Genomic DNA, 71,790 nt, shown 5'->3' with positions numbered 1-71,790 from the left:
CCTCTCTGCGAGTATGTGGCACAAACTTCTCCAGAAATAACACGGAGAACTCCTGCCATGAAAGTGGTGTTGCACCAACTGGTCTGCTCCACTCATAAGTCTCCCACCATCTGAAGGCTGTTCCGGTCAGCTAAAAAGTAGTAAATGAGACCCCACTGGTCTCTAGAATACCTGTTGTACAAAGCATCCACTGGCATTTGTCCAAGAAATCCTGAGCATCCTCTGACTCAGTTCCACTGAAAGTTGGAGGATGGAGTCTCCCAAACCTTTCTAATCTCTTCTGCTCCTCGTCATTCATAATAGGACATACTTGGGCCTTAGTAGCTGCAACCGGCTGGACCGGTAGTACCCCCGATATCTGGAGTCCCTGCAATACTTCCTCTGGAGTACGAGCGACAGGGGTATGAGTACCTCCCCCAGCCTGAGAAGTGGCTGCTGCGGCCTGAGCCGAAACCACCTGAGCAAGGCCAATGCAAACAGTCAATATCTGGGCTAAAGCCTCATGAAGGCCTGGAATCACAATAGGCATAGCCGGTGCCTGATCTGATCCCGCGTGCTCAACTATATCTGGAACCTGCTCCTGAGTTGGAGCAACTGGTAGTTCTACAGGTGCTGCTTTAACTGCTGTACAAGATACACCTCGACCTCTACCACGGCCCCAGCCTCTACCACGGCCACGGCCTCTCCCAGTCCTAACTGGTAGCACTGGTGGTTGACCATCCGATCCGATAGTACGTGTCCTCACCATCTGTGAGAGAATAAAATAACAGAAATTTAGTTTCTGGAATCAACAAATTCGCACGACAGAATACAAGAAAGTAAAATTTTCCTAAGGGTCCGGAAGCCTCTCGAAGATAAGTACAGACGTCTCCGTACCGATCTGCAAGACTCAACTAAACCTGCTCATGACTCGTGAGACCTATGTAACCTAGGCTCTGATACCAACTTGTCACGACCCAAAATATGTATGTCGTGATGGCGTCTATCTCAATATTAGGAAAGCCGACAACCGTAATAAACCACAATTTATTTTAAGTTTGAAAACATAATATATACATTTAGTAGAAAACCACCCCACACATAGTAATATAAAACACACTCCCAAAATCCGGTGTCACTGAGTACATGAGCATCTAAATATTAACATAATCTGACTAATACAAACACTGTCTGGAAATGTAGAACAATACAAATAACTGAAAGGAAAGAGAGTCAAGGTCTGCGGACGTTAAGCAGCTACCTCGATAGTCTCTAACAGATAATCTTCCAGAAACTAGCAACCACTGTGTACGGAAGTACCTGGATCTGCACACGAAGTGCAGAGTGTCGTATAAGTACAACCAACCCCATGTACTCAATAAGTAACAAGACTAACCTTTGGGCTGAAAGTAGTGACGAGCTCCACAGGTACAGTCCAATATAGAAATAACAGTACAAAAATGTAGGCATGCTTTCAAGTTCAACAGTTAAACTCAGTATAATTAAAATAGATAAATTCTGAATGATATGAGGAATGTGACATATCTATATCTACATGCCAATGTACATGCTGTATGTAATGCACCTCTGTGGAAACCTCGTGCACGCACAATCTCAAAATACTCAATCACTCAGTAATGTATATGGCCAATCTAGCCCAGAGAAGATCCATCCCGTATATATATATATACATCAACTGAGGATCATTCAATCAGTATTGTATAAGTTCAATCCAACCGAGGGGAAGATCCATCCCCAGATATAAATGATTCGGAAAAGATCCATGTCTAGGGAAGATCCATCCCTCAATATAAATGAACCACGCTCACTGTGGGCGGTGCAGACTCTGGAGGGGCTCCTTCAGCCCAAACGCTATAATAGCCAGATCCAGGAATAAATAAATAAAATATGTTGTGGCGTGCAGCCGGATCCCATATAATATAACTCAAATTCTCTAGTCTCTCGGGCTCTCAATGACATGAAAATCAACCCGACATGATGATATGATGTATCAATGAATGACAACAGAGACTGAAATATGATATGCAAATGATGGATGTAACTAAGTACAAAAATTATAATTCAACAAACATTCAACAGCAACATGAACTTGTGGGTCCCAAAAATATCGGCACGTAGCCTAAACATGATCTTTAACATGAGTCTCAGCTCAATTTCCTCTAACACATGGAGGATATGTCGATAATGACTTGATTCTTTAATTATACAACGCCACAAAATTTATTTATGTTACAATTTCTATGGTGCACGCCCACACGCCCATCACCTAGCATGTGTGTCACCTCCATACAACTCACATAACACGTAATTCAGGGATTTATACCCTCAGAACTAAGTTTAGAAGTATTACTTACCTCAAACCGTAAAATTCTTTATTCCAATATGCTTTTGCCTCGCAAATCGGCCTTCGAATTAATTCCATATGAAAATACTAATTTTCCAACAAAATTTGAAATTCCACTCAAATATTGCTAGTAAGGCCCACGATTCGGAACCTGACAAAAGTTATAAAATATGAACGCCCATTCAATAACGAGTCTAACCATACCAAATTTACCAAATTCCGACATCAATTCGACCTTCAAATCCTCAAATCTTATTTTCAAATTTCTAGGCCCAAATCCTCGAATTGCACCTCAAAAACACATAATCTAGTCGAAATACTCGATGATAATTCAATATTATTGACTAACAATGATCATAAGTGACTTACCTCAAGTTTTCTCGTGAATTATCGCTCAAAAATCGCCTAAACCCATATTGGAAATGTCCAAAAATTGTAAAAGCTCGGAACCCTCTATTTTCGTATATTGTCCAGAGGTTTCACACCTGCGACTCACTTAGACGCTTCTGCGGTCTCGCAGGTGCAAAAAAACAACCGCTTCTGCAGTTTGCCAAGGCCTTCACTGCCTCCGCTTTTGCATCCTTGGAGCCGTTTCTGCGGGCTCGCTTCTGCGAGACCCAGTCCGCTTCTGCAGTCTTTGCGCTTCTGTTGTTCCCCGTCCATATCTGCGATCACGCAGTTACGGAAATTCCCTCGTACCTGCGATCACTGCCTCATCAGCCCTTATCTGCTTCTGCGACCGTATTATCGCTTCTGCGGCAGCGCACCTGCGACCAATTCCATCGCAGGTGCGATTGCACCAGAACTGGAAAAATTTCCAGAATCGTTCTAAGTCAAAATTTCGATCCGTTAACCACCTGAAACTCACTCGAGCCCCCCGGGACCTCCACCAAATACACAAACAAGTCCTAAAGCATCATACGGACTTAGTAGAAGGCTCAAATCATATCAAATAACTCTAAAACCATGAATCGCACCCCAATTCAAGCCTAATGAAAACTACCAAATTCCAACTTCTACATTTGATACCGAAACCTATCAAATCAAGTCTGATTGACCTCAAATTTTGCACCCAAGTCATAAATGACATAACGGACCTATAAGAATTTTCAGAACTGAATTTCGACCCCGATATCAAAATGTCAACTCCCTGTCAAACTTCCAAAATTTAAATTTTCTATTTTCGTTATTTCAAGCCTAATTTAATTACGAACTTCCAAATAATTTTCAGGACATGCTCCTAAGTCCCAAAATCACCATACGGAGCTATTGGAATCATCAAAACTCTATTTCGGGGTTGTTTACACATAAGTCAATATCCGGTCAACTATTTTCACTTTAGCTTTAAATCTTGGAACTAAGTGTTCCAATTCATTCTGAAACCTTCCCGACAAGTCACATAATTATAATTTAACACAGGATAAGTAGTAAATGGGGGAACGAGGTTGTAATACTCAAAACGACCGGCCGAGTCGTTATAATTTCTTAAAAGTTTTAACTTTTTTTTCTTTCTATTCCTTTTCGCTATACCTGCTAGGATCGTGGGGGACCGAAGAAATAGGGGAGTTGCATGAGATACATGGAAATTCTGATAGAATTCAACTCTCAAAATTCCAACATCCAAATCTGCAACTAAGAGAAACACAATCAATTCACCCCAGGAAAAATCCACTACCGACCTCATCAAAAACCACCTTTGATAATCATCACTTTTTCACATTTAACCACTAAGACCAATCAAAATAACAATCCCTGAAAAATCAAAAAGTTGTACAAGATTTTCATCATAGGAAAAAAAAAACTAATTGTGAATAGGAAGAATGTAAGAAATTAAAGGGAAATTGGGGGAGGTGGAGGGAACGAGATTAATGGGGAGAGGAACAGAATGAATAGAAAAAGAAAGGAGGGGGGGGAGGAGAATTAGCGAAGGTCTAGGGAAAGAAAGTGACAAATTTTACATTTCCTTTGTCTTTCTTTATTATTTATAATTTTAGTATTTTAAAAAAAAATGAAAACTAGTATAGTCACGCGTAGGGGTGGTCATGGTTCGGTTTGGATCGATTTTTTTCTAAAAAGAAACCAAACCAAGTAAGTTGGTTCTTTAAATATTGAAACCAAACCAAACCAATTAAGTCGGTTTTTTTATTGATTCGGTTTTTATCGATTTTTCCGTTATTTATTATTTTTTATTAAATATAAGACATACATTACCAAACACATATTTCACCGACTACATGTTCAATATAACACTATTAAACCAATTGATCTTTGAGAAATCTATTATTTACCAAGATATATTGATGATAATTGAATCAAATAGTGATGAATAATTTAAGTACTCAATTAAATTAATTATTTTTAACATGAAATAAATTCTTGTACTTAGCAAAAGAAAACTACCAATCAAACTAGAATGTAGAAGTAAAGAAATTAGATTATTATAATATCAAAAAACTAGACTAAAAATACAAACGACTAACATGTACCATAAAATTTTAGAAACTTTATATAAAAATATACATACATATATATATATATATATATATATATATATATATATATATATATATATATATAGGTGTAATAATAAATTTAAATAGCTACTTTTATAGTCGGTTTGGTTCGATTTTTTCTGTTATTTTTTTATTAAAACCAAAACCAAATTTGATCGATTTTTTAAATTCAAAACCAAAACCAAACCAAACCTAAGAAGTATCGATTTTTTATTCGGTTTGGTTCGATTTTTTGGGTTTTATGAACACCCCTAGTCACGCGCCTTACAAGCGTGATTTGCACGCAGCTCGGCCAAATCAGCTATGTCATTGCCACATAAGCATGGTCAATGGTCAAAGTGATTTTTTAATGTGAAAATGATTAAGTTGAAGTATTCAAATGAAAAACTTCTAAGTTTATTTACCAGGTTAGCAATTGGGTGCAAATTTAGATGGCTCGGAGGCCATTTTGCCTAAAAAAAAAAAAAACTTATCTTCCCCTTCTTATCAAAAATTTGTATTTTCTATCTTATTTTAATATTATTTTTAGAAAATACTTATACATCAAATTCCTACAATTAGTAATTATTATTGAAAAACAGGGCCGGTAAAGATTGGGGGCCTAAAGCACGTGCCTTGGTGGCTTGTGTATTACATCCGGCCCTGATAGTAAAAGGTATGACCACACGTAATCTAAGAGCATTTTTGTCACGACCCCAAATTCCCTCTGTAGGATGTTGTGATAACACCTAGTCTCTAAGACTAGGTAAGTCTATCAATGCGCAATAATAATAAATATCTGAAATAAATAAACTACAATTCAAACAATTTCAACTCCCAAAACCCGGTAGAAATAAATCACAAGGTTCTAAGAATTTATTCTCAATGTCTCTATATGTCAAGGTCTAAATAAATTATAAGAAAGCAACATAAAATGATAGAAGGGGACTCCGGAGTCTGCGGACGCTGGCAGATATACCTCGAAGTCTCCGTGCGCAGGTAACTCACTGACGTCTAGGCTGGTAAAATGTATCTGGATCTGCACAAAAAGATGTGCAGAAGCGTAGTATGAGTACACCACGACGGTACCCAGTAAGTGCCAAGCCTAACCTCGGTAGAGTAGTGACGAGGTCAGGTGAGGCCCTGCTGGACTATAATAATGGCATGGTAAAATGTTTATCAATATAGTAAAATAAAAATGACATTGGAAATGAATTAAACAGTATGTTATGTTTAACGACACCAAATAATTGCAAATAATATCTCGTGGAATTAAAACAGAATTTTCTTCAACTTTATGAAAATCACAACAATTAATCGAAAGCAATTATGGCCATAAATCAATATCAACAAGGGCACTACCGAGGTATCGCCTCATAGTCCCAAATTATAAATAATTTCATAATATCTCATTTCCTTATATCACCGCGGGAGCCTTCATAATTTATTTAAAGAAAATATTTTTTTTCCGAAATAGCATCCCGCGTTTTAGCTACCCTTATCACACCACATGACTTCTAGTAGTCACCCCTACTAGCCACGCGTATCAAGCCACCCTTATCTCACCGCATGCGTTTCAACACCCAGACCTTATACCACCACATGCTTATCAATATCACAATTTGCATCTGAAGTGCCCAATATTTTAATTTTCCACAAAAGAATCATCAACAATATTTTTCAATAATAAAGAGATCACGGCTCATGTCAGAATAATCCAAAAAAAAAAAAAAAACTTACGAAAATATTCAAGAATAAATAATTCAGGAAAATAATATTTCAAATTTTTAATACGTTGCTTCAATATCAAATTTAAAAATGTCAATTACTTCATATTAATAATATTTAATTTAAAGAAAATCAACATTCTAATAATGCACAGTATAAAAGAAATCAAGTTTCAATTAAACAGGTAAAATAATTAGCAGGAAAAAGGCAAACAAATTTAAAATATATATCACAGATCAATGATGAAGAATATAACAAGATAAAATAATTTAATAAATGCGCAACAATGATATATACAATTTAAAAAATATAATCTTTCACATTTGGCCCGTGTACACACTCGTCACCTTGTGTACACGACTTTCAACATATTTCAATAATCACATTAATATCAATTCTTGGGGAAATTTCCCCCACACACGGTTAGACAAGTCACTTACCTCGACTTGCTCCAATTTAATCAAGTACTATGCTTTTTCCTCGATTTTTCGACTCCGATCGACTCGTATCTAGTCATAATTAATTCGATACAGTCAACAAAAATTATAGAAATCAATTTCATAAGAAAATATTATATTTTTTCAATAAAAATCCGAAATTAGCTCAAAATTTGCCCGTGGGGCCCACATCTCGGAATCCGACAAAAATTATGAAATATGAACGCACATTCAACCACGAGTCTAACCATACCAAAATGACTAAATTCCAATAATGATTCGACCCTCAAATTCACAAATCTATCCAAGAGGGTTTTCAAATTTTTCCAACTTAAATCACCAAATAAATGTTAAAAACAGTGATGGATTCGGGTAATCTAACCAAGATTGAGTTAAGAACACTTACCCCAATATTTTTCCTTGAAGATATATCAAAAATCGCCTCTGCTCAAGCTCCAAGTTGTTAAAAATGGCGAATGGGACGAAGCCCCCCCTGATTTTATAACTTACAGATCTGTCCAGGGTGACCTCGATCATGGGGTCCGATCCTGGACCTCGATCATGGGGTCCGATCCTGGGGAGTCCGATTAAGGGGAGTCCGATCATGGTCCTCGGTCATGGCCTTCGATCATGGCCCTCGACCCTGGGGCTCTATCACATCCATCAATCCTGGCTATCGATCATGGTTTCGATCTTTATGGCCTTCGATCAGTGGCCTTGGTCATAGCCCTCGATCCTGGGCCTACGATCACTGGCCTTCGAGCTTGCCTTCGATCATGGATATCGAACCTGCCTTCGATCCTTGGCTCGCTTTCTGGGGGCTCGATTGCACAGCAGAAGAGAATTTGCAGCAGCTTTTGCAGCAGCTGTTTAAGTCCCATTTTTGATCCATTAACCATCCGAAACTCACCCGAGGCCCTCGGGACCTCAACCCAATACACCAACAAGTCCTAAAATATCATATGAACTTATTTGAAATCTCAAATCACATCAAACAACGCTAAAATCACGAATCACACATAGATTCAAGCCTAATGAACTTTAAAACTTTCAATTTCTACAAACAACATCGGAATCTATCAAATCAAGTCCGATTGACCTCAAATTTTACACGCAAGTCATAAATGACATAACGGAGCTATGAAAATTTTTAGAATCGGATTTCGACCTCGATATCAAAAAATCAACCCCTTGGTCAAGCTTCCCAAAAATTCAACTTTCGGCATTTCAAGCCTAATTCCACTACGGACTTCCAAATAAAATTCCGATTATGCTCCTAAGTCCAAAATCACCATATGGAGCTGTTGGAATCATCAAAATTCTATTCCGGGGACATTTGCATATAATTCGACATCCGATCACTATTTGAAAATTCCATATCTCGGGCTAGGGACCTCGGAATTTGATTCTGGGCATACGCCCAAGTCCCAATTCACGATACGAACCTACTGGAACTATCAAAATATTGATCCGAGTCCGTTTGCTTAAAATGTTGACCAAAGTCAACTCAATTGTGTTTTAAACATCTAATTCATATTTTAATCCATTTTTCACCTGAAAACTTTCCGAAAAAATTTTACGGATTGCACACGCAAGTCGAGTAATGGTAAATAGTGCTTAGATCACATAATTAATTATTAAATTTAATGATGACATTTTGGGTCATCACAATTTTATGAGTGTCTCACCCTAATGCCAATCTCAATTTCGCCTAACATCTATTTGGCAAGTGAAAACAAAAAAGATTAAGATTCATAACTGAAGATTCATTAATTATTTATCCTTTGAATTCTTTCTTATTTGATTTATGTTGAAAGTTGTGATATTTAGAATTTTAAGAGCAATCATGATTTTATCTTATATAAATTATTTTCTTATTTGAATAATATAACATGATCATAATTTTTTTGGTCATAACATGACTATAATTCATTCGATATTTTCTTTGAACTCTTTTAATTATCTACTCAAATAATATTTTTCTAGAGAGAGAGATAAAAGATAATCGGATAACTTTGGTCATTGGCGGAACACCAAAAGTCAAAATAAGTCATATTTTCTTATTTATTAAGTCAATTACATATGATCAATATTCATCATTTTTATGAACTTACATATTTTTAATACTCTATTTATATGATATTTTTTAAAAAGTTGTATACTCACCAACATGAATACACACGTAAAGTGCGTACCACTAGTGCATTTAAATGTATATACTCATTGAATAACCTTCCTAACTAACCCTCATAGTCCATAGCATTTGTTCTTTAGCCACAATCTTCCAAAACAATAAGCAATTCTCACATGTGTGTTTGGAATATGATTAAGTGTTCACTTGGGAACTTAATGAATAGCAGCTTTTCCTTAATTGGTAGGCGTGCATAAATATGTATAGAGTATATAATCACAAATTCCATAATGTTGAGTAAATGAATTAATGTTGCAACATGAACGCTTTTAATAAATATAACAAGATTTAATATAAGGATATCAATTGATTTCCTTGGACACGTAAGAATTCGTTGTCCGATTGAATCTGCCTTTTCCTGGATGCTCTATAGGAATCCATCGCTATTCCTTTCCTCCACCGATAAAGGTCCATCCTGAGTCACCTTTCTCATGTAAGAGATGAATAAGTCCATTTATTTAGTTCTACAGTTATATATATATTTATTTCTTTGAAAGGAGTGCTAAAGTTAACTGATAGAAAATAATAAAAAATTGGGATCTTGATGCTTAAGAGGTCTTTTTCTTTTTAGCATATTCTTTAGTAATATCCCACATATCATCTTAATAGTAATTCATTCTTGATTTTCTATATGGTCACTTAACTTGCGGTAATTGATCATCAAAATCATTTTTTCTTTCTTTTGTTTCTCAAAAGTCAATCTTAGTCGAAAATCGAACTTTCCGTACCTATTTAGTGATGTGACAGCTATAAATTTTAAGAAAAAAATATTAAAGAACTAGAATCAGGATTGGGTTGCTCTAGTGGTAAGCACCCTCCACTTCCAACCAAGAGGTTGTGAGTTCGAGTCAACCCAAGAGTAAGGTGGGGAGTTCTTGGAGGGAAGGAGCTGAGGGTCTATCGGAAACAGCCTCTCTATCACAGGGTAGGGGTAAGGTCTGCGTACACACTACCCTCCTTAGACCCCACTAGTGAGATTATACTGGGTTGTTGTTGTTGTTGTTGTTGTTGTTGTTGTTAATCAGGATTGGATTTATGTAGGGCGCAACCCAACCCTGACCCAAATTAGTTTTTATGATTTTTTCAAATATTATTTAAATATTTTTTATTTTAAGGTTTTAATTATGGTACTACTATAATTTTATGTATTTTATTATTAACTTGTCATTATTTCATGAAAAATAGTCTATGTGATGGAAAACTATGCAATGTAATTGTCTTATAAGTGAGTCTAGGACACAATTGTTCGTCAATATCTGCACAGATGGCAAAATTTAGATAATCAATAAAAAATAAGATAAGCAAATGATTTAATAAATATTATAATATTTCATATGAACAACAAAATAAATTACATTCAACAATTCACACAAATCAACAAAAGTAGATCAAATTCAACTATCTTTTCTATCAACTAATTGTCATTCAAGCATTTCTCTGTCTGTGATATATTTTTTGTTTTCTGTGAAGATTTCATGCGCTTTGCGAATTTGGAGTCGAGAAAATCTATGCTTTTATCTCATTCATGAATATTCATGCTATGAAAAACTTCATTTGATGTTAATTTTTCAATTTTAGCTTGTTCACATGTATATAATCTCTTATACGTACTTATCTAAAACTTCGGCCACACTGAGAATCGTTGATTTTGTTAAGACACTATCACAACCATACATTTCATCAAAGCAAAATTCGAAATAATCTAACTTGAAATCTGGAGCACAACAATAGTAAAATAAATATGTATGTAAATGTAATATTTAAAAATAATAATAATATGGATATACACAACCGTCGGACACTGCTCGGAAATAGTAAAAAAAAATATCAATTTGAGATAAGAAGTAAAGTTTTCAAACCACCACAACTTCATATCAGAGCTTATTTACTTACAAATTGAATCGTGACAATGATTGAGATCGCTAACTTAAATTCCTAGACCCTTATCCTTAATGAAAGGTTGAGCCCTAGAATTGAGAATTTTCTGATAAGTTACTATTATCTTTTTATAATGATTTTGTCAAACATTACTTAAGTTTTTTAATTATAAATAGTTTCAATTGTGGTAATACTCTAATTTCACGTATTTTAATAATTTACTTGTCACTATTAATTTCATGAAAATAGTCCGTGATGGAAAACTATACAATGTAATTGCCTCACAAGTGAGTCTTATAGCTGTTTGGCCAAGCTTCTCAACAGGCCAAAATTATTATTTTTTTTCAAAAATACTTTTTTCCTAATTTGAGATGTTTGGCCAAATTTTTTTGGGGAAAAAAAGTGCTTTTGGGAAGAAGCAGAAGCAAGTTTCTGAAAAGCAGAAAAAAGTAGTTTCTTCCGATAAGCAGAAGCAGAAGCACTTTTGACTTTTCTTCTTACCAAAAATACTCTTAACAAAATATAGTATATACCAAAATAACCGTTAAACCTAATACTTAGAAAATTAATATATAAATATTTTTTATTATTTTTATGATAGCTTTCTAATATATAGTGACTTTAGGGGTGAATGCTTTTATATTTGTTGAATAATTTTTAATATATTTAACTTATATTAAAAGAATTAAGTACTTTTAAATTTTATTTTCATATTTTACTTAAATAAAATGAAAAGATTTAATTATTGCTTGTAATAACAAATTTTCAAGATTATTTATTTACTTATAATATTAACTATTAAGTATATCTATTCATTCCTTATTCGTAATTTGATACTTAAAAGCACTTTCTGAAAAGCTTGGTCAAACACAAATTATTGCTCAAAAGTGCTTTTCAGAGTGATTAGCCAAACACACTCCAAAAGATTTTTGAAAAAAGCACTTCTCAAAATAAGTTGATTTCTCCAGCTTGGCCAAACACGCTATTAGACTTAAATAATTCGTCAATATCAGCACAAATGGCCGAATTTAGACAATCAGTACAGACTAAGACAAACAAATAATTCAATAAACATTGTAATATTTCACAAGAATAACGAAATACATTAAATTTACAAATAAAAGTTATATTACCTTATCCAAGCTTTTCAATATTTATTCAACAATTCATTCAAATCAACAAAAATAGAGATTCTATGTGCTTTGCGAATTTGGAATCAAGGAAGTCTGAACTTTTATTACATTCATCAATATTCATGCTTTGAGAAACTTCATTTAACGTTAATTTTTCAATTTTATTATCTTGTTCACATATATACAATCTCTTATACTCTCTCATGATATAACTTATCTAAAAATTCAGCTATACTAGCGGTACTTCTTTTTTCTAAGACAATATCACAACCATACATTTCATAAAAGCAAAACTCAACATGATATAACTTGAAATGTGGATCCAGAACAATAGTAAAATACATGTGTATGTAAATAATATTTTTTTCCTAAACGATAATAGGCACATATATTTGTCCCTATCACTTTATTACGTATCTTATTGTTGTTCCAATTGTTTTTTCTGCTCCTTTTTCTTTTTTCTTTGAATCGAAGATTTTTCGGAAACAGTCTTTTTACCTTCCTAAGGTAGGGGTAAAGTCTGCGTACACTCTATCATCCCCATATCCTACTATGTGGGATTACATTGGGTTTGTTGTTGATAATAGGCATATATGCATATATATATATATAATAAACTGACACCGCTTTAAAATAGTACAAAAAAGAAAGTATCAATTTGAAATAGAAATTGAAGTCTTAAAATTACCCTAGTTTCATAGTTGAACTTACAAATTGAATTGTGACAATGGACCGAGATCACTAACTAAAAAACTTGCATAAGCTCTTTTCTTTAAACATGAAGCAGTAAGACCATGACAAGTTAACCATCAATGTATGCGGTGGAATAAACGGAATCATCTTGCGTTCGAGCTCTGAAAATAAAAAAAATTTAGTAGAAAGTGCTCCTCCTTTTATGAGCGTAAATTTGAATTAACCGGACTAATAAATACCTAATATCAAGAAGAAGAAAGAGAGAGTGTGACAAGTTTTAATGAAATCCACCCATCTTTCACAACATATGTCGAGCCAATTCACACAACCACTCGATTCTCTCCCTTGAAAGAGACTTCACAACAGCTTTTTTCATGAATAGATAAGGCTCATCAGATATTTTTCTAAGATTAAAAAGCATCTAGTACTAGTGTACTGCTATATAATAATTTATTTGACTCTAATCGTCGCTATTATTCTAAGACAAAAATATTATTTAATGCGAATTTTCGTAAATTTATTTAATTATTCAAATTATAAATGTCGAAGTTTTACATTTTTACTCAAATTTTAAATAGGGTTTTTTTCATTTTTAGCTCGCGTCAGAAATTATTTACATTAGTAGCCGAAAAAATATATAAAATTTGTATAATTTTTGTATATAACATACAGAATGTATATATACAAAAAAATATAATATATATATATTCGGTATTATTTTGATAGCGGCATTACAGTATCACAGTGTCATTTTCCCCTTTAAATATCCATGTGATGTTTTCTCTATCAATATATATGTCAATTTAAATAATAATTTGTGTATATAAAATAATTTGGGACAAAACTAACATAATCCTAAATTTAAAATCACTCACAAATAGAATTGTAAAAATAAAGGCAAATATCAATATGTAAAATCTTGTATACACCACTAATCGCGGAATGACATAAAGTAGTTGAGAGAAATAGTTATGAGTTAATAACCCCTTGTTTAAATGATTATTTCCCCTGGTTCATTATATAACCATGAAAAGGTCCAATTTTTTATAACCACAGATTTGGTGATTTTTGCGTGGTTGCTCATAAAAATATTATTAAATATTATTAAACTATAACAAACGATACGGTCTATTCAAATATTATATTTATTAACACAATACTATACAATATGATAATGTACACTATAAAACCATGGATAGTCCTGAAGGGACGGCCCAGTTGGGTTTGGCGCGCGACTTTCATACGGGCGACGTGGGATCAATCCACCGCAATGCCCCTCTAGGTCTGAGCCTGTCATACGGGGCTTGCCTAGTGCGGTTTATATTCCATGTATGGTTTGTAAGTTATTACACAGTGAGGGTTTACCTAGTGCGCACAGAGTGCTCACCACAGAGTGCTCACCCAAAATGCAGAGGTTGTGGCAGAGACGGTAACGGCTGCGGGTTTTCTTGGAGTTCCAAAAAAAAAACATGGGTAATGACTATCCAAACATGCCATAAACTTCCAAACTTGACAAAATATCTTTTAGGAAAATATCTATCCAAAAATATCTAAATACTTTTGACTTTGGAGAATGTAAAAGAAATAAAGGAAAGCTACCTTTTTTTTAACAAGAAGAAGAAGAAGAAGAAATGGAGGGCAATGGAATAATCATAAGGGCGAACAGAAGTGATGTGCATGTGTCAAAGGAGGAAGAAGCAAAGATAGAAGAAGCAACAAGAGAGTATTTTGATGGGATAACACCAAAAAGACACACTAAGCCACAGCGCAGTGACTATTCTTCTACTTATACTGATGACATCATTCCTTCTAATGATAGTACTATTCCTGAACATGTTGAATTCCAACGTCTTGAGAATGATCCTCAGGTCTCATTCTTTCTCCTCCTTAATTTTCTTGATTTGTTTCTGCTTAAACTAAAAAACAAATAGCCGGCGGGAGGATGTATAATAAGGCATGCTTAAATAGTGACATGAATAGTAAGGGAAGGGCCGCATCCAAATGGGTGCGATGTAAGCTGTCTACCCGATGCAAGTATTAGTGAATGATTCCACGGCTCGAATCCATGATCTATAGGTCACACAGACAACTTTATCGTTGCTCCAAGGCTCCCGGTGCACTGAGCATCCCGCATTCTCGCAGGGTCCAGGAAAAGGCCGCACCACCCTCTACCTTCTCTACCTCTAGAATTGTGATTTAGACAGCCTACCCTAATAAAAGTATTAGCGGCTACTTCCCCGCTCGAAAACTTATAATGGAACACCACCGTTATAAAAATAAAAAATAAAGAATTATTCTCTCTTTCAATTCTTCACTGCTAAAGAAAACTTAGCTACAGAGAGTTAACACAGTTTTAGAGTAAGAAGTTCTTTTTTGCTTTTTTGGTTTGCAGAAACTGGTTTACAATGGAAACAGCCAAGTGACAGAGGAATTTGTGGAAACAGAGTATTACAAGGATCTCAATGGCATTGACAAGCAGCACCACACGGTTCTACTCTACTTTAAGACTCCTATTACCAAATCTTCCAATTATTGTTTTGGTCTATATTGCTAAAAATTACTGACACGCTCGTGGCAACACCATGATTCGAAGCTTATGGGTTCAGGATTCTAGTTCTTTTAAGTTACTGGGTTTTAATTTAATAATTTATGTGTATTCAATGAATTTTTAAAGGCAACTATAAGGTTTGGACCAAAGCTACTGAGTTCGGCTGATTCGGTAGCCGAAGGGCCGGCTCCGTTTCCCTATGTAGGATCATTCAAAAGCATTGCGTTTTTAAAGAATCCGAGCAACATAACTTTTAATGAACTTGTGTTTTTGTAAAATCCAGACAGGAACAGGATTTATCAAAGTGGAGAATGCAAAAGGGAACACTTTCAATATAGGAGCTGATTCTGCTACTGATTCAAATCATGCTTACAAAGGGAATCCAGCTACTAATGACTGGATTCCTTCTGCTGTTGATGCGGTAATTCCCAAATGCAACTTTTGGTAGAATTTCTTTTTTAAAAAAATTATTTTGTTGCATAAAAATAAGATAAACAGTAGTAAGATAAGGGGAAGAATTTTAAAAAGTCACAAAATTATTATAACCCGATAAAGAAAGATTAGGGGTACATAAGAGTGAACTAAGTCAAATAATACGCTGCTTATAGAAATGTTACTTTATGATATCCTTAGCTCTCTTACATACATGAGATTGCAAATTCAGACACACCTGATTCAGTTATTGCTGGTTGGACGAAGATTAAATACTCACTAATCTCCTTACTTTAGGGTCTTCATTCACTCTTCTCTTATTTTCCCTACTTTTAGAAAAGAAAAAGGAATAACTTAAGAGCAAAAACTACCTTTCTCTCCACCCAGAGGGCGGATGCCGCGTTATGGTACCGGGTACATCTAAACTCATTATTATCGACGTGGAGCATAAATTTATGTGTAAAGTTTCATGAAAATTGCAGCAAAATAGTAGATATGAAGCAATAATTTTAAATATATATATATATATATATATATATAATGAGTTCAATACGAAAAACATTAAATGTTGAACCCACAAAGTTTAACTGTCTCAACCTAGTTGAGTTTATCAAAGTTAGCCGGGGTCAACCTGGATGAAAGAAAAAGGTTTAGCTATGCTTTCAGCTAACTAGAATAGAATAAATATGGAAGATTCAGACACATGGTGACTAATTTGGCATTGTTGGAACATATAATTGACTGATTGGGAAAATGCCGTTTGCTCTTTGGATATTGAATATCTGATTGCTTTTTATTTTGGTTAATCAGGTTAATTTTATCTCGGAAAAACCAAGCAGAAGTGATAACTGAAATCGGGTCCTGATGAATGCAGCATCTGGATATTGCAGACCCCTTCTGCTTATTTTGTATTTCTGTGAAGCTTTGCTTCTCTGTGTTTGGTTGTATTTGAATAACCTACTATATAAATTCTTTCAAACGCCTTTCTAAGCCTCTGCTGCTACTTTCCATTTCTAGCTATTTCCAGCAAGCAGACAAGTCACAATAGAACTAGATCATATAAGATGACCACAGGTATAGTGGAATGATTTCGATCTTCTACCCTTAACCCGAAGCCTAAGGCTTCGAGTTATGAAATGAAAAACCTCTTGGTAGGGACGGCTTACCTGGCGTGACTCCTGATTAGTTTGACCAATGAGATTCGGATACGAGATAGTTAAAGAAAACAAACAAAAGAAAGAAAGAAAGATCACCAGCTCAACAGCTTGCTTAGCATCAATCACTTTCAAGAGCTAGTTAACCTTCATAATGAATCCTTTCATTCAACTTTTTAATTGACAAACCTGAACCCAAGTGTCTTGTGTTAAACTTTAAGATAAGCACATGAATGCAAAACTCAAAGTTACATCTAAATTTACAAGAATGTGATACAGTAAATCTCAAAGTTCCTGTGTTTCTCTGAGCTAACGGCATATTTTTGCAGATTGGTAATGTTACATATGAACGACTGGAAATTCTGTACACATTTACCCAAGTGTAGCGTATCCTTGCTCAAGTCCACACCTTGGCTAAAATATTTTAGTGTACAACAAGCACCCAGCGGTTTCTTTGGGCTTGCACTTGAAATCAAGGCCTTCTGACCTTATCAAACCCCAGTAATGTACAAGCTAGCTGCAAACACGATGTCACGCTTGATCACATTAGAAGCAGTTTCCATTTTCTTGTACAATGACGAGTTACCCATAATTGCTGCAGCATTTCTAAATTCCCGACATGTCTCGTCTAATCTGACAATAGTCCTCACTATTAAACCTTCAGGGACATCAGTAAGTTCACAGATTTCAGCAAATGGGGTGCCCTGCAAGAGAAGCAGAATTAGAAACAACCCTCACAGGAGAATTGAAGATTGAGCAAGGGATAGGATATTATGATATATCAGTCATACGCACCCACACATAGACCTGTGGGTTTGGGGGGTTTGGGGTGGGGGGTGTGTGTGTGTGTGAGAGAGAGAGAGAGAGAGAACCTTTGCCCATTCATATACCACTTCAACCAAACCAAACTTAAGATTTTCTTGGGCATACTCCTGCGGATCGATTGGTAGCTTAAACTGAGCCTGAAGCTCCCCAAGTCTTATTGCAGTTTCATATAATCTGAAATATCACGATAATGACTGTCATTGAGAAAAAGGGAAACACAAAAAATAGCCTAGGGGGGCGAGAGAATACAAATAAAGTTTCAGATCATGGTATTCATGAGACAATACCAACAGAATACACATCAGAATGATTTAAAACAATTAGAAGGTATGAATGAAGCTAATCAGAACGAAATCACCATAAAACTAGAGTTACAAGTCAAATGAAGACAACATAGAGACTTGAGAGAGTGTAAGAATGAGATAACATGACTTCAGAAATAAAGGAGAATCAATGGTCGCACATCGTTTAAATAGTAACAGCCTATATAAGCAGAAATCTGACAGACAATTTTGCGGACAATCTGAAGCTGTGTAAAACTCTATCTTCTGTTGACCAGTAACTCTTTTACCGAAGGAAAGTAGGATAATTTTTCAGTCAAAAGATGTTCCACTAACAGTTGTGTATTACAGAGCAAGACTCAAAAACAGCAACGAGGTCTTAAACCACTACATGTTTGATCTGTAAATCTGACCAAATCCCATCCTTTTTAAAATTCTTTTAATAAAGGAAAAGCAGAACACATGCTAAAGATATAAGAGAATAGGCAGCCTGCTAGAACAACCTCTTCAACCCTAAAATTGTATTCACTCCAACAAAGAAGAATACACTAAATGCATAGCACAACTCACTCTCCATCCCTACCTTCATGGCACCCACCTAATTTTATCAAGAAAGAGGTGCCACAGCTCTTTGACCTGTGACATTATGATATGCATCTCTTTGGATGTGCAATTCCGTAAACTTTTCACAGGTGACATATTTCACGTGATATATTTTATTCCAATTATAGAGATAAAACCAAGTTAGTAGCTAGTAAATTGTCCCATACAATCTAATGGCATGGTCTACAACAGACCACAACCGTGCCAAAATCGAAAGAACTCATGAAAGCATATCAACACGGTGTATCCCAATCATAGAGATAAAACCCAAATTGGACCCACAAAGCAGTGAAATAGTACACCCTATCTGATTTCATATTGTCTGATGCTAGTTTACAGATATGTATAGTGTAGTCTTGTCCCACATTGGAAGAGGAGTAATATCTACTTGTAGTGTATAACTATAAATAGGGACCTCCTGTATTGTATTTATCATCCAATATCAATAACATATTTTTTCCCGTGCCTTCTCACATGGTATCAAAGCATTAGTGAGAAAAGATCGTTGTGCGTCATTCCAGCGTTAACCGGGAAGAAAGAACTTAGTCATCGTGCAATTTTTCCAGTGACCTAAGGCTTGTCAAAGTGAAAGTCACTTTCTGTCGGTGTTGTGCTAAAATCAACACCACCACGAGGTAGATCACCCTCCGACAACCAACCCCTGAAATTTTATCCGGCAGAAAAGCCGCCACGCTCCTCCAAGCGCCGGCAACAACAACTTTTCCGGCGAGGTTCCGGCCATTTTTTCGCGAAGCTTCTTCAGGATAGCTTGCTCGCAAAGGAATTCCGATTTTATCCATCCTGGTTACGACAAATTCCGACAACTTTGAAATTTTCCGGCGAGCTACAGTGTTTCCGGCACAGAACAGTGTTCTGTTTTCCTGCTGTAAACAGTGTTTTTCAAGCTATCTCTTCAGTTTTCTCACATGAGCTTCTTATTTCCACTATTTCAAGTTAACCCTACTCCTACAAATTGTAGCGACATGGGAACCGATGCTTTGAATAGTCAGATGGTTTCTTTAGCAGATTATATTGAGTTCCTTCAGTATAAAGCATGTAAGCAGACATCTTCTGAGATAGCTTCTGTTGTTCAAACAGGTAATAGCGTGACTTGTTTCTCCCAATCTTCATCCTGTGAGTCTTGGGTCATTGATTCAGGTGCATCAGATCATATTTCTGGTAACAAATCTCTTTTCACTACTATTTCATATTCTCAATCTCTTCCAAAAGTCACAATGGCCAATGGGTCTCAAACCATGGCAACTGCAATAGGTCAAGCAAGCCCACTTTCTTACTTACCTTTAGATTCAGTCATTTATGTTCCCAATAGTCCTTTTAATCTCATAGTTGTTAGTCGCTTAGCCAAATCACTTAAATGTTGTTTTATTTCTTGATGACCATGTTTTTATACAGGAACGCAGTACGGGGCGGATCATTGGTACCGGCGTGAATCAAACGGACTTTATTACCTTATCCTTGCTAAATCACATGGACTCACATCTTGTCTTCCTTCTACAACTTGTCCTGTTACTGATTCACCAGATTTATTACATAAACGGTTGGGACATCCCAATTTGTCAAAACTTCAGAAAATGGTATCTGGTTTATCTCACTTGTCAGCTCTAGAGTGTGGGTCATGTCAGCTCGGTAAGCATACCCGCTCCCATTTCCCTCAGCGTCTTGATAATCGAGCAGAGTAACCTTTTACTTTAGTCCATTCAGATGTTTGGGGTCCTAGTCGGGTCAGTTCCACCTTGGGATTCCGCTACTTTGTCAGTTTCATTGATGATTATTCTAGGTGCACTTGGATATTTTTGATAAAAAAATCGATCTGAGTTGTTTTCTATTTTCCAGACCTTCCACGCTGAAATTCAAAATCAATTTGGGGTTTCTATTCGCACATTTCGTAGTGATAATGCCCGAGAGTATTTGTCTTCCCCATTTCAGCAGTTTATGAAATCTCATGGGATTATTCATCAAACATCTTGTCCGTACACATTTCAACAAAATGGGGTAGCTGAAAGAAAGAATAGACATCTTATTGAAACTGCTCGTACCCTACTCATACAATCTCATGCTCCGTTGCGTTTTTGGGTGGATGCAGTTCTTACATCTTGCTATCTTATTAATCGTATGCCATCTTCAGCTATCCAGAACCAAGTTCCATTCTCTGTCATGTTTCCCCACTTACCTTTGTTCTCTCTTCCACCCTGTATCTTTGGAAGCACTTGTTTTGTCCATAACCTTACTCCAGGAACAGATAAGTTAGCTCCTCGTGCTCTTAAGTGCGTATTTCTGGGTTTCTCGAGAACACAAAAGGGGTATCGATGCTACTCTCCTGACCTCCAGCGGTACCTTATGTCCGCTGATGTTACCTTCTTTGAAACCCAATCATACTTCACAGGTTCAGGTCATCACTTAGATATTTCTGAGGTACTACCAGTTTCATCTTTTGGAGATTCAGTCACTCCAGCTCCACCACCTACAGCTCCAGTTGTAGCTCCACCACCTATAGCTCCAGTTGTAGCTCTACCACCTATAGCTCCAGTTCCACCACCTACAGCTCCAGTTCAACCTTCTGCAGCTCCACCACTCTTGACTTATCATCGTCGTCCACATCCAGTATCAGGCCCAGGTGATTCACGCCCCGCATCAGGTTCTGCACCTACTGCGAACTTGTCTCCTCTTAGTCAATCAATTGCACTCCGCAAAGGTGTACGATCCACACTTAATCCCAATCCTCACTATGTCGGTTTAAATTATCATCGTCTGTCGTCACCTCATTATACTTATATCTTCTTTGTCCACTGTTTCTATCCCTAAGTCTACAGGTGAGGCACTATCTCATCCAGGATGGCGACATGCTATGATTGACGAGATGTCTGCTTTACATGCGAGTGGCACTTGGGAGCTTGTTCCTCTTCCTGCAGGTAAGTCTACTGTTGGTTGTCGTTGGGTTTATGCAGTCAAAGTCGGCCTGGATGGCCAGGTTGATCGGCTTAAGGCTCGTCTTGTTGCAAAAGGATATACTCAGATTTTTGGGCTTGATTATAGTGATACTCTCTCTCCCGTGGCTTAAGTAGCATCTATTCGTCTCTTTTGTCCATGGTTGTTGTACGTCATTGGCCTCTTTATCAGTTAGACATTAAGAATGCTTTTCTCCACGGTGATCTTGAGGAAGAAGTTTATATGGAGCAACCACCTGGTTTTGTTACTCAGGGGGAGTTTAATGGTTGTGTGTGCAGATTGCGTAAGTCACTATATGGTTTGAAACAGTCCCCTCGAGCTTGGTTTGGTAAGTTCAGCACAATTATTCAGGAGTTCGGCATGACTCGTAGTGAGGCTGATCACTCTTTGTTTTATCGGCATTCTGCTCCTAATCTGTGTATTTATCTAGTGGTTTATGTTGATGATATTGTTATTACTGGTAATGATCAGGTTGGTATTACTAATCTGAAGCAACATCTCTTTCAGCACTTCCAGACTAAGGATCTGAGCAGATTGAAGTATTTTCTAGGTATTGAGGTCGCTCAGTCTAGCTCAGGTATTGTTATTTCACAGCGGAAGTATGCCTTAGACATTCTTGAGGAGACAGGAATGATGGGTTGCAAACCTATTGACTCTCCTATGGATCTGAATGCTAAGCTTCTGCGTGGACAGGGGGAGCCCCTTAGAGACCCTACGAGATATAGGAGGTTGGTTGGCAAATTGAATTACCTCACAGTGACTAGACCTGACATTTCTTTTCCGGTGAGTGTTGTAAGTCAGTTTATGGATTCTCCCTGTGATAGTCACTGGGATGCAGTTGTTCGCATTCTTCGGTATATAAAGTCAGCTCCAGGCAAAGGATTACTATTCGAGGATCGAGGCCACGAGCAGATTGTTGGGTACACAGATGCTGATTGGGCAGGATCACCTTTTGATAGACGTTCTACGTCTGGATATTGTGTTCTAGTAGGAGGTAATTTGGTCTCGTGGAAAGAGCAAGAAACAGAATGTAGTTGCTCGATCTAGCGCCGAAGCCGAATATCGGGCCATGGCTATGGCGACGTGTGAGTTAGTTTGGGTCAAGCAGTTGCTCAAGGAGTTAAAGTTCGGAGAAATCAGCAAGATGGAACTAGTGTGTGATAACCAAGTTGCTCTTCATATTGCGTCAAATCCGGTATTCCATGAGAGGACTAAACACATTGAGATCGACTGTCACTTTGTCAGAGAAAAAATACTTTCAGGAAATATTGTTACAAAGTTTGTAAAGTCGAATGATCAACTAGCAGATATTTTCACTAAGTCTCTTACTGGTTCTCGTATTAGTTACATGTGTAACAAGCTCGGTACATATGATGTGTATGCACCGGCTTGAGGGAGTGTTAGTTTACAGATATGTATAGTGTAGTCTTGTCCCACATTGGAAGAGGAGTAATATCTCCTTGTAGTGTATAGCTATAAATAGGGACCTCTTGTATTGTATTTATCATCCAATATCAATAACATATTTTCTCCCGTGCCTTCTCACATCTGACAATTATCTCATCAATTAACTTTGACGAGCTTTCTACCATTAAACCTAATGTATGATAAGGAAAAATCCTAGACTGTCTGTTAAGATCAATCATTAAAGAAACATTAAGAAAAAACCACATGGCCCTGATTTACAAGTTTGATCGCTCAATTATTCATACACCACAAGCACAGAATCTTATCTAAAAACTCTTCACAAAAAAGAATCTTATCAAAAGACCAAAACTATCAATATCAATTCAATACATATATCGCCAATGATGAGAATATCAACAAGCAAAGATGAGAATATCAAACTAAACATTTTCAAAAGAAAAATAACCTCTTTTTAGCCAGAGAAAGCTTTGGCGTGAGAAAGGATTCAGAAGTCTCCTTCTGCTGAAACACAAAGGAAGACATGATAGCCACTGCCTCTTCTGGTTCCAGGTCATCTAGTTGATTCTCAAATAAACATTCGGTGCATATCAACTCCTCTCCGGAATTCATTTCGCAAGCAACACGACCTTTGATTTGAACTACAAGGTCAGCATCTATACAGCCAATTTCTTTAAGCACATCTATCTGTGAATAAGTGTAAAAGAGGATGTTTACGATCCCTTCCTCTGCAAGAATTTATTGGCACTAAAAGGAAAACCAAATTCTTATGATGATGGGTTCCATACCCGACCCTGAAAATCTGGCATCTGCTGAAGTGCCTCATCTGACATTTGAAACTTCAAATGATTCACTTCCTCATGGTGCCGCTTCAATTCTCTAGCTAATTTCATGTGCTCCTCCAATTTAATACAACCATGACACTTATTTTGTGCCATTTTTTGCAAGAGATTATTCCATTTGTAGTATGATTCCACAAGATTCACGTCTTTCAACTTCAGATCTGACATAGAATCTTCGTTAGAGAACCTCACATAACTAAAAAGTCATCGTTAATAGTAGTAATTCCCACTATATATCCAAGTCTAGAACTTTCCCAAGTTCATATGGTGTATACTTGTTAAGTAAAATTTAATAGTATTACTGTGAAAACACTGTCGTGGATGGAAACGCCATTCATAGGAAAAATTTCTTTTCCCGGTTACCAACTATTATAGAACTGCAACTATTATGCAATTTATGGAGTCAATGGTGATATAAGAAAATCTAATGTCGGGAAACTGTTGAAATTAATATCCTTATCTAAAATTGTGTGTTAGCTAGTCCTTAGATATCAGCGGATACACTGCTTATATGACAATAGAATTATTGGTGGTAAGAAAAGGCCACAACAAGTTTAGCTGCCTGTCAAATAATATTCATGCTAGGATAAAACAACAATCTAAAACTATATATACTATCAGTACATCAGTACATCTGACCATTCAAATAATCCTGACATACCTTTAATCGGATCTAAGGCTGGAGGATACTTATTTCCTTCAGATTTCAGACCCAGCAGCTGTTGAATAGTGTTTGAGTAGGCCCCAGCACTAACATCTTCAAGAAGCCGAACTTGGTCTATCTTAATTTTTTTAACACATATATACAAGAAATCCTTGTTTTCAACTCCTCGAACCTCATAATTCATCCCAGCAGCATTACCGCGGTGAGGCAATTTAATGTTGATAATGCCAGATCCCTTCCGGGAGGAGACTGACGAGCAATACTCATCCTCATAACCCCGTCTTGATTTAGGCACTAATACCTGAAATTCAGGATTTTTTTGGTCTTTTCTGTCACTTGCATCTGACGAAGCTTGCAGAATTGAAGGCAACTCAGGAGTCAGAACTAAAACTATATACTGTCTGTTGTTAGAGGAAGGTGTCTTCACCACAACGCCTAGTAAGTGATCTTGACCCTGGAAGTAGTTAAGGGAGAGAAAAACATTAGCACCTTTTTGTAGTTGTCACATGAATCTCTTTAATGGAAATATGAACTGTAAGTCAGAAATGCAATATCCAAGTAACCACATGCAAGGGCAAAAGTAGACAGGATTATGATACTTCTAAGATGAAAAATGGATCAGAACAAACTGCAAAAGGAATTGGAACACTTTCAGTTTCCAAAACAGTGATCTCAAACTGCAGAAGGTTCTATGCAAGGAGGCCCAGTTACAGCATCCACATTATCAACCATTTTTTGCCAGTGCAAATTCCTTAAAGGCATTTAACGCTTTGACCTACATCTTCCTTTGCTGGTTTATTAATACCATATTTGGTTAAATCTGAATCTTTGCTTGCTAATATCAATGATGACATTCATGTGTTTATGCACACTGAAAATTATGATGTGACTCTCTGTTGCAGGGGACTAGATCATGGAACTAGAGAACCTTTGCCGTGTAAATTTCCAGATCATACCAGATAGCTCAATCCTATTGTGTCTCAAACGACAAACTATTGAGTATTAGAAAGAAGCGAGAGCAAATGGAGCGAATAATTAATATAGAGACAACTAATTTGGGATTGATGCTAAATTATTATTGTTATTGTATGCCCGATAGCTCTCAATTTCTTGATCTTGAAGATGAAAAGAGGCTACTGGTTCAAAAGAAAATATCAAATTACCAAAGAGCCTTAAAAATCATATTTCACCAGCCTAATGCCTATTTAGTGAAAAGAATGTAGTAAAACTTACTGATTGTGATTTTACAACCACTGCTCTCCCAGGAGAAAGATACTGCTGAGAAGCTGGCGACTGCATTACTGCCTCTGCTATTTGGTGGCTATATTTTTCTGCCTCCGAGTACATGTCATAGTAGTCCTCAATTGCTGGTTCACCCTTTATGCATCTATATTAGACAAATCGTATTTAGTTTACTACGCATTTAAATATCACAAATGATGTAAGAGTCTTCCCGGAAGGTAGCATTTAGAAGATATAGGTTTTCATAGAAGCAAGCATTTCAGACAGGGTAGCTTTATAAAATTAAGCAATTAAGAGCACTACCAAAAAGGAAGGATTCTCAAGATAAAAAGTACATTTATGTCTGTGCTTCTCTAGTGTTTTGCACGCACATGTCTCTCTCTTTATCTCTGAGAGAGAGAGAGCACATATAGGTATTTTAATGTGCGATAAATGCATGTCGAAAAATTAATCTGGCAAGACAATTATGGCAGCAAGCGCAGATACCATAATTGTTTTAGCTGTGCTTACTCAACGGATTTTGTTGGCTGAGCAAGCTTTCGCATCAAGAGTTGTTGCTGCTCAGGTAGTTTCTTCTGAGCATGAAATTCAGCAAAACTTCTTTTCAGCATGTCCTCAACCTGCAAAGTTGTAAAATGTACATCAGCAGGAGAAATCTGTGGGATGAGCAAAAGTGGGGAGTGAAGAATTAATCAATCCATGTAATGGAACACATCATTAACATAAATCATGTCACAAACATGCATCATTACTCTCAAACTATTATGAGATCTAATGACATTATGCTTCTCAATAATATTCTTGGAACAAATCAGCTGTCTTTTGCAATAAGATAAAAGAAAAGGTCATGTACACGTTATACTTTTACCCTCTGTGAAATGTTTTTTCTGTTAATCTTTTCTTATTGTTTATCTAAAACAAAAGGAAACAGAGAAGAAAAAGAAAACATTGAATTTCTTAGAGATTCTTGAGACATTTAGACTTATTGTATTCATAAACCATGAGCTTATCTGCTAAAGTATTGAACTTAAACAATGTTTTACAGGTGAAGTAAAGAGACTTGCAAATAGTCCAACTCGCTACTATATACAAGCTCCATGAGAGCAACACATGAGAACTGCAATGATGTAATACAAGAACAGACTAGTTCCATAATCATTTAAAACTAAATTGCAAGAAAAATGAACTGTCAGAAACAGAATATCGAAGTAGATGCTGTGTGGACTATATAAGATCAGCTATTTTTCTCTTCTTTCCTAATTTCCTAAAGATTCTTGAGGCATTTAGACTTATTGTATTCATAAATCATGAACTTATCTGCTAGAGTATCAAACTTAAACAATGTTTTACAGGTGAAGTAAAGAGACTTGCAAATAGTCCAACTCGCTACTATATACAAGCTCCATGAGACCAATACATGAGAACAGCAATGATGTAATACAAGAAAAGACCAGTTCCATAATCATAAAAAACTAAATTGCAAGGAAAATGAACTGTCAGAAACAGAATATTGAAGTAGATGCTGTGTGGACTATTTAAGAACAGCTGTTTTCTCTTCTTTCATTAGTCAAAACTACGTACCTTCAGTTCTTCAACCCGAAGTAGATGCAAAATCATGATGTAGGTCAGTCGAAACTGAGATTCAAGCCTAGTTGCAGTACCAACTATTACATGCTTCAAATCATTCTCGTAAGGGATCTCATCACGGCACATCACCACAACTGTGCCAGTTTTATCAAGTCCTCTCCTTCCAGCACGTCCAGCCATCTGAGTGTACTCTCCAGGAAGTAGCTGCCTAAATTCCTTACCATCAAACTTTCTTAAAGAATCAAAAACAACCTGCCAAAATTAATGCCAATTAAAACTTTTCAGCAATAGACTGTTTATATAGAGAGATGCTTAACAGATCCTAACATAAGTAACTGCAAATATCGATAGGAAAACCAAAGAAATTCTGCAATCTAAAATGGTACTCTGCATTAATACGGACAAGTGATCAAGGATTAGAGGACATAGGAAGTTTGGAAATCAAGGAAAATATGCAGGTAAGAAATTAAAAGGCAAGAGTGACAAAAATACAGAAAGCAAACCTGTTAAAAGCTATATAAAGAATTAAAAACATTATCATGTTTGATACAGAAAATTCAGGATCTCATCAAGAATGATTTTCTTCAATAAACTATCAGATACAGTAATCAGGAAACCTATTACCTCTAGTTACTTCAGTGGGATCAATTGATCCCACCAGAAGAAGTAAACAGCTCAAAGTGTTCTTGACCTTTTCTCCTCGTACTATCATTTTCTAATATATTAGTACGATATAAAAGGTAAGTTGGGCTCATCTTATTCTTTAAAAAAAAAAATCAGTACTAACAACTAACAAAGTTGTGAATCTATAAAAGGTAAGTTGGGCTCATCTTATTCTTTAAAAAGATCAATTTAAAGTTGTGAATCTTACTTTAAACCCAATTACTAAGTAAATATTCAGTACTAACAACTAACATCACAATCCAATCATTCACCACCTATGGAGATGAGACAACTTAATTTGATAAAGGGAGCAAGTGAATAGGGTCAGAACTAACTAATATTGTATTTGATAAAAATAGTAATCCAAGAGGTTTGTGGAGCACAACAGAAATCCAAATTTTACGGCAAGAATCGTCATCGTGACAGATCCACCCTTGAAGTTGTATAGTAGATTGATGTATCACTAATTGAGAGGCAGAAGCGTAAAGAAAATCGGCCTTGGGCCTAACTCAACCCCAAAAGCTAGCTCATAGAGTAAGGGTTGCTAAAGACCATATAAGGAGACCACACAATTTCCTCAACCAACGTGAGACACTTAACGCTCCCTCCCCGAGCACAGCTAGGGTTGGACATCTGGTGCGTGGACAATATAATATGGGGCCAACATTGGCAAAGCCATACATAGTGATGGATCTGGCATGATACCATGTGAAGTGAAATGGACCTTGTATTTAACTCCACCCCAAAAGCTAACTCTTTTATTTCAGAAAGCAACCACAAAAGCTAACTCATGAGGTGAGAATTGTCCAAGACCATATAAAGAGACAATAACTCATTTCCTCAACAAGTGTGGGAGACTTAGCACCCCTATCCTCCTGCACGCCCAAGACTGGACATTTGGAGTGTGGACAACATAATATGGGGGCCCAATTAGGATAGATAGACTAAGGATATAGATGGGTTTGGTTTTGATACAATTGGACCTTGGGCCTAACTCAAATTGATAGTCAAATTGAACAACAAGACAGAAGAAAATCACCCCTTCAAGATGAGTCATTTATTGTGAATTAAAGGACAGTCATTCCATGGCAAGCAATCTTGGAAAATACCCACCAAATCTTAGACTATAACCCCTAAGATTGTCCATAACATCTGATCTCCTTCTGGTCTTTTCTTCGTAAAAAATGTGTATACTATGTGCTTTTGGCATACTTGAATGAAAAACAACACAGAAATTTATGTGATTCTTCTACCTTTCTTCTCTGCTTTCCTCCATTTTCTTCGCTTTCTTAGTTCTTTAACTCTCAGCTCATTCCTCACTGTTGCATTCTGTCAGCCCCTGAATGGCGCTAAAATACTATTATTTCCCAGGCATATCTGCCCCATATTAGCTCAGTTGGCCTCTCTCATTTATGTTCTTTAGGTTCTCCATATATTTCCAGAGTAATCACTGTTTCTTAATGTGTTTCGATGCTGATGCTTAAAGATGCTGCATCAGTTTTTAAAGTTCTCATTAAAGCCTTCAACGCTTAGCAATAAATAAATCAGCAAAATCCTTCTACAACATTAAATGGAAACAGAATCTCTATCCTCAGTTACTCAAGACAGGGTATAACAAGGATCTTATCAGTTATCATATAGGTGAAATTTTTTTAATGTTTTACGAGAAAAACTACACTCAGAGTAACATGAACGCTGCAAACGATGAACTTACCGTCCTAGCTGGAGCATTAACTCCCATTGCAAATGTCTCTGTTGAGAACAGAACCTAAGAACCAAAGAATCAAATGAACAAATTAGTCCTTCGCAAGAAAAACTCACCAAAAGACAGAATGTTGATTACAAATGAGTCACAAATTCTCTAAATGAGGTTAAAGAAACTTCAGCAATAGTGGTCGTATGTTGATTACAAATGAGTCACAAATTCTCTAAATGAGGTTAAAGAAACTTCAGCAATAGTGGTCGAAGTAGATAACTTAGTTTTTGATAACCGTAGTGTCCATGCCAGCTTACACGCACCTCGACTAATTCCACGGATACTACTACCTTCCACCAACAACAGACACCAGGTAACTATGTCCGCCAAGGCTTGGGCAGATGGGAAGAAATCACCTTGTATTTTTTCCTCCGCTGAGATTTGACCCTGAGACCTCATAGTTCTTAACCCACTTCATTGACCACTAGGCTACACCCTTGGGTGCGGTCAAAATAGATAACTTGAAAATGAAAAGTCCAAAGCCCAACTTCATTCCAGAATTTCACCATTTGACTGATAAATCATTTCATTATAACTTTTTCCCTTTACTTATTTAGTTTATTTTTTACTTGAAAAAGAACACAACATTAGATCACTAGATCCTAAGCCATACTTCCGAAACCAAGAATCATGGGGTCCTTCAAAATATCTTAATTGGATCCAAAATTATTAGATGATTTTCCCCAGGATCTTAAAAAGTTATTTCAGTATAATATCCTACTAGTACATGCTATCAGTACTAGTATATTCTAATATGACCAAATGTTAATTGCTGTATGTTATAAAGATCTGATATTAATTTTATTCATTTGATTAAGTTCTAATGTAAATTCTGTATGTATGTATCCATAATGTAATGAAGTATATAAGCATGTTTATACATATGACAAGTGCTCAAGTATAATTATGGGCGATGCTTAATGCAGAATAATATTTGAAATGAAATAAGTAACAAAATACGGAGAGGTCCTAACGAGCTGGGCATCTTTGTGGAACAATGTACCCGTTTGGTGCATAAGTTTCAAAACCTTAGATGCCCTATTCAAAAAGAACCGGGCATGTGACATTACCTTAACCAAACCTCGACAAAAAAGCATTTCTACAACTTCCTTGACAATTGGGAGGAACCCTGCATGATGCACAGCAATACCTCTACGGAGAAGGCTCTGAATTCTGACAATCTGTAGATTACATGACCATCAATAAGGCACTGTTCTAGATTTTAGCAGGGACCAAGAACCGCAAGGTCAACCAAATTAACAAATGCAGAAAATTAGGTAGGACACCTGCGGTAAGTTTCTGTCAGATCCCTTAAGCCGTGAAAATGCCTTATCACAGAATATCCTAATTTCACTTTTCTCAAAGCTACTTGTGAGATCAGTACCAGGGATGTTATCAGCTGATTTGTCACATCGATTCTTCGAAAAACAAAATATAACCACCTGAAATCACAATTTCATGACAAATATTAGGCTTTAAATACATGATAAGTCTATTGTCAACCTGTAAAAGGAAAATGGTTCTGTTAAACTGTTTTAAAGAAAAGGAAAAAAAATAAAACAGAGGACGAGATATCAAGAGACTAAATACCAACAGCAAAACACTGCTACATGCTACTTTCTTCAGGACATGCTAATAGTAATGCTAACTATACCATGAACAGGCTGTGGGAGGAAGATATACAAGGAACCATGCATGTTTAAAAAAATATAATTTTTTACATACAGGTAACAGCGATTTCTTCAAGAGTTTGTTAATCAGTGTCAACCACAAAGACGCCTCTGATCTCCTTAAGCCCATATTGTTCTGTCCAAAGCCATTGCTTTGGGTTCCCCAACCAGTACCAAAATTCCCTGATTTTTGGGGACCAGAATGCTTGTGTTGCTTCCCCTGAGAAGAGCTATCACGCCTCTGTCCTCGAGCCTTATCAGCAGCGGTTGAAGACCCAGGATGCAAGCTGGTGCCACCAGAGACAGAACTAGTGGTTTTCTTCTTATGTACATCTTTGGCTGCTTTAAATCCCTGAGGCAGAAACTCTTCATTCTCACATACTTTGTAAAGCTCCCCAGAATAGAAGAGACAATGCTCCAATGGGACCGGTCTTTTGGTCGTCCTGATAGAAAAGGGAATTTCAAGAAACAAAGTCATATAACTTCATAGTTTTGAATTATAATTTAAAGAAAGCACGACTAACCCAGTCACACGAATTTGCTTTTGTTTTGTTCGACCAATCCAGTCGGCAAATTCAATTGTGTTTGGTACCTGCAATGGAAAAATGAAAGATCTCTTACATGCCCTCCTAGCGCAAGCTCAAGCATTTGCTTTTCTAGTTCATAATTAGAGACCAATACTGGGGCTAACGTCTCTTCCCACTGATGCACATATTTATGTCATCCCAACTTGAGAGCTCCTTTTGACAGGTTTTACTAACCTATTACATGGCAACTGCAGTAGGTTAGCATTTTTTCCACTTTTGGTTTCCTCCAAACGCTCATGCTATGTCATAAAAGGTCGGGACCTTTCATGGTAGCAATTAACCTCTTCACTGCCAGCAATTTCCACGCTGACAAGTCAGAGAAACCCCGTCTCCATACATCTACCATTACCAGCTTAATTTCCTACAGGCGACAATCCTATGGACCAGGTGAACGACAATTTGCTAGTCCCGACCCATTGCCAATCCAAGAAATCCAGTTTCCATTGATTTCAAGTTGTATTCTAAAAATCCTAATATGATTCATTCTGTTTCATTTTCTCATTTCTCTTTTTCATTTGCTTTTTTTTTTTTTTTGTCTAGTTTTCTTAAGTTTCCATTAGATTACTGAAAAACCATATCCAAATGAGGTAACTGAAAGCTTTTTGTGTAAACAAAAGATAGGCACAATGCCAACCTACTACAACCATGCAATAGGTTTGTGAAGCCCTTTTTAAAAAGGAAGGAGTGGGTTCCCACTCCTACGGAAAGTAAGATATCTTTGATATAGTTGTCTTTTTACAGCTTGTTTGGATGGTTGTTACATATTGTATTGTATCGTATTGTTACTTTAAACACAATATTTGTTTTGATTGTTACTTAAATTTTATTGTATCGCATCGTTAAATCCGTCCTTACGTAACGATGAAAAGTGCTATTTTATGGAACGACCGATTTGTGGTCGCATCGTTACCTTATTTTTTTTCTCATTTTGCCCTCCTTATTATTAAATAATTCTATTTTATCCTTTACCCTACCTATTTATGTAATAATTCTGTCTCGTATCTTATTTTTTCTTTATAGTATTGCAAGTTTATTCTTCGTATTGTCGGTGCCTGACATCATGAAACAACGACAAACAATATAATATATCCAAATATTGTATACATCAAAACGATGCAGTACAATACAATACAATACAATACTATACGACACATTATGAAACGATACATAACAACCATCCAAACAAGCTGTTAGTTGAAATGGTCCAAATTTTAAAACTGTAGTCTAGACAGCATGTCATCCCCCTTTTTACTTAAATTGATTTGAGAGGGGGTTTACTGAAAGCCACCTCAAGATGAAAAGAGGGTCAGACATGAATTAAACGACATATCAAATGCAGCAAAAATCTTTCCATCAATGACGCATCAAAATAGAGTTTTTGGAATAATATCTGCCATAGTGCCATCTGACCTTTAGCTCACTACTTTTATTTCTATTTTGGTCCCTTTCTAAGAGGAGAGAGGTCTCAACTAGAGAAACCTTAAATTTGTGGCCAACATACATATTGTTTACAAGCCACAGATAATTTCATGTTCACTACAAATTTGAAGATGTTTTATTTTTTTCTTCTTCTTGGCGGCACCAAAAGGCTTTAACATTTGTGGACAAGATTTGGTGAAAGAAGAAATCAGCATACTATTTCCAGACTTGAGAAATTTCAAAAGTTCCATCCTGGTTTCCTATGTTTCCTCAGCAGTACATTGTATCAAGCAACTGCGTTCTGACCAACAACCAAACCTAATTATGTACCAACTATCCAGTGTATGCAAAACTTATCAAATAATGAGTGTCAAAAGAAAGATGTTCCATGCCACAGAAATGATGGCTAATCAACTCTTTTAAAATGCAACAATCGCATGACTTTGATGACCAAAAAAGTTTTTCACATAGTAAATATGGGCGGCCTCAATCCATAACACCCTAGAATAGTTATTTACATAAAGTATAACCAGAGATGCATCCACATGAACTGGTTTACTGTTATCTGTTGACCCTCTGAAAACATTATGCTTTTTAGACAAATTAGTAATCAAGATCAGATCAAGCAAAAGCCAAATGCTACCTTCTCTTAGATAAGCTGAGTGTAAAACGTTCGAACGGGCAGTACCGTACGTATAAGTGCTCCACATTGACTGAATGTATAATTATAATTTGTAAAGTGCGCATATAAAAAGATGCAGGCGTAAGACATTTGTCTCACACATTCGCATAAATCTTTCTCCCGTGTCTCTATTTCTCATATATTGATGCCGATTGGGCAGAGTTCTCATCTAATAGACGGTTTACTGTTGGATATTGTGTTCTAGTTGGGGACAATTTAGTACCAGGAAAAGCAAAAAACAAAGTGTGGTTACAACTACAAGACCCAGTGCCAAAGCTGAATATCAAGCCATCGCAGAAGCAACTTGTGAACTCATACAGATCAAACAACTACCGAAGAAAAAGTTCAAGGAAACCACTCAGATGGAACTTGCTTGTGATGATCAAGCTGCACTTCATATTGCATCAAATCCGGAGTTTCAAGAGATGATCAAGTACATACAAACTGACTAGCATTTGGTCAAAGAAAAGATACTCTCAAGAGACATCATCACAAGATTCTAAAGTCAAATGATCATACAAAAATATTTACCAAGCTCATCCTCGAATTAGTTACATTAGAAAGCTCGACACATTCGACAAGTATGCACCGACTGCAGGGAGAATGTTAGATTGAATAAGTGTAATTAGTTAGAAGGTGTACTACTGTACATATCAATATCCCACGTTGATCAAATGTGAAGTTATACACAGTAAAGTGTGTATAGAACAAATGTAGGCATTATATATTTGCCTCATGCATTCTCACACATCTTTCTATTGTGTCCTCAGTTCTCACACCATCATTAAGAGTGCCGAACCTAAAGCACAAAATAAAGTGATTAAAATATCAGGACCTACCGTAGCTGAAAGGAGGACAAAGTTGATATGTCTTGGGAGCATAATGATAACTTCTTCCCAAACAACACCTCTTTCAACATCATTGACATAATGCACTTCATCAAATATAACCTATACTCACACAAAAATGTAACCAACCAAATAATCTCAAGTACTGGAAAGATTGTAGAAATCAAACGAGCAGAACAAAAGTATTTAATAACATTTTTACCCATTCTATATCACGAATCATATCAGCCCCTCTGTAAAGCATTGACCTTAATATCTCAGTCGTCATTATAAGACAAGATGCCTCAGGTCTCAAGCTTATATCACCCGTGAGAAGGCCAACATCAAATTTCCCACAAAAATCCCTGTATTTTTGATTGCTAATTGTTTTGATTGGAGCTGTATATACAGCCCTGGTACAGTGCTGCAGCACACAATTAAACAAGACATAAATTGGGAGTAAGTAAAGACATGAAAATCTGGACAGAATTTACCCAAAAAATTGTAAAAGAACTTATAACTAGGAGAAGTAAAATACTACAAGACATTTTAGTCATAAGCATAGAAGAAGTTTATACTTTAGATATCAGTATAAAATTCCTGATATCAAGAGAAGTCATACTTTAGCTGCCAAAGCAAATGCATATTCTGCGACAGCAGTCTTCCCAGCAGATGTATGAGCAGCAACAAAGACAGAGTTCCCCTTTTCAAGATGATAGATGGCCTGCAATTAACGCAATGAGAAGGACCACAATTTTTTGACAGCTTGATAGGCATATATATGCCTGAAATGAAAAGGGAAAAAAACAACAAATAGCTTCAAGTTAATAAAAAAACAAAAAGAACTCAACCTATTATGTTCAAAAATAGCACTTAGCCATTCTTGCCAATGGAAATCATTTGGCTAAAATAAACATAGCCCCCATGATCAAAAGCATGTACTTTTCCAACAATTTCAAAGGACATGAGATCAAAATAAAGCAGGCTTAGGCCAAGTTCCATACGAGAACTGAGAACAGTACATAGACCATAAATTTATACCTCCTTTTGAAAGGGGTCGAGTTCAAATGGGAAAGTAAGAGCCATATCTGGAATTAGCTCATGAAATCGTTCTACAATGATTTTACTGCCACCAGTAACAGCCCATCCCTGCACCAGATACGTTGAGGAAAACCATGAGCAGAAGGATCACTATACTAGATGCACTGGTTAAAAATGGAGAACTCCTCTTTTACTTATTAAAAAAAAAGATATAGAGAACTCCTCTGTTAAACAGGAAATGTGCGAAGGATTACCTCATTCTCTTGACGTGCACCATCTTTATCCTCATCCAATCTTGAAGATGATCCTTCTGCTTCAACAGACAAAATCTCATCCAAGACAGATATCTCAGTGTCTAAAGCCTCATCAGCCACTTCGGACTTCTTTACTTCAGCTTCAACCTGAAGTGGCTCTAGCGTGACAGATGTCAATTGTTCTGCTTCAGATTGCAATTCAGACGTATGACCTATATGAGAGGAATAATATTAGTTCCGAAAAAGAGCCAAATATTTGCTTGTTTTCCATTTCTCTACAACCCAAAACTAAGAATACAGCAAGATGGAGCATTATGAAGAAAATCGCCCATAGTTGCTTTCCGTTCACGATAAGAAAAATCTTTCAGATTAAACATTTATACTTTGCAGAAACTCAACGGATAACAGCACAGCTATGAAGAGTTACAGATCCGATGGGGCACGAGAGACTAGCAGCTGCAACTCGAATGCAAGTTTACTAGAGTTCTTGCAAATGGATAAGCAAGATGATGACTCAAATGAGACGGAAACACAAATTGAGAGAATAAGAAAAAATGTTCTTGTCCTCATTAACACTTTGATCTTTGTCTTCTCTGAGAACACATAGAGAAGGTAATTCTTTCTCTAATAATTAACTTATTTCATAGTAGCCCATGATTCAAATATAAACAATGGTTTGATAACATTGCTCTAATCTTCCTCTTTCTCCTATTTTCAACTAGAAGCATCACTTCTTTTGTAAAATAAAATTTAGAAAAAGTATCAAACTATGCATATGTTACTCCACCTTTCAACATCTCCTTTAATTTCCATGGTTACTACTTACTAATTGTTGAAGTGTGTGACCATATCTCATCTAAAGGCTTAACCTGTTAGAGAGAGCACACTTTTATTTGCTTAATATATATCAACATGCCCCCTCACATGCGGTCCTAATTCTTTTTCATGGACCAAGCACATGTAAATTCTTGTTGATAATGAGTGGCAGTGAGTATCGAACCCAGGACCTCAGCCTGCTCTGATACCATGTTGAAGTGTGTAACCATCTCATCTAAAAAAAACTTAAGTTTGTTGGAGAGAGCACACTATTATCTACTTAATTATATATCAATATTAAATATCATTTTTGTATCAGACTGAATGAACCACTTCCAACGGTTCAATAATTCTGGTGTGCAGTTGCTGTTGCACACCTAAATAAATAAATAAAAGTATCCTCAACATAAGTTTTAGATAAAGTGGTCACACAATTTTATATGATATCAAAGTAGGCAAAGATCCTAGATTCAAGTCTCACAGCCACCAAAACAAAGACTAAGGCCCGTTATGAAAGGAAGTATTGCAGATTTAACTGAATAAATAAATGAAAGTGTACCCTATCTAACAGCTTAAACTTTTAAATGAAGTGGTCACACAACTAAGATATTTAATAAAGTCGGACACATCATGAGACAACTCCGTATTTCAACAAGCAGACACAATTTGGACTGTATACACTCCCATATTTCTACGGGCACCTCCACAACCTTATTATATGATGGTCTTAAATAAACATTTCACTTTTCTGGTATGGAAACTGCTTTCCCAACAAAAGGGGGGGAAAAGGAAAAAATGAGCTTCAAGGAGGAATGCGTGGTATATAAGCCACGCTATCCTAAAATATTACATGTTTGTTATATGTATCAGAGAAAACAAACTAACCCTGTCCTAGCTAAATTGGTTAGGTTGATCTAGAGATCTTTGATTATGAAATCACTCTTCAAACGCAAGAAACATAAAACAATCAAAAGAATTGTCTAGATAATACAGACCATCTCCAACAAACTCTGTGACATCCTCTTGCCAAGCTTTCTTAAACAAGTCATCAAACTGCACGGATAACTCACTCTGCAGATAGCCAGACAGAGATGCTTATCAGAAAACAAGAAGATGAGGCCAAAATTACTTGACCCATTCCATAGCAAATCTGACGAGCAGACCTAGGTGCATATGATCCATCACAGTTCTTACTTGATAGGATGGAAATACAAAATATAGATGTCTGTATTTTATATAAGAAAACTTGAGTTCATACTGATACTGACCAGTTTCACCTCCGCTGTGTTCGTGACAGCACTCTGATCCTCATATATATTCCATGAGAAGGAATGTGTCTTCATTAACATAAAATAAGATCTCTCAGAACTTCATGTATACAGAGAATAGAAACTTAATCAAGAGCTCTTCAATGGTTAAAAAACTCAAGCACCTTACCTTAAGATCACCAAGATCAGGCCCTTGCTTAAAGCTTGGAGGAGCGGTTTGGGCAGGACCGCCATTAAGCACCTCCCTTACCCATTCACCATTGGTAGCACCATCAGGAACAACTCTGCCCAATGAAGGAGAATCATCCAAGCCACCAGGTCGGAAAGGACGATTATTGATGCTTCCTCTAACGAAATCCTTTGGTGGTCCAACAATACGCGGCAGAGCCCCAGAATCCTCAGTTCCAACTGTAAGTTCAGATACATCTCTCTGAGAAGTCAGAAATTAGCCAAAAATTGTCATGATTAGCAACCAAAAAAAGGAAATTGTCAGACACTGAAATTCTCCGGTAGTTTTAGTATGGAAAGGAAATGGAAAATCAGAAGTAGTGAAAGAACTTGTTAAAACATGAACACTTTTTCCTTGTTCCTTTTTGTTGGGTTGTGGGGTGTTTTTGACTTACTCGTGATTGTCTTATACCGAGCTAGCAACTAAATCAATAACAAGTTGATAAAATGAAAATGCAAATCCTAAATACCTCCTCTGAGTTTGGCTCCCATCTTCCATTATCCAATCTGTCCCTCTGACGTCTAAAAGGCACTTCCCATGTTGGAACAACAACAGATCGTGGCAAAGATGGATCTGGAAGGATTTTAGCTCTTTCAAACCAATCAAACTCCCACTGCCTTCCGGCTTTTTCGGGAGAAAACTCATCTGCATCCAGCTGAGGCAATAGATACTTCTCCCTAATATATTCTTTTATTGTTTCAGGTGTTTCCTTTGGAAATGCAGGCGGCTGAAATGACAGTAAAAGTGATCGTAAACAGTTTTTACTATTTTGTTTTTAAGAGGAATGGAAATGAGAACTGATATGGAGTGAGTACTGGAGTTAAAAGTTTCAAATTATACATCAAGTAGAGATGGCATTATTAGGGAGGTTGACAAAAGGTAACAATTTAAGTTATTCATATAACTGGAAATATTAAATATGGATATGCTGCTAGTATATAAAACTCGCTTGAAAGTCCTTGGCCTTATAGGTAGCAATTCAAAGAGCTATCAACCAATCAACTACGCCTCAATCTAACATTAGATGGGCCGGCTATCTGCATCCTCTGTATCTATTCCGCTCTATCCAAGTAAATTCTATTTCAATACCAAATATTTTGCCTTTTACGAAAAATTAGGGATTTTCTAAAACTAGAGCTTCTTCAAATCTCCCACTTACAAAGATTCCTAGAGTCAAAACCCAAAAGCTAGATTAAGATATTAGAGCCAGAAAAAATATACAGGCTTCAACTAGGGGGGATTCCAGAAAGGTTAACCAAACAGTTTGCAGGATGCTAATTATTATTTCAAAAGCAAATTAGAGGGAAAGAGACAATCAAACTAGGTCATGTTTTAAAAAGCTTGATCACTAAGAATTTAGTGCAAACAACTGACCTTCCTTGTTCAAAGTGGTTGGCGAGTTCTCTCCAAACTACTAGGTCAAGGGTTCAAGACGGATAACCGGTCTCAAAAAAAAAATTATTGCAAAACTTATATCTCTTGCTATTGAGTACATATCAAGCATTTGGTGGGTCGTTGCTTGATCGGATTAATATGGACTTGAAAATCCAAATCAAGAAAGAATAGTTTTTGCTAACCAACCAACACCAACCAATAATAAACAAAAAGTTGGATCCCTGGCTGAAGATACACGCACATGGACAGATTGAGATTCCAAAACCTCAAGAGTTAACTAGTACTTCTTTGGAATAAATGAACAAGACTTGTTACGTCCAAGCATGCATCAGAAATCAATAACAAAATAAAAAACCCAATATTTTTGTAGACAAGAAAAGGAAATTCATTAATTAAAACCACATAAGTGAGCAACCGGAGCCACAAAGATAGCACCGCAAGTAAAAGGAAGCATTTGATTCAAGCACATTCCCTCAAACAGGTTCAGCATAGCACACTCCAAAAGTGACTGACTTGACTACAACAACATTAAGAGTCAAATGTGTCCTCCAAGAAAAACAAAAATCTACCAAGAAGATTAAATCCTTCTGGCACTATAAATTTAAATTCAGAAAAATTGTATCGTATCAAACAGAACTTTTTTTATTGGTATTATCAAATAGAGCCCCAGTTTTAACTGCAGAAAGGTAGATAAAGGATAACTATGGACCAAAGGTAATCTACAAGTGGAAATGCAACTGAAAAGGAACCATGAATAAACAATAAATTTTTAGAAAAACTAGTGAACCTTATCTTTGCTTATTAAAAAAAGGAAAAAATAAAAGTAGTGAACCATTAACCACTTTACAGGATCAGGAGGAAAGACATAGACCAAAGAGATGAATTCCCTAGGTTGTTCAACAGTGTGTTAGTAACTGCACCATAGACTTGTTCATGTTATAGAAGATCAGACTTATTCCTTATCACTTTATACTAGGCCACTACATGCTAAAGTAACATATTCACAACCTCTTACCGACCAGGACAGATTTTTGACATGTAATTCACAACCCAAGATGTTCGTTGCACCCTCCTTTTTCGGTATGACAGCTATGAAGGAAGCATTGAGACTTTTTTCAAATTCTCCGGTCTCCTGAGATGCAGCAATGATCTCCATAATCTCTCCTTTGACCGTGCTTCAAAACAGTTAGAAGAAAGCCATTGTGAATCCATTCGGTCCCGGGTCTTATCACCTGAACATCTCTCTACTGCCTCCCTCAACTCGTCTTCCGCAATTGCCCTCTCCAATCACTCCCTCTTATGCTCACCTATTTAATTGAACACTGACCCTCCCAACTTCGGTATTCAATTGTTCATAAAATCTCAGTATTCCCCCTTACCTCCTCTCCCTCATATTCCACCTCATCCACTTTCATAGACCATAAAATTTCTCCTCTTATTTGCTATTGTTACCCTATGGAGGAACTTTTATTTGAGTTACCCTCCTCCAATCACAAAGCTCTCAATTTTTGTCTCTGCTAAGAATTAGGAAATTGTTAATATGGAAAGAGCCCACTGCTGGTAAATATGGAAAAATAATCCTATATTTGTGTAATTAGAAATAGGAATTACTAAAGATCCTTCCCTTTTTAGAATTGTTTCTGAACACTATTTAAACTCCGAAATGCTTAAGGAAAAAATCTAGTCATTCATTCCCCCAAATTTCTTCTTTTTCTCTCCAGTATCAGTTGGCCAATATTGTTACAACGTCACTCCAATGCTCCAAAATTGAATATATTCGAGGCAAGTTAGGAGCATACAATATGTACGCTCCAACTTGAGGGGGAGTATTAAGAATTAGGAAATTGTTAATATAGAAATAGTCCATTCCTAGTAAATATGGTAAAATCCTTATAATTGTTTAATTAGAAATAGGATTTACTTACCCTTCCTTTATCGGATTACTTTCCTTTCATTTCATTTTTTAGGATAACTTGTAAACAATATTAAGATCCCAGCATGCTTGAGGAGATAATCGAGCCAATTATTCCCCAAGTCTTCTTCTTTATCTTTCGTTTACAATTTCCAACTTATATCTTGAGCTATTGCTGATGTAGTTCTCTCTCTCTTCACATCCTCCTTCACTTTTTAACTCTACTCCAATTCCCTCACCCTTTTTGCCCTCTCAACTTCTCTAATTCATTCATAAGTTTTTGCATCTTCATCTCTACCCTCCCAAAAACCTCCATATTCCACACCTTTATGTCCCCCCTTTCAATAATTTTGAATTTTGTGCGACCGGGAATGATGGTTTGCCCATGACTACATATCCATTCCCTAGCCTCCCGCTCTATCTCCAAAGTCCGTTTTTCTAGCCACATGTTCTCAAATCTGATAGGCGGCTTGGTCGAAATTACCCTCGGCAAGAGAATCTTTCGCACAATCGTAACCATTTCCTCCCAAGAGGTCAACACTAAGAATATGTCTAATCTTGATTTTAATGTTCAGTCCTCTACCCTAGACAATGAGAAACTAGCCCTATCAAAAGAAAATCAATAAAAATGATTATCAATGAACTCTAAGAGCTCCTCAATTTCCTTTGACATTGTTTTACACCACATCATTCCCTCTGAGAACCTAATATTATTGAAGGTCCCCCTCCCCCCCAAACACCTACAGAATATCTTATTCCACTGTAGAGGTGGACAACTCCCAACACTTCTCCGTCGACCCCTCCTCATCGGCCCATTCGGCTCTCCATCCTACCCCTCTTTCCCCTTACACCTCCTCCCATGCACCATAGTGTTATCTCTTCTTTCATGAGATTTCGCCTACCTCTTTTCCCTCACGCTCATATCCCTTTTCCCAACATTGCTTACTTTTCTTGACTCTTATTCATGTCAATTAAAAGATCGATGACTTTGTCCTCCTCTTACTCAATCGAACACCCAACAATTCCTCAAACTTTAGAAATCTATTCCCCTCATCCAATTAGTCATTCTCTACCCCCTTTCGATGATAGTTAATGGTTGAGCATTCTCATTTACCCTTCATACTTTCCCCCTATCTACACCTCCCCCTCCATAGGAACTCCCCTTATCTCCTCCCAACTCCCAGTGTTTTTGAGAGCAAGAAGCGCAAAAAACCCGCAGGGGCTCGCCTCACTTCAAAAGCGAAGCGCGAAGCGAAGCGCACGCTTCATTGAAGTGAAGCGCAATTCTTAAAAAACATAAAGTAAACCTTGCAAAGAGATAATATAAATAATCAAAAAGTTCAATTTAAAAACTTAAAAGTAGGTACCACAAAATCCTCCATAAAGCATTAGATAAGCCAAATCAAAACCACTAAATTACTAGAATCAACGTCGTATTCTACTACTCTTCTAGTTCTTCAAGATTGTCAAAATCTTGAATTCCTCTATTATCTTCATATTGCTCGTCATCTTCCTCTTCCTCTTCCTCTTCCTCTTCCTCTTCCTCTTCCTGATCACTTTCATCTTCATCAATTAGGGATCGACTTGTAGTACCCACACTTTTTCCCTTCCTATTCGAGCTTAAACTTGAAGTATTCCTCCTTAAACCATAAGGGTTCTCCCCAACTCCACTAGCCTCCACAACATCGGCCCAAGTAAAATTAGAGTCGCCTTCAAATACTTCTTCATCTTCACAATTTTCGGGGATTTCGGTTAGCCACTCATTAGCCTCATCAATATTGTCCAAAAGAATTGGATCAATTAGATTGCGGTGGTTGTAGCGATGCCTCAATGCTCTATTGTATTTTATGAACACTAGATTATGGAAGCGCTTCAAGGTTAGTCGATTCCTCTTCTTTGTATGAATCTTCAAACAAGATGTGTCAACTAATTAGTAGGAGTTAGGACAATTGAGATATAATTTACTTTATCTCAATACACGAAATCATTCTTTTTAGTTCTCACGTGTTCAAAAACGCTCCAGTTCCTTTCACATTCGGATGAGCTACAAGTTAAACTTAGAACTTTGATGGCGAAAGTCTGTAAATCCGGAGTCTCTGCACCATATTGGTCCCACCACTCAACTATAGAAGTGAAAAAATAATATTCAAGAGTTAATAAGTATTAAAAAAATACATTAAAAGTTAGAGCTATAAACTATAGAAGCACTTGGTCACTTGGCGACTTCGTCTTTCTTTGTTTAATAGCCAGTCGCAGCTTAAAAAGTCCTTCAGCTGCCTTGTAAATAGCAAGCTGATCTACTATCTTTTCTTCCGGCTCATCATCTTGGGCCAACTTAATAACACACTCAAGGAATTCCTTCCACACTTCGTTAGCCAGGGAATTATTCTCATACTGATCATAAAAGAGTGACGGGTTCAGAATAAGTCTAGTTGCATGCAAAGGTCGATGAAATTGCTCCGTCCATCTTGAATCAATGATCGGAAAGACCTTTGCATATTTCTGATCATCATTGAATGTTGCTTGAATAGCCTCTTTGGCCCTATCCATAACTTAATTAAGGTAGCCCATTGATGGTCTTTACTCCCCATCCACCAAACGGAGTACTCTAATCAATGGGCCACCAATTTTAAGAACATGAAGGACATCATTCCAAAAAGAATAAGAAAGAATAATGCGTATAGCTTCTTTCCCCCAGCTTCCTTTGCAAATTTACTCTTGTTCCATTCCTCTGAAATGAACAACTTTCTCAAATTGGCTTTTTGCAAGTGGATACTATACAAAGTCAAGAAAGCAATGGCGAACCTTGTCTTGCTCGGTTTCATCAAATTTTTTTGTTTGGTGAATCTTCTTATCATATTCAATAACAAGGGCCGCTGAGCAATATAAGAATGTACCCTAACGCCTCAGCCAAAAACTGTAGAGAAGGGTTTTTCCTTGAAAATGTCCCCGAACATTAAGTTGATACAATGAGCCGCACATGGAGTCCAATAGATATTTGGGTACGCTCATTGCACCATACCACCCGCTTTAGCATTTTCACTCGCATTATCAGTGACCACTTGAACAACATTGCTTGGGCCAATCTTTTCAATGTTGTTCTGAAACAAGGCGAACATTTTGATGTGGTCCGTGGACGCGTCGCTAGCATCAATTGACTCAAGAAACAAAGTTCCCTTGGGAGAATTTACCATCACATTTATAATCATTTTCCCAGTTCTTGTCGTCCATTTATCCATCATAATGGAGCATTTATACTCTAAGTTGCTCCGACATGGCAGTTTAGGTGCCGCACCCATGTCGACACGACACTAGTATGGGTGTGGGTATGGGATCCGTACAGGATCTGGTCAAACAATTTTGGGTGCTTTGACCACCGCGGACGAAAAAAATTGAGATGAGATACAACTTGATTCCAGAAATCAAAACCAAAACTAAGATAAATTCGAAGAAAATAGCATATTTTATCTAGGAAATCAATCTTTTACTTATTTACAACTTGAAAATAAAAAAGAAATCCACACTTAACATGCTATACGTAAGTATTCCACAAAATTTCTCATAATTTAGAGATATTTTTATATTTTTGAATTACTTTTAGCCGGATCCCCGCACCCGTATCCGTACTAGAATCCATATCCCCGAATCTTAGAATTTACATCTCGAAGGATCCGACCCAGTGTTTTGGATAGCGTGCGGCGACAAATAGCGACGAGGGCCCGCTTCACTGAGCCGAGAGGCGCGCAGCGAAGCGCTCGCCTTTTTGATGTGAAGCGACAATTTATACAAAAACATAAAATATTATATACATATAACTAAAAACTCAATAACAATAATATATTAATAAATATATCATTCAAAAATTAAAGACTCAATAGATAGTCATAGACTCATAGTAGATTCATAAACTAAAGTCTAATAGTCTAAAACAAGCAACGTCTATTCTTCTTCAAGATTTTCAAATTCTACAACTTCATGAATGTTAGCATTATATTGGCTATCATCTTCTTCATCCTCGGAGTTTTCATCAATTAGGGACCGGCTTGAACTTGCTACTCCCTTTCCCTTGTAACTTGAAGAACTCCCTCTAAGACCATAGATATTCTCCTCAACTCCAACCGCCATAGAAACAGTACCCCAATCAAGATCATCTCCTTCATACACTTGTTCATCTTCATGATTTTGGGGGGCTCCAGTTAACCATTCATTTGCCTCGTCAATGTTGTCCAACAAAATTGGATCAATGGTATCGCGAGCTTCATAACGTCGCCTCAATGTTCTATTGTATTTAATATACACTAGATCATTGAGACGCGATAGCTCAAGCCTATTCCTTTTCTTGGAGTGAATCTGCGCATAAGTTGTTTAGATTAATTAATCGATACTAATAATAATACAATATAAAATATATTAATATAATAAATCTACTTCTTACATGCTCAAATACGCTCCAATTTCTCTCGCATCCAGATGCACTACAAGTTAGGCTTAGTACTTTGATGGCAAACTTTTGCAAGTTTGGAGTTTGATGTCCAAATTGCTTCCACCATTCAACTATAGAAAAATATTTTAAAAGTTAATAAGTATAAATCAAATAAATTAATTTAAAGTTATAAGGATATCTATATTAAAGTTAGTTACCTGGCGACCTTATGTCTCTGGCTCTAATGGCCGCTTGTAAACCAAATAGGCCCTCTGCTTGTGAGTACCTACCAAACTCCTCCCCTATTTGATCTATCGTCGCTGAATTAGGGACCAACTTCTCAAGACATGCATGGTATCCAATCCACACCTCTGAAGCCAAAGTTTCATCTCTAGTGTTCTTGTAAAATAATCCCGGGTTCAGAAGATGGCCTGCTGCATGCAAAGGTCGATGGAGTTGATTCTCCCACCTGATATCAATTATCTCAAAAACTTTCTCATATTTTCTAACATCTCCCTCAAATGACGCTGCAATAGTCTCTTTGGCTCTATCCATAGCCTCATAAAGATAGCCCATTGGTGGTTTTCTCTCCCCATCCACCATACGAAGTACCTTAATCAAAGGACCACCAACTTTAAGAGCCCGAACGACGTCATTCCAGAATGATGGAGAAATAAGAACTTTGGCAGTTTCTTTTCCCGCAACTTCCTTTGCATATCTATTATCTTTCCATTCATTTGAAAGAACTAGCTTTCTCAATTTTTTCTTTTGCAAGTAAAAACTATGCAAAGTTAAGAAAGCCGTTGCAAATCTAGTCTTGGCCGGTCTCACCAAATTTCTTTCATTTGTGAATTTCCTCATCAAATTCAACAACAACGGCCTCTGACTGATGTAAGAATATACCCTGACGGCCTTAGTGAAAACTGTAAAAGTAACAATAACAATTTTATAGTTAATACTTAATAGGATAGGACATAAGTATAAATAACTATATTAAAGTTACCTGAAGCATATGGGTTTTCCTTGAATATGTCACCAAACATCAAGTTGATACAATGGGCAGCACATGGAGTCCAATAAATGCGTGGATACATAGCTTCCATCATCCTACCCGCACTAACATTCTCACTAGCATTATCTGTAACAATTTGTACAACATTTTCCTGTCCAATTTTATCAATAGTCTTTCTAAACAAGCTGTACATTTTGCTTCCATCCGTAGAAGAGTTGCTAGCATCGTGAGATTCAAGAAAAACACTCCCTCTTGGAGAGTTCACCAACACATTTATGATCATTTTTCCATTCTGTGCTGTCCATTTATCCATCATAATGGAACATCCAAACTTGTTCCATTCCACTTTATGCTCCTCAATAATTTGGTCTATCTTCTTCACCTCTTTTTTAAGATGAGTTACTCTAACTTCATGATAGCTAGGAGGCTTCATTCCTGGGCCATATTGTCCTACAGCTTCAATGAATTTATCAAAAGTTTTGTAGTTAACACAGTTGAAAGGAAGCCCTGCATCATACATCCATGCTGCAAAGGCACTTACGGCGCGGTCTCTCAAAATCTTCTTGGCTTCTAAACCTAGACCTTCTTCACCTTTTCCCTTTTCTTGTTGTTTTGCCGAGAAATAAAGATTGAGAGGACCTTTTGTCACTGTACGTGCCGTCGTGGATGACCCACTAGAACTATTTGAAGATATCTTATGAGTTTTTGGGGGGGAGGTCTCATTTCACCATTTTCATCCATTTCATCATCTTCATCAATTAGATTCACCGATGCTTCAAAATTCATTTGAGTTCTTGTCACATTTTTCTTATCAACAAATGCTTTTACTTCCTCCCTAACCTCGGGCGGACAAAGGGGACATTGTACTACATTTTTAAATCCACCTATCAAATGTTGCTTGTGACGAGTTATCCCACCATTATATGTTTTTTCACAAAACACACATTTAATTGCGGATCTTGATGAGCCTTGTATAGCATAATTCCAAGCTATATCATTTCGTTTATTACTATCGGATGACATTTCAACGCTGTTTTATTGAAAAAAAAATTATCAAGTCAATATGCAATTAATTCTACTCTATAAGAGACTATAAGTCAATAATTGAAAAAAAAAAAAAAAAAAGGGGCCGGAAAGAAACAGAAAGTTTGTTAAGAGAAGAAGCAACCTCTGTTATTTTGCAAAAACAGGGCTTCGAAACAACCTCTGTAATTTTGCAAAAACAGAGCTTCAAAACCTCTGTTATTTTGCCAAAACAGAACCAAAAAAATAGAGCACAAAAACAGACCTCTCTTTCTGTTAAGAGAAGAAGAAACCTCTGTATTTTGCTCGAAAAATAGAGCAGAAAACAGACCTCTGTTTCTGTTCTTTTCGACAAAAAACAGAGGAAAAAAATAGAAAGAAGAAGAAGAAGAAGAAGGAGAAAGGAGAAAGAAGAAAGAAGAAAGAAAAAAGAAGAAAGAAGAAGAAGAAACCTCTGTATTTTGCTCGAAAAATAGAGCAGAAAACAGACCTCTGTTTCTGTTCTTTTCGACAAAAAACAGAGGAAAAAAAATAGAAAGAAGAAGAAGAAGAAGAAAGAAAAAAGAAGAAAGAAGAAAGGAGAAGAAGCATACCTGGACTTTCAATGGCTGGAACCTCAAGCTTCTGAAAGAAGAAGACGATGGCTCGCGAGTTCAGAACGTCAAAGTCTCAAAGAAGCTCTGTTGTTTTGTTCAAGTTGAAGAAGATATGTTGTCAAGCCCTAATCACGGCCCTTTTTGTTGAGTCTTTGCTTTTTTCTTTTTTTTTAAAAAAAACAAAAGGCGACGCTATGGTCGCTTCTCGCGACACTGTCGCCTCTCGCCACGCAGGCAGAGGCGAGCGCTATTTCGAAACGCAACGCAACAGAGGCTATGTGGCGACACTGTCTCGCCTCGCCTCGCCTCACGCTATTAGCGCTGAGGCGAGCGCTATTTATAACACTGATCCGACCTCTAGATCTGCACCCGTGTCCAAGCAACTTAGTCTATACTTGTTCCACACAACTTTATGTTCCTCCACAATTTTATTGGACTCCTCCACTTCCGATAAGGATCTCTGACTTCATGATATGTGGGGGGGCTTCATTCCAGGTCTATATTGACCAACGGCCTCAATAAAGTCTCCCAAAGTGTTAGTATAGTTGACACAATTGAAGGGGAGCCCTGCATCATAGACCCATCGTGCAAAAGCTTTAACTGCACGATCCCTTAAAATGTCCTTGGCAATTTTTTGCAAATCTTTTCCACAGCTCTTTGTTTCTGGCTTCTTTGGGAAATAACAATCTATAGGACCTTTAGTCTTACTCGTACCCGTCGATTCATGGCTTGAAGAGATTGCATCTCTTCCTCGTTTTGTTGGAAGTGACAAATCAGCAGCTTCACCTTCTTCCATATCATCGTCGTCATCATCATCATCAAGATTCGTCACAAATGGTTGATGACTCATTTCATGTTTTAGCTCCTTCTTCTCAACAAAATTCTTTATTTTCTCCCTCACCTCCGGCGGGCATTTCGGACAACTTGTGGCGTTTCTATTGCCACTAATAAGATGGAATTTAAAGCGATAAATTCCCCCGTTGTAATCTTGTTACAAAACTTGCATATAAATTTGTACTATTCTTCTCATTAACTTTATCACTATATCGCTAAGCCGGGTCTTTCTCTTTCGAACTTTGGAACATTTTTAATCCCTATTAAGATATAAGAAAAACAAACAGAATGAAATAAACTGAAAATAACACACACACACACACACACACATATATATTATATATATATATATATATATATATATAACTGAAATCAGCAACACCTTAATTAAATTAAATTTAATAACTGAAATCAGTAACATTTCAAAGAAAAAGGGAAAAAACGTAAAAACAATATAATAATTAAGTTTAATATACTGAAATCAACAAAGCAACAACATTTCAAAATATAATAATTAAGTTTATAAACTGAAATACACACAAAAATTAATAAATAAAGGCCAAATAAGAAGAATCAAAGGAAAAAAAAAACGGTTGCCTGCCCTAGCAGTGAGCAGTAGTGGACGCCTTGATGGGAAGAAGAAGAGAGAAAAAAATTAAAAGAAGGAGAAAGAAGAAAAAAAGAAGAAGAAAATTACCTGGAGGCTGGATCAGCGAACCCTAGCAGCAGTCGATGGAAGAAGAAGAAATGTTTTCGCTTTGGGTTGGGGTCTATATTTTGAAATAATTAAAAAAAGACCCAATCTTTTTAAAAACAAAATGACCCATTTAAATGAAGCAATCATTTTTTTTCTTCGCTTCTCTGCATCGCTTCTCGCTTCAGGTATTGAAGCGCTCGCTTTTGTAAATCGATTTGCTTCAGCTTCAAAAAAGCAATGGGTTGTCGTTTCTCGCTTAAAGCGACGAAGCGCTCGCTTTTTCAAGCACTGCCAACTCCCCCATTTGCTTCCTCCAACTAAAGTCCCTCCTCTAAAGTAGAAGTTTTGGATGATTGTCTTAATCAACTGCAAACTACCAAAGGTCCTTGATGAGCTCCAGCTAGCTCATGTCATTTCTCATCACAAACTGCCTTCCCCCATCTCTTGTACTTATTTTGAGCTCCCATCGAAATGCCGGCACTAAATTCAAACGCCTTAAACCTAGCTAGTCTCCTCTCCATCTACAACAACACTAGAATTATGATCCCCGATCTCCGCCTTCAAAAGAGAAGAACTCAAGGATTTTTGTCCTAACCTTAAGGCACATGATCCCTCTTCTCTCTTTCCCCTTATGTTTTTTTACAATACAGTACAAAGGGAGTGTTGTAAATTCTGCACATGTGAGCAAAAGCCAAAAGTATGACCCCTCTACTCAACATAGGAAGGTGAAAGCAATTCTCTTTTATTTTGGTAATCTAATTCAACATATTCCTCATATTAGTGATCTAAGCCAAGGGCACTCATGTCTTTTTACCATATTCTTTTAGTCTTTATTTCTCCCACATTAAATTGCTCACCACCTGTATTTATGGACGATGAGAACTCCCCCACTCTCACATGCACTACCTTCCTCCCTCTATTCCTCGTAATCCCTTCTCTTTCTCCTCCCTATCCCAACATACTCTTTTACCCCCAAAGGAAAGTGCTCAATCCGAAATCCCAGTAACACCCAAATATCCCATCTCCCCATCATCAATCACCACTGACACTGGTACACTACCTCCCTTTCTCACCAAAATCCAAGCCATTGACATGTCGAGCATGCTACATGTAGCATTTTGCAAAACCCCACACGTCTCCTACTTTTTAGGAAAATTAAAAACACCACATGTTTACTGTTAGCCCAACCAAGTGTATTGGAACTACGTCGCTAGCAAACTGGGGTGGATGCATCCTGACATCTTGCTCCACCTTTCAAGCTTTAGAAAATTTCCACCCATCCATCTTCGGTTTTCAGAAAATACTCTGGTGGCTTGCTTCTCGTCAGAGAGTATGAAAAGGAACCTCACATAAGCTAACTCCCATGCCTGTAACACCCAATTTGTAATAGCTTCCGGCTAACCCGCCCACTTTTCAAAACATCCTACTAAACATGTGCTCAAAAAGCTCTTCCTCCTCTTAGTATACTCACTTAAGGCCCTCAATGTTTGGTTCCTTGCCAACATCTATTCTCCAACAATTTTCATCAAACTCCAACTTTGGCCACATCATAACAACCTTGATGACAAAAGTTATGACTTTTCTTAATTCAATAGAAAAGAAAGAGTCCTTCTCTAGCCATTTCCACCCAACTTCAAGCAGTGAACAAAGAGGAAAACACTTGTTGGAAAAGCTGAAAAGTCATCAAAAACTATTGGAATTGTGCTGCCACTTTTCTGGTCATCAAATGAGGTCTGACATGAATGGTCAAACTCAATGATGAAAGGCGATTTCCCCAGGAGATGGAACGATGCCAGAATGTCGGTGGAAAAGCAAAAACGTCAGTAGAACCTATTGGAAAGTCTACTATCGCTTTTTCAATCACTAGAGCTACTTCTGACCTCGCTGGGAAGACTCTAGGATGGTAAACGAGCTCATTGGAAGAAAAAATATCGTTGGAAAGTTGCACAAAAAAGGGCTCACGTGCCAATAGTCGCTCCAAAAATGTCTCTGTCAGGTGCGCATGTGGTTGCATATTGTCGCATGCGGCTTCCGGCGAATGTTTGGTTTGTCGTAGTTTGTCATGAGGCTCTTCCGCCTTGATAATGAGGTTGTTAGTTGAGAATAATTGTCAGGCGAGGATGTCTTCTCTCTCCCCTTAAACCCCAAAGGTTATTGGTTACATAAGGAGCATGAAACGGTCAAATAAAGCATAATGGACTAAAAGTATTCATATAAATAGCCCAATCAATTTGAAACTAAAGGTAGATGTTTCTCTCGTTGTCATAAATAAGTTATATTAATTTAAATTTGTCCTTTCCTCTTTTTTTGGCAATTAACTAACGTGCATTCACACAAAATTTGGAAAATAAAACATAAAGATGCAAAATCCAGAAAATCATCTTGAATGTATAAATAGGGAGAGTGAAACTATGAATGTATAAAAAACTAAGTGATTTCTTCCCTTATACCTAAGCCTTAGTTGACTGAGTTATCCAGTAGTAAATCGGATCTAATACAGGTTTCACGTGGTTGACAAAACTCACGACTTCCGATTCAAACCCTCTTTACATGTGTGTGACTAACATGTTCAGATACCAAAGATCACATAGCTTGACAAAATAGAAAGTATCATACTATAAAATGGAACTTTTATGATGGAGCATGAACTAGCATAAAGGTCATTCCACGTCCACACATGTTGAGGATAATCGTTATAAAGTAGTGGAACCTAAAATGTATGAACACCTCAAAAGAGAACCTAAATATGTGTGTATGCGCGCACAGTCTGTGTTGTGTGAGAGAGTGGGCATGCGAGATACAAAAGTTGGGCTCGACAAAACAATAATTATCATAGCATGGTGTCCTTCCCTGAGATGGAACTTTCATGCTGGAGTAGAGACTACCATGAAAGTCATTCCAGGTCCACACACGTTGAATATAGTTGTTAAGAAATAACGGAACCCAAGATAGATGACGCTCTTTCTACTCTACTTGTTCCAATCACTCTCCTTCCCCAAGAGCCAACCACCAATTGCTCTCCAGTATAGAACTTTTCTCTAACTTCATTCAAAAACCAGCCTTTTAGCTAACCTATCTAAACAATACATCGCAACCAAACTAGAAAATGTCTAAGCAAGCGCCCTTGGAATCATTTTTTCCACTACTATTGGATACATTTTGGTCATTATTCGAACCCTATGGAAACAAAAGCCTATATAGAAATTCAAATGATGCGCCTTAACTCTAACTAAAATGAAAAAGGAGTAGTGTGAGTGAGAAAAAAACTTACGAGTATGAAGTCAGGAATCAAATTGAGAGGATTATCGCGTTCAACAGGAGGGAGAGGCTCGATCTTGAGGTGACCACTGTGCCCCGTAAACCCTATTCGAAATGATAATTCCTTTGCTGCTACTATCCGATCCATATTTTTATAATGTTCTATTTTTTACCTCTCCGCTTTCAGTTTTTGATTCTTTTACATGTTCAAAACAAGTGTATCAGTGTCCTAATATCTCCGGCGAAATTCTGCCGGAAAATGTGGGAAAGCGGTACGAAATTGCGCCGTTTACGTGGTTTTGATTTTTGAAGATACTTTTGCCGGCGAAGGGTCACGGCGGGATGTTCCTTTATACTTATTTTCTTTCTTTTTCTTTTTTTACCTTGGAAGTGCAAAAAGTTTTGGGCCTAAAGATTTAGCACTTTGCCCCGTTTAATTTTATGAGTGTAATGTTTTGCTACATAAACTAAACGATTTTGCATTTAATACCCCCAACGGAGTGGTGAATGATTAGGGGTGGGCGTTCGGCCAGTTCGGATTGGATATGAAAATTTTGGTTTGGATTTTCGGTTTTCGGATTGAAGAAATGACAATCCAAATCCAATCCGAATAAGATCGGATTGGATCGGATTTTTTAAATTCGATTTCGGATTAATTGGTTTGGATATTTTGGATTTTCGGTTTTGAGCTTATAAGTTGAGATATTTCTTCTTTTTACAAAAATGTATATCCAAATAAAGTACTCATGTTAAATTGCCTGAAAAGTTCCTCATTCTCACTGCAATCATCCAAATATATATTCAAGTAATGAAATTATTATCAAGAAATAAAGATATTAATACGACCGATACGAAATAGCAATAGTAAAACCATGTCCAAATAGAAAGTATTCTGATAGTAACTTAGTAATCAATGTTGAATATATGAGATAATATCTATTGGGTATGGTATTTGAACTTATTACTACAGGCATATGGATAATGGACTAAATATAACGTATAAAAATTTTGGATTTTCGCATATCCAAAAAACTGAAATATTAAATCAAAAAATAATAAAAACTAAATCCAAAATCCAATCCGTAATCCGAAAATCCAAACCAATAATCTAAAAAATTCGGATTTCGGTTTGAATTTTGGGTTTGCCCAAATTATGTCCACTCCTATGAATGATAACCCTTTTGCAGTCAAGAAAAGGGTGTTCACGAAAAATCGAAAAATCTAACCAAATAGAAAAATCAAATTAAATCGAATATAAAATCACCATATGTATGAGGTTATTCGCGACAAGGTAGGTGTGACCCCTATTGAGGACAAGATGCGAGAAGCGGGGCTTATGTGGTTTGGACATATGAGGAAGAGGAGCACACATGCCCCGGTAAGAAGGTGTGAGAGGTTGACATTGGAGGTCTTGCGGAGAGGTAGAGGTAGGACGAAGAAGAAGTGGGGAGAGGTGATTAGGCAAGACATGGCGCAGCTTCAACTGACCGAGAACATGACCCTTAATCGGAATGTGTGGAGGTCGGAAATTAGGTAGTAGGGTAGGTGGTCAAGATTGTTCATACCGGTAGTATTAATACGCACTCTCGTATTTTGTTGGTAGTAGGTTTCTTTGACTACTCGTCGTTTCTATCATTTTTATCATCTTATTATCGTGTTATTTTTATGCTGCTTTTACATGGCTTTTGGGTGATGTCCCTCCTTGTCTATATCTTAATTAATGTGGTGCTTATGTTTTCCTGAGCCGATGGTCTATTGGAAAACAGTCTCTCTATCTTCACAAAAGGTAGGGGTAAGGTTTGCGTACATATTACCTCCCCAGACCCCACGGTGAGGATAATATTGGGTATGTTGTTGTTGTGGTTGTATAAAATCACCATATGTTTGATTTTATTGAACAAGAAAGAACCGAATTGAATCGGCATATAAATATACTTATTTTCTAGATAATTTAAATGTTGTACTTATAATTTTTATCGTATAGACAATTTGTGATTCTTACCTTCTTTTTTAAAAAAAGAAAAAGAGATTTTATTAGTAAATTGTGAGTATAGTTCTATTGTTTCTTTGATTCTTCTCTTCAGATAGTTCTCCATAATTCGAGGACCTAAGCAATGTATTTCTCGAACATAGGATGATGCGGACTTCCTTGAGATGTATTTGATCTCCATAAAAAGGTATTGTAGATGTTCTTAAACTATTTGATCGTCAAGAAGTGTCTGATCGCATTTTGACCTCTTTGTGAATATTCCATGAGTTTATGGAATTTTCGATATGATCTCTTTATGAATATTCCATGAGTTTATGAAATTTTCGAGATTGTGATGATCCTTACTTGGGATGTAAGTTATAACTATAACATATTATCCATTTTGATTATTTAAATTCGCCAATTTGCTCAATTCTTGCTAAGCATATATTAATTTATAACTAAATTCATACATAATTTTAATAAATTAAATGGATTAAATTTGCACTTCAAAGTAAAAAGATCGTTTGAAACGAAAAAATAAAAAATAGATGGTTTGTTTATAGGTAAGAAGTAGAAACCTCTGTATCAATCCATCTCTATAGAAAACAATATGAACAAAAGATAAAAATAAAAAATAAAAAACCTTAAATCTAGCAGAAAATAACTCATTTAGGGAGAAGAGAGAGGATATTCACAAAGGGGAGCCATGGACTCTTTCATTTCATATAGTAAAAATCTTGATTTTGTATGGCATTAGAGAAAATTTGTTATATTATACAATTAAATAGAAAAGGCAAATAGTGTTTGAAAAGTTTCTTTTATGATTATAATCTATCAAAATTTCATTAATTGTATTCAATAATTGGTTGGGTTTGATTGTGATTATCAAAAGTAAAGTAACCCTTCGTATACTTTCTCTCCCCGTGCCAAATGTTTTCCCCCTCCCCCATCCTCTCTCCCAGATTCTATCAGGTAAGGCCAGGAGTTGGTATGGGAAATCATAAGACTTTACTTATTACATGAGATTTTATTCTGAAATGAGATGATTTATAGAATCGATATTTCATGAAAAAATATGATCGAGAACATAAAATCCTTTCACACCATTATATGTGCTTGAATATAAAAAAGGAAGTTCACACCTCCGATGCTTATTGCACGCAAAAGCTAGGTCCTTTTTTTTGCTTTTTCTTTTTATATTGCTTACACAAAAATGTTATTGATTACGCTATAAAAATCAAATAGTGCTCGAGAGATTTAAGGAAAAAATTATTAATACACTATAACATGGTAATGTTTACTCTAATTGGTAAATTGTGTACTATCATTGATCTTGATAATATAATTACCACTTTCAAATGGAAAATTCACATACGATCAAAAAGGTGCATAATAGTACATAATATTGTATGCGTTTGACTACATTGTCGATTCTGAACCTATTTAACCATGTACGTCTTATTGTACTTCATTGTTCTTGGATATAAAATTAGAAGTAAGAAAACAACGTTTGGGCTCTTATGCTTTTACAACTTGAACCTTTAGGGCTCGTTTGGTACGAGAGATAAGGGATAATTAATCCCGAGATTAAATGTGAGATGAATTAATCCCACATTTAGTTGAAATAAAATCATGGTATAACTAATCTCGGGATTAGTTATTCTGGGATTGTAGTATTTTTTTATCCCCATGGGAGAATGAGATAGTTATCCCGGAATAATTAATCATGGAATAACTTGTTTCCCAACCAAGCGACCCCTTAATGTAAACATTTAGGTAGTAACACATGCTTTGGAGTTAGCATTCAATCAAATCACATTCTTATGTATGGTAATTAATAACAAACATCTCGTCTTACAATATATAGTTGTAACAAATTGTTAGTATATTGAAGTCATATTGACATGAAATGAGTTTAAATGGAGAAACATGATCAGTAAGAAGCCACAGCCGACCCTTAACTTCTTTGGAATTTAAGATAATTGTTGTCATAGCTGTATGTATCTACTGCAACCAAATCTCACAACCGCCAGAATACTAATCCCAAGCATTGAATTTTCATAAAATGACAGCAACCAAAGATGAAGGAAAATACACTTAGCCATAAAAGAAAATTGTCAGTACCATACATGAAATTTCTGTTCTCACCTAAACATCAACTCTCCACATGGCAACATTTGTACAATCGCGTTGATATAAACTACCTCGCCGGTCTTATATTTTTTACACCCTCCGGAGACTTGACTTCCTCTGCACAGCCATCTCGAATATTTGACATCTGAGCTTCAGCATACCTGATTTTATGTTTTAACTACACAATTTACAGTTCTCTAGTACATGTAACAACTTTATTTGCAATTTACTCCATACCTTTGAAGACATGTATGGAGCTAAAACACTAGATGTGGAAGAAAAGGAAGATAGGTAGCTCAAACTAAGCCTCAGTTAGCTGTACAACTTTCTTTCCTACAAGACTAAGCCGGACTTGGGGACTGAGCAGCAATTCTTCTTTCTGCAAAACAGCATAACAAAATCATTTAGTACGCGTTCGGACAATATCCAGTTGAAACTGATTAAAAAAGCGTATTTGAAGTTGAATAACCAATGCATTGAATGCTCCAGACAAATGCAAACAGGAAACTGCTTACCCCCAGCAGCAACTAGCTTTTCAACACGCGCGACAATATGCTTTCCGTAAGTGTATTTCTTCAGAGCATTCAAGTGAACTCTTATCCTCGACATGATCAGCTCACGTTGCTGATCGCTACAAGTTTCCAAAACTTTCTGTACAACGTAATTTGCAAACTGATCTTTCATCATAGCCTGGACAAAAAGAAGAAAAATGAGAAAACACAATGCAAAATTTGAAACCAAACCTTCTCGCTTTTTAACTCTACTGGGATATGAGAGCATGAGAAACAAGACTGTAAGAATTTATATGATGCACTAAATGCCACCCTATCAAAATCAAAATCATCTATATATGTGGCTCAATGGCTGTACTCCCAAGATGAACCCTATCCCCATAGATGCAAAAATTAAAACGCAAATATTACTAAGGTCCGAATTTCATGATTGAATAGCTTTAACATACACAAAGCAAGGGTTGAATGTCATAGAAAACTAATTCACGACATTTGAGGAAATCCTTTTGGCATACACTTGGGTAAATATTTGTCCAGCAAAAATCTTGAGCCTCTAACTAAACGTATTAAATAATAAGTAGGTAGCGCTGTTTTCAGGCTACAATGGAGCTTGAAATGGTACAATTAATTTATTTTTTTATATTAGCAGCAGAAATGTTTCAGCCAAAAGCTTTCAAGAAAAGATTTCTTCTTAGCTATCGACATGAAGTTGTAGGTGGCCCATCCTCGAAACATTCCATATTTGGGATACTTAATGTGGGTCAAATCTAAAGTGGGATCATTGAAAAAAGGTAGAAGGTGGAGAGAAAGGAAGTTCCAAACGTAGAAACTCATCGGTCAACCAACTCCGCCATAATCCCAAGTCAGTCTTGGTAGGGCAAAAGAGTCCTGTATCCATCACAAGCTCAAGAAGTCCAACTGGAATATAGTTCAAGAAGTCTAGCTCACAAGCTCACAGTAATACTTCCGCTTCAACAACTAGGACTATTTCTTTAAGGGCGAAGTCCTACAGAAATTAGGGAACAACCCAATGTTCCAAGACATCTCTTACTCTTGTTTTTCCAAGACAACAGTCTCAGCATCCAAACCCTAGTGTTACAGGGTCACAACGCATATGAATTATTTCTAATTAAAGGGGGGAGGAACAGGCCAGAATGTCCAAAAGCACGAGCATAATATGAATGTCAGAAAATCCAGTGGTTCTCTGCTGCCAATATGTGATTTGCTTGGTTTAAACACATTGATATGCGACATCACCATGCATCTTTGTTCTCAAGTCCTTTCAAACATGTCAAGGGGAAGTCCAAAGAGGTTTAGCTGTCGTCGCTGGCACGTATCATTCTTGCGATCTAGTTTGATTTAATTGAAGACTCCATAATTTCAGTTTGACATAAAGCACAGTTGCTTTAGAGGGTCTAATGACTTAAATTCAGAGGCAGGAAATCTCACTTACAGATGAAGCACGCTTGACGAATGACCGTTCAATGACCTCATCTTCCAAACACTTCTTGCTTTTCAAAAGTATGTGCCACACAATATCAGATATCAGCTATGACCATACCATCCAGGTTAACTATTAAGTTTCTTTTCTTCCAACTTCAACCTTTTAAGTGACTCATAGCCTATCCAAACTTAGTCCTAACGATCTTACAGCTAGCTGTCTTAGTGATTAATCCTGAGACGTCGCCAAGATCCATTAACAAGGGGGAAGGAAGGAAGGAAGGAAGAAGGCAATGCTATGCTTCTCAACAGGTACATGTGAGCCAAGAAGAGGCAGAGTCCTGACAAGGGACCCACCAAAAGATAATAATCATTAGTTCACAAATTTTGTAGGTTTAAATTTAATCATCCTATTATGATGCTCCAAAATATCCTGAGTCGTGCCTGCTAAGCAAGAGTTGGCATACAAGAGGTTAAAATTAAATCTCAGCGAATACACAAATAACATTGTTTCCATGATATTAGGTGTATAAAAAAGATTCCTTTTTGTTTGGGATAAAGTAAAGTAGCAGGAGTAACAAATATTATGAACCCAATAACCATATCAAAATCAACATCCTGCTTAACCCAAGGCTAAAGTTTAGACAAACCTGAAGAGGCTCATTTTCATCAGTCGTACCAAGCATCTCGTTCACCAGTAGCTGTCGTTCACTGGAATTACAAAAAGTTAAACACTTCTCAACAACATTAGAGGCAAACTTCTGCTGGCTCATTTGCACAATCTTCCCAGCTAGTTCCTGAATTATAATAGAGCGCTCATGCGGCTTCCCGTGCTCCAATACATGCTGCAAGTGTTGCATTTAAAACAACAAATGGAAGAAAAAGGAAAACAAGGTCGAATTATACCTCAGTATAGGAATGAAAGACATGTTTGCTAATATAGCAAAGTGTTGTTAGCACAAAGAAAAGTTTAATTGACCAAAGCAGCTTCTTCAATCACTAGTGCTTTAGCAAAACAAAATGGAAGGCAGCATCAAAGGAAGGTTTTTGCTGTATCAAAGAGGGTAAGACCATTGTTTACTAAGGGCAGCAGCATACATTAGCAGCACTAGAGAACCAGGTGAATGTGCATGTAATTGGAAAGTTGATTGAATTTTATTTTTTTGCAAATACTTTCTCAATTTCCAAACTTAATTGTTTTTTTTTGTTTGGGGGGGGGGGGGGGGGGGGGCATATACTTTTAGTTTTTCAAAGAAGTTGAAATTTTGAAGGAAAAAGAATAGAACACTTTGCAAACAAATAAACACGCAAAATTGAAGGAAAAAAAACTATTTGCAAAAGATTTCACTTCTCCAACCAAATGCCTTAATAATAAAATCAATGACCTCATTTTGGCATTTACAGTGACACAAAAATGTTTTCCTAGTACATCATAAAAAAGCAAGACAGAGTCATCAAATAATGAAATGAAATGCACAATATTACCATAATTTGAAAATAAGCAAAACATGTACCCATATCAACAACAAATTCAGGAATCGTCAACTCAGATACATTTTACGAATTGCTCCATACTAGTCAAGAAGTGAGGATATTGTGTAGAATACAACATGATAAAACGAACTACTAACTCTTGAAAAAGAAAATGGAAATAGTTACTTCTAAATAAGACAGTCAAGACACTAGTATATAGATAGTGAGTATTCCATACCTGAACAACATAATTACCATACTGATCTTGTGCCAACATGCTTACAGATCCCAAGATTTCTTCCATCACTTTACTTTGGGTTTCTGGATCGCTACAGTGTTCCAATACTCTCTGACAGATGAAGGAATATTAGTAAATATCAAACTGAAATTACCAACCCAAATGGATAAGACACATTACTCATCTACCTGTATTACTCGACAGCCATATGGATGGGTGGAGAGAGTAACAACTTGTCCGAAAAATGTCGAGACGACAAATTGAATGTGATCTTCTGGTACACATTCAATACATTTCTGAATGACGTGATTTCCATTCTGATCTCGTACACAGCGCATGATATTACCATCAAGCTCCTCAACCATTTTGATCTTCTGGTCCACGTCGACTACTTCTATTGCCTGTATAGTGAACCAAACATTTTACCACAATTTTCAACTTAACATAACTCAGATATTGAGAAGGAAGCCCACTGGTTGGTGCTATATTTAGTGTATCAGAATAAGAACCAAAGCAAAAGATTAACACTTAAGTGTGCATGAGCATTATTTTTCTTTTCTTTTTTTTGATGAAGCTTAAGTGTGAATGAGCATTTCTAGATTCAATTTGGTATACCTTCTGTATGACGCGACAACCATACATTTGAAGGCTCAGTGTTAAAACATGCCCAAAGAGCTTGCCAGCTAATTCTCTCCTCTGAGATGCCATTCCATGTTCAAAAAACTGCAAGAGAAATATGGACATTACAATCCAATTAAAGAGAAACAGGACAGATTGGAAGACCATGCACCTCAACTTCAATCTATACTCCATAGAATTACACATACCTTCTGGATTACGTAATTTCCAAAGACATCAGTCATCAAAGTAAGAGCTTGGGGAAAAATTTCCTGAAACACCATGTTTTTCTCCTCAGTGGTGGCAGTTTCCAGCTTTTGCTGAATGAATCGGCTCCCATACTGGTCGGCGCTGATCATAGATGATACATAAGAATTAGAATCAAGGCTAGTTCAGGTAGAAAAAAAACACATAAGAGCAAGTTTACCTAAACTCAACAACATGGCCTACAATTTCTGAAAGTTCAAAACACCTGGTCTTGTTGCTTTTGAACTCTTCCAGTAAGGAGGATGCTAAGCTGTTTTCCATATTATCCAAGTGATATGGTCCTATGACACCTGCAGCTATGTTTCTCATTCGTCTCATATTATTATAATCACTATGCCTCATAGGACTACCAGGTCCCACTGGAGAGCCTGGGACGACAGGACTTGCTAAAGGACTTCCAGGATATGACAAGCCAACTCCAAACGCAGGATTTCCATAATAGCCATGATGACCTGAACCACTGCTTTTGTATTGAGATTTCTGAGGTAGAACATTATTACCAAGATAAGCTTTCTGAAGCAAGTCTACATACGAATTGCCGCCCATGTAGCTCCTGTCCAAGGAAGGATCATTAAGAGCAGCAACCTGCGCAACATATTCAGCTGTCAAGTACTGAAGATACATAGGGTCCACGAATGACGGCCCACCCATTTGATTTCCCATTCTGCTGAGATTATGCTCTGAGGTTGCAGCACTCAAATTAGGGATTCGAGAGTCCAATCCAGGTACAGCCATAGCTGATGCAGCAGCAGCATTTCCAAATAAAGGTGGCAAATTATAGTTGCCAAGATGGCTTGACATTGGACTGAGAGGATGACCACTTAAACCATAATTAGAAAAAGATGAATTTGGACTGTCCAAATGTGGATATTGAGAAAGTACGCCACCTCCACTATTCAATCCAGATGTTGGGGATCCTTTGAGGTATGAATTATTGGAGAAAGCAGCTTGGCGGTTAGAACTATTAAGGTCTGAGCCGACAGAATATGGTACTTTCGCAGACTGAACAGTAGAAGCCATATTAAACTGTGGGGATTCAGATTGCTTAAAAAATTCATGCTGCTTCGTGTTATTTTGCCCACCTGCAAGATTGGTGAGGATAGTATTAAAACCAATGTCCTGTTCAATCAGAGAAATGATCTCATCCGACGTACCATTAGATAGATTCATGCCAGACAAAGCAGCAACAAGCTCTGAAGACTCAGTTGTGTGACCATTAAATGAATTTGGACTATTAACACTTCTCTTGTCTAAATTGACTACCCTCCCTCCACCAATAGGAGTAAGGCAAGGACTAGGAACCCTCGCAATGTGTTGGGGATCAGGAGTGGTACTTCTTGATAAAGCAGCAGCATATGAATAGGAAGCAGCCACCTCATCAGATGGGATTTGTGTGCTTGATCCAGACCTTAAAGGCTTTGAAGAAGAAAACGAAAGCTCAGCTTCTGCTGCATCACCACTTCCGTCAAAAGCATTTCGGCTAGCTGGCCGCGAAGGGTGACCAGGAGCAGGAGACACACGGCTGAAGTCATCCTGGATTATCATGGTTTAAAACCCATCAGATGACCATGTTAAACTCTCTTTCTCACAGATTAAACGTAAAAAAAGTTACTCCTAAGACAAAATAATACTCCCTCCATTTCAATTTATGTGTCTTAGTTTGATTGTGCACGGAGTTTAAAAAAAGTACGGAAACTTTTGAATCTTGTGGCCTTAAACTAAAGATGTGTATAATGTACCAAAATGCCCTTAAATCTTGTGTTCTTACTAAATATAGAAAGAAGCATTCTTTTTGAAACAGACTAAAAAGGAAAGTAAGAAGCATAAATTAAAACAGAAGGAGTAACAAATATCGGCCGCTTATTTTATAATTGGAAGGAAAAATTAACACTACAAAAAAAATATTATGGAAGGTGTCTATTTATTGAAACTCAAAAATGTGGAAATCCAAAATTAGAAAAGGTAAAAGGAAATGCCTTTAGCAGCATAACAACAGTACAATGATCAGATGCCATGCAGTAAACAGATGTCTTGATCCATTTCATCATGCAGTAAACAGATGTCTTGATCCATTTCATCTAAGATTATACTTTGTTAGGTTCGCAAATTATCCAAAACTACCCTTTATAGAGTACAGAAACTCCGCTGAGCTGCAAAAACCAGTTAGATATAACATGAAAAGAGAAACTATAGATCACACTGTAGGGGATGGGAGAAGGATGGAGCACATCCGCCCAACCAAAAATTTGAAGTGAAGGTAGGACCGGGAGTCCGGACATGGGTGAATATACCCAAAAGGGAAAGAAACATTTGACTCCTCAGCTAGTAATGTTTAGACGAACACAACGATAGAGCTGTTTATGACTTTCTTTAAGGGGAACACAACCGGGCACTATAAACAAATATATATTCGCAACATAAGAGATTTTTATTTTTTCCTTAGTATAGCAATTTCAGTATCTTATATTGCCTATGAACTTACTGCATTGTACCAAGTATACATAAAAATGCAACATCGTTAATAGACTATCATGATATCATCAATTGTTACAGTATTTTGCTCTTATCCTTCGAAAGCAAAAAACCAGTCCCACATATGAAATAATAGACCCCCCCCCCCCCCCCCCACAAATATCAGAATATTTTATCGCCTATGAACTAAAGGGTGTTTTCATGCCCAGTAAGCAAGGAAATGCAACATTGTCCATATTGACATGAGATGCTTGATCTTATTGGAATACACTGGATCCACACTTTCTCAAAGCCAATCACGCACTTGATATCATTAATTGTCACCTAAGTTGCTCGGACTCAGGTACAAGTGTCCGATACGGGTGCGGATCTAGAGGTCGGATCCTTCATGATCTAAATTTTAAGATTCGGGGTAAGGATTCAAGTATGGATACGGGTGCTAGGATTCGCCTAAAAATAATTCAAATATCTTAAGGTAGAGTTATAAAAATATGTCTAAATTATGAAAATTATTTAGAAAACTTACAAGGTGTTCCAAGGAGGAGAAAATATTGATCAAGAGGAGAACCCGGGAAGGAGATAAAAGAAAAAGGACTAACATAGAAATTTCTTATATAAAATTCAATTTCACCCTAGCTTTTATTTTGATTTCAAAAATCATTGTATCTTTCCCCATCGATTTTGGTCAAAGTATCCAAAATCGGTTGACCATATCAGGTACCGATCCCACACCAACACCGACACCCACGTTGTGTCGACACGGGTGCGGCACCGAAAGTGAAGAATCCAAGCAACTTAGATTTTTTTATCATGTGATCGCATAAACCATTCTTATATATGGAACAAAAAATGCTTATTTATGTCATATATGTCCAGATGGATTGTCAATATAAAAAGTTTGAGATAGAAAGGAATAAATAAATATAGAGAAATTAAACTCAAATTTTGAAGGTTCCCCTTTAATCATAATGATAAATGTTGGCCTCGGAGATGCAGAACTGCCTCAGATCTCATCAGCTTAGCAGAGATTATCGAGCGAAATGGAGTTACGTGTCTACCAAACCATCATGTAAACAAAGCGGTTTAATGGGAAGATAAATCAACTATCACCTAGCATTCATGCCACAACAATAAAATATTTCCACAATTCAAAAATGCCAAATCCAGCCAAAACACCTCAAAGGAAACTTGTTGAACTTTTTTCCTTCAACACCGAACATACCATTTGGGCAGTAACATAAATGAGCTAAATTCATGAAGCATTAAATGCCAATTGTTAATTCCGGCACTTTCAAAAGCATTTAATACCAGAATCTTGGAATCTAACATCCAATGGTCATTGTTGAAATTGTAATAAATAAATAAATAAAACACTAGATAAAGTTTGAAGCATGCACCTGGAATATTTCAGCAATGCTCTTCTTTTTACTACCTAATCCTAGTCCCGGCAAACCAATCAGCCCATCACCACCCCATTCCACTGAACCCTGCAATTTATCCGTCTCGTTCTCGCTCTCTGCTTTTTTCGAGTTAAATCCTGGAGGCATGGGTGACCTCCTACCATTACCATTATTATCATTCTTGTTTATGTTCCTCCTATCACCAATAGCGGAGCTCCCTCCTTGCAACCTCTGTGAAAACCGCCAATCTTCTTTGGACAAAAGTGGTGGAGGCAACCTAGGATTAAGGTTTACGTTCGAGTAATAGTAAGATAAGTAAGCAGGATCAGACCTAAGCTCCTCCTCAGACATGAAACCATTATTGTTAAACAATCCACCCACTGCACTCAATGAACCTTCAACAGTAGGTGGAGCTGAGCCACTTCTATACATATTCAGCTCCTTTTCGCGATCGTCAGCTTCTTGTCTTCGCTGATCATGAAGTAACATCCCAATCTCTTTCTCAAACTCATCTCCAAATGAATTTTCATTGTTCCCAATCATCGGTCTCCTACCCAATTCAGATACCATCTTCACTCACTCATTCCACAACAAATATAATCAATACCCACAAGCCTTAACAACTCAGGAAAGCTATTCAAAACAAAACTTTGTCATATATATATAAACCTTAAAAACTACAAAACCCCACGTGCACAACCTCAAAATCAAACCTTTAAGCTCATAAAAATCCAATCTTTGATCAAACAAAATAGTACCAAGAAAGCTCCATGATCAAAGACCAATTATATACTCAATTCTACAACAAATATAATCAGTACCCACAAAACCTAGCAACCCAAGAAAGGTAAAAAAAAGCCAAAACTTTATCATATATAAACCTTAAAACTACAAAATCCCACATGTATAAGCTGAAAATTGAAGCTTTGGTGTTGATAAAAATCCCATCTTTGACTAATTAAACTCCAAGAAAGTTATTTTTTCTCAACATAGAGCAGGTAATGAAAACTGTTAGCTAATAAGAGAGATGATGAAGGTTAAATGGGAGAGAGGAGAATAAAAAATCTTGCGGCGAATCAATCCCTTTTAGGGTTTTGTTTTTTGAAGTAAGTATTAGGTAAGAAATGATTAAATGCAAAAACAAATAAAAAAATAAGAGTTTTATTCCATAGGTGTATATATTTATATGAGCATAAAAGAGGAAAAAACTCTTTAGCCCGTGTTTTGAGAGCTGTACCTACTAAAACGAAGTCAATTACTTAAAAGAGTTTTAAGATAATTTAAAAATATTTATACAATTACGCATCTAAAATATAATTTATATAAAATTTAAGATCAAATAATAATCAGTAATATAATAAAACTATTAATTAATATGATGTAGTAGGTTAAACATACTAACACGCAGGGATGTTCATACCACTTAAGTCGATTTTTTATCAATTCGATTTATGTTGTTTTCGTCGGTTTTCGATTTTTTCCCGTTATTTTCTTAAATATGAGATATACTACCACGTACATTTTTTGGCGACTATATTCCAACATAACATTATCAAACTAATTACTCTTTGAGAAAAAAATATTATTTATATATTGATGATAATTAAATTAAATTAAATAGTAATAAATAATTTAAGGATTGAATTAAAGACTAGTTATTTTTAATATGAAACAAATTCATGACTTAGCAAACTACCAATCAAACTAGAATATAAAGGTAAATACTAGATTATTATAAAGGCAAAAAACTAAACTACCAACTAGAAGCGCAAATTATTAATATGTACTATATAATTTTACAAACATTATGTGTGTGTGTATATATATATATATATATATATATATATATATATATATATATATATATATATATATATATATATATATATATATATATATATATATATATGTAATAATAAATTTTTATAGTCGTTGTGGTTCGATTTTTTCCAGTTATTTTTTTCTTAAATCTAGAACTGAATAAATTTGATCGATTTTCAAAAATATCGATTTTCTTGTTGGTTTGATTCGATTTTTCGTTTTTTATGAACACCCATACTAACACTGTTTAACCAAAAAATAAGATTCTCGGTCAAATCCTATTTTTAGAAGAACTCGGGTTACTGATAACCAAGAAATTCCGTACTTTCTCAATTATATGAAAGGAAATAAACGTGACAAGAAATATGGAAATAATTGATTGAAAACAAAAGAAAGTAATTGTATTCCAGTAAGAATTAGAACGTGCCTTTACAAGTAAAATTCTCTTCCCTTATATAAGGGTTTACAAATATAACGTTTCATTCTTTTTATGTCTAAGTCTTTATGAGCATTATTGACATTAAATGAACCGTTATAATTGGCGATCGTAACTGTCCACGGAGATTCTATAACAGTTCCGATTCTTCTTCCTCATTAATTGGAGGTTCGTGAATCTTCCATTTTTATTATCTTGATTCATTTCATTTGTGTCTCTTTATTAAACAATTTAGGCTCGAGCAACTGCGTCCTTTCATCTCGTGAGTGATTTGTTCGTACCTCTTGTAACCCGTACATCTTTTAATTATTACACTCCAGTTGTCATCTTCTTAGTGACCCACGTATCATGCCCTGTCAGCCACATATAATTTCACGTGTATTATTTATTTTCTACCAATACAGATAGTCCCCCCACTTGCCGAATATTCTGCAATTGAATATTTTGGAAGTGGCACGTATTTATGGCGGGAATTTTTTGCCGTTGTTTCCCATGTATAATTGCGTCTTCTTCATAACCAATGCGTCGCATGTCACTTCCATTTAATGTATGTGCCATGTGGCCTTCATCGATTGGGTCTGCGACTCTTCAGCGGTTTTTAGGGCTTTCTTGCAGTGACTGTTTCATTATGACGTTTCCATCATGACTTACTTTACATGACGGTTGCTTTTTCTTATAAATACCTCATGTGCTTTTAGTTTTACGAAACCTTCAATCTACAATGTTCTTCTTCTTTAATCGTTCTTGTTCTTCAGCACGTATTATTTTCTTGTATAACCATGTCTTCATCAAACCCCGATCCTCGTAGAGTAGTAATTGTAGATGAACTTCCCCCTTCAACTACTCCTGTTAGGAGTAGAAGAGGTGGTAGATTACGTAGTTTAGGATTTGTATCTATTCGTGGTTCTTCTTCCCAAACCAACATTGTTACTCCTTCTTCTTCTAGGACTAGGGCTTCTTCAACTCATAGATCTTCTGCCAGAAATAGGGAATCAAGTGAACCCATTCGAGAACCAACGGTTGATGAAATCGTTCCTCAAGAATTTTCTTTCTCTACTGATCGTGAATCGATTAGGAACCAAGTTACTTCTATGACTTCCCATGATCGTGCCGATGTCTATCCTTCCCAGATTACTGATGGCTTGATTTCTCTTGTGCGAAGAGAATACCATTGGAAATCTGATTTTTCAGTTTTAGTTCCTGGCTCAAACCAAAGGATAACTTCGTACCAGGCTGGTTATTCTTTTATTTACACATATCCTTTTACCTTAGGTTTCAGACCACCTATTGACCTAGCGGTCATAGAATTTTGTCATTTCTTTAACGTTTGCTTAGGACAGATTGGTCCTATTGTATGGAGAGCTGTTGCATGTCTACGATACTTATCTAATTTGGCTTCCTTACTCTTTACCTTTCAAAACTTGCTTCATATTTATTCCCCTAAGTTGTTTCGTTCAGGGGTCTTTACTCTCGTGGCCAGAAGCAAAAGAGTTTTGGTTAACCCTGAAGATGATAGAGATCGTGGCTGGTACGCCCGTTTCGTTGCTACTCCCACAAGTGGTTTGGTGGGTGAGGAGAACATGCCTTTTCCAGAAAAGTGGAATTTTGCACGTAAGTTTTTTTTTTTAAGTATCTCTCTTCTTCTTTTATGAAGGAAGAAGAAACTTACGATCTCATGGATTTTTTCTTTTCTTTTTAGCAACCATAAAAGTTTTTGAAGAAATACCAAACTTCCGTGCTTGGGTAGAGAAATTGTTGTTGGCTGCTCCTATGGAAGGAAGGTCTTGGAAATACCTTTCTCATAGGTTTGGTTGGAAAGTCAAGACTCGTGGTATCCTTCTCTTTAATTTTCCTCCTTTCTTTTGTATTTACTTGGAGGTTACTAACTTTTTCCTGTACTAGGGTTTCCTATTTGAGGTGTCAGTGCCGCATCTATTACTTCATCAAGACTCTCTTTGTCCCTTGCTCAAGAGATGATTTTAAATTCTTCATCAAAGAGAAAAGCGGAGGGAGTTCGTGGCTCGGAGGGTGAAGAGGAACAAGAAGAGGGTCCTTTTGTGCGCAGGCCTTGGGCTAGGAGGCGCGTTATTTCGGATGATGAAACCACCCCTTCTCCAAGTTCAGTTCCTGTGAATGAGCTTGAAAGTGCTACTTTAGTGAGTTATGATGAAGAGATGAATGTTGCTCCTCGTGACTTTACCGATCAATTATTTTCCCGTGGTTTTGATAGTGAAGATTTTGGTCCTGTTTTCGAAGAAGTACCCCTTGCCTCTTTTCCAGTGTCAGTTCCTATTGATTCTCAGATTTTCGCTCCTGTTGTTGCTGCTACTGCTCCTCCCGTGGCTGTTTTCACTTCCTCAACTGTCCCTATTGCTACCACTTCTCATGTTGAAGTTGATACTTCCAGTAGCAATAGGTACTTGGCCCAGTTAAGAAGTCGAAGTTAGAAAGCCACAGTTCCTTAACGTGGATGAATGATATTGTTCATTCATCTTTGAAGGTACAAGTCTTAGCTCTTTCCTTTATTTTCCTCGGAATTTTTTATCTTTGTTTGACAATCACTTCTTCTTTTTCTTTTGTAGATCAACTTGATAGGCACAAAGCTTATGAAGAGAATTGCCTACACTGAACAACTAGTCAATGATTATCGTACGGAGGCAGATAACTGGAAGGAACAATACGAGGGTCTTCAGTTGGAGAAAGAAGTTTTAGATGAAGAGAAGTGTGCTTTGGAACAACAAGTAAGAGTGATGGTTGCAGAATTGGCAATTGAAAAAGCCTCTTCCAGTCAAGTTGGCAAAGATAAAGACATCCTTAAGTCTTCATTTGCAGAGCAACTTTCCAAAGCTACCGAAGAGATTGAGGGTTTGAAAGAACTCATTAATCAGAAGGAGACCTATGCCGGGAAGCTTGTTCAAACACTCACTCAGGCTCAAAAAGACCTCCGTGCCTCTACTGATAAGGTCCAGTTCTTGGAGAGACCCCTCACCCCTTTGAAGGCTTCTTATGATGCCTCTTTGATTGAAAGAGAAGAGTTGAAGGCTGAAATTGAGCAATGGGAGAAGGACTACGAGGCTCTCGAAGATAAATCAACTCTTGACGTAAGCTGGGCTTTTCTGAACACGCGTCTCGAGACTTTGATGGAGGCTAGCCAGGAAGGCTTTGACTTGAATGCTAAGA

General features: G+C 36.7%; 4 protein-coding genes and 1 long non-coding RNA gene across 8 annotated transcripts; 1 reads left to right on the top strand and 4 right to left on the bottom strand.

The window, feature by feature from the left end:
- Positions 1-14,480: 14,480 nt before the first annotated feature.
- LOC104115107 (uncharacterized) lies at positions 14,481-16,866 on the top strand. Its single transcript, XM_009625678.4, has 4 exons — positions 14,481-14,764; positions 15,289-15,384; positions 15,728-15,865; positions 16,687-16,866. The coding sequence occupies exons 1-4, from the start codon at positions 14,528-14,530 to the stop codon at positions 16,726-16,728; spliced, it is 513 nt and encodes a 170-aa protein (XP_009623973.1). The 5' UTR covers positions 14,481-14,527; the 3' UTR covers positions 16,729-16,866.
- Positions 16,867-17,172: 306 nt separating this feature from the next.
- Positions 17,173-54,197, bottom strand: LOC104115109 (DExH-box ATP-dependent RNA helicase DExH11). 2 transcript variants are annotated; one of them, XM_070196355.1, is made up of 23 exons: positions 53,842-54,197; positions 39,148-39,405; positions 38,619-38,879; positions 38,450-38,518; positions 38,177-38,252; positions 36,366-36,577; positions 36,112-36,219; positions 35,693-35,794; positions 35,294-35,494; positions 35,083-35,193; positions 32,080-32,147; positions 31,611-31,998; positions 31,172-31,327; positions 30,956-31,066; positions 29,844-29,897; positions 27,461-27,718; positions 26,390-26,499; positions 25,871-26,024; positions 24,635-25,091; positions 23,920-24,134; positions 23,580-23,818; positions 17,903-18,029; positions 17,173-17,734 (listed from the first exon to the last, which is right to left on the bottom strand). In XM_070196355.1, the coding sequence occupies exons 1-23, from the start codon at positions 53,974-53,976 to the stop codon at positions 17,522-17,524; spliced, it is 4,083 nt and encodes a 1,360-aa protein (XP_070052456.1). In that variant the 5' UTR covers positions 53,977-54,197; the 3' UTR covers positions 17,173-17,521. The 2 variants fall into 2 exon arrangements, with proteins under 2 accessions (XP_070052456.1, XP_018632814.1); XM_018777298.2 differs by lacking the exon at positions 53,842-54,197 and having other exon boundaries at positions 38,619-38,857; positions 39,148-39,314.
- On the bottom strand, positions 43,264-48,836 carry LOC108948318 (uncharacterized). The gene is made up of 3 exons (XR_011414413.1): positions 48,500-48,836; positions 43,990-45,874; positions 43,264-43,891 (listed from the first exon to the last, which is right to left on the bottom strand). It is a non-coding gene; the product is annotated as an uncharacterized lncRNA (long non-coding RNA).
- LOC138906771 (uncharacterized) lies at positions 45,798-48,122 on the bottom strand. Its single transcript, XM_070196356.1, has 4 exons — positions 47,412-48,122; positions 46,627-47,331; positions 46,421-46,539; positions 45,798-46,335 (listed from the first exon to the last, which is right to left on the bottom strand). Exons 1-4 carry the CDS (start codon positions 47,938-47,940, stop codon positions 45,925-45,927), a joined length of 1,764 nt encoding a protein of 587 aa, XP_070052457.1. The 5' UTR covers positions 47,941-48,122; the 3' UTR covers positions 45,798-45,924.
- A 3,685-nt stretch (positions 54,198-57,882) lies between the features above and the next one.
- LOC104108996 (pumilio homolog 2-like) lies at positions 57,883-67,480 on the bottom strand. 3 transcript variants are annotated; one of them, XM_009618166.4, is made up of 10 exons: positions 66,351-67,479; positions 63,636-64,014; positions 62,642-63,563; positions 62,424-62,565; positions 62,212-62,319; positions 61,785-61,997; positions 61,597-61,707; positions 60,536-60,730; positions 58,449-58,623; positions 57,883-58,312 (listed from the first exon to the last, which is right to left on the bottom strand). In XM_009618166.4, the coding sequence occupies exons 1-10, from the start codon at positions 66,921-66,923 to the stop codon at positions 58,275-58,277; spliced, it is 2,856 nt and encodes a 951-aa protein (XP_009616461.1). In that variant the 5' UTR covers positions 66,924-67,479; the 3' UTR covers positions 57,883-58,274. The 3 variants fall into 3 exon arrangements, with proteins under 3 accessions (XP_009616461.1, XP_009616462.1, XP_009616459.1); XM_009618167.4 differs by lacking the exon at positions 66,351-67,479 and adding an exon at positions 64,458-64,611; XM_009618164.4 differs by having other exon boundaries at positions 62,642-64,014; positions 66,351-67,480.
- Positions 67,481-71,790: the final 4,310 nt, after the last annotated feature.

This window comes from Nicotiana tomentosiformis, chromosome 2, assembly GCF_000390325.3.
Source record: "Nicotiana tomentosiformis chromosome 2, ASM39032v3, whole genome shotgun sequence".
NCBI classification, from domain to species: Eukaryota; Viridiplantae; Streptophyta; class Magnoliopsida; order Solanales; family Solanaceae; genus Nicotiana; species Nicotiana tomentosiformis.
The sequence above is the reverse complement of the archived record's forward strand: the minus strand, read 5'-3'. Positions and strand labels throughout refer to the sequence as shown.

What these genes read in the sequence shown, in the direction of transcription:
- LOC104115107 (XM_009625678.4), top strand. Translation starts at nt 14,528, where the DNA reads ATGGAGGGCAATGGAATAATCATAAGGGCGAACAGAAGTGATGTGCAT. An exon ending in GTCTTGAGAATGATCCTCAG is followed by an intron (nt 14,765 to 15,288) that starts GTCTCATTCTTT and finishes TTTGGTTTGCAG; the next exon opens with AAACTGGTTTACAATGGAAA. An exon ending in TTGACAAGCAGCACCACACG is followed by an intron (nt 15,385 to 15,727) that starts GTTCTACTCTAC and finishes TGTAAAATCCAG; the next exon opens with ACAGGAACAGGATTTATCAA.
- LOC138906771 (XM_070196356.1), bottom strand. Translation starts at nt 47,940, where the DNA reads ATGTATGATGCAGGGCTTCCTTTCAACTGTGTTAACTACAAAACTTTT. An exon ending in GGAAAACCCATATGCTTCAG is followed by an intron (nt 47,332 to 47,411) that starts GTAACTTTAATA and finishes TTACTTTTACAG; the next exon opens with TTTTCACTAAGGCCGTCAGG. An exon ending in CAGAGACATAAGGTCGCCAG is followed by an intron (nt 46,540 to 46,626) that starts GTAACTAACTTT and finishes ATTTTTCTATAG; the next exon opens with TTGAATGGTGGAAGCAATTT.
- LOC104108996 (XM_009618164.4), bottom strand. Translation starts at nt 66,923, where the DNA reads ATGGTATCTGAATTGGGTAGGAGACCGATGATTGGGAACAATGAAAAT. An exon ending in ATGGTAATTATGTTGTTCAG is followed by an intron (nt 60,731 to 61,596) that starts GTATGGAATACT and finishes CAACACTTGCAG; the next exon opens with CATGTATTGGAGCACGGGAA. An exon ending in AAAGCTAGTTGCTGCTGGGG is followed by an intron (nt 58,313 to 58,448) that starts GTAAGCAGTTTC and finishes GCTGTTTTGCAG; the next exon opens with AAAGAAGAATTGCTGCTCAG.
- LOC104115109 (XM_070196355.1), bottom strand. Translation starts at nt 53,976, where the DNA reads ATGGATCGGATAGTAGCAGCAAAGGAATTATCATTTCGAATAGGGTTT. An exon ending in TGAAGAAATCGCTGTTACCT is followed by an intron (nt 31,328 to 31,610) that starts GTATGTAAAAAA and finishes TTGTGATTTCAG; the next exon opens with GTGGTTATATTTTGTTTTTC. An exon ending in TTCGGGTTGAAGAACTGAAG is followed by an intron (nt 26,500 to 27,460) that starts GTACGTAGTTTT and finishes ACAACTTTGCAG; the next exon opens with GTTGAGGACATGCTGAAAAG.